The sequence below is a fragment of the Chiloscyllium plagiosum genome, chromosome 1 (genome assembly GCF_004010195.1).
Source record: "Chiloscyllium plagiosum isolate BGI_BamShark_2017 chromosome 1, ASM401019v2, whole genome shotgun sequence".
NCBI lineage: Eukaryota > Metazoa > Chordata > Chondrichthyes > Orectolobiformes > Hemiscylliidae > Chiloscyllium > Chiloscyllium plagiosum.
In genome coordinates this window covers 59431056-59503144 of record NC_057710.1, presented here as the reverse complement: position 1 = coordinate 59503144, position 72089 = coordinate 59431056, and the positions used below count along the sequence as shown (strand labels likewise).

The 72089-nt window shown below is 39.4% G+C and overlaps 2 protein-coding genes across 5 annotated transcripts in view; both read right to left on the bottom strand.

The window, feature by feature from the left end:
- Nucleotides 1-21880: 21880 nt before the first annotated feature.
- si:dkey-245n4.2 lies at nt 21881-47019 on the bottom strand. Of its 4 annotated transcripts, XM_043687511.1 has the most exons (7): nt 46866-47018; nt 46605-46712; nt 42692-43099; nt 32872-33030; nt 31977-32067; nt 29892-29952; nt 23704-23818 (listed from the first exon to the last, which is right to left on the bottom strand). In XM_043687511.1, the coding sequence occupies exons 2-7, from the start codon at nt 46663-46665 to the stop codon at nt 23783-23785; spliced, it is 816 nt and encodes a 271-aa protein (XP_043543446.1). In that variant the 5' UTR covers nt 46666-46712; nt 46866-47018; the 3' UTR covers nt 23704-23782. The 4 variants fall into 4 exon arrangements, with proteins under 4 accessions (XP_043543437.1, XP_043543441.1, XP_043543446.1 ...); XM_043687502.1 differs by lacking the exon at nt 29892-29952 and having other exon boundaries at nt 21881-23818; nt 46866-47019; XM_043687506.1 differs by lacking the exon at nt 29892-29952 and having other exon boundaries at nt 21881-23818; nt 46869-47019.
- A 14944-nt stretch (nt 47020-61963) lies between these two features.
- Nucleotides 61964-72089, bottom strand: part of myorg (myogenesis regulating glycosidase (putative)) — a 16521-nt gene continuing 6395 nt past the window's right edge. The window contains exons 2-3 of the mRNA XM_043687494.1: nt 66901-66997; nt 61964-65181 (exon numbers count right to left, since the gene is read on the bottom strand). Coding sequence (XP_043543429.1) covers nt 62955-65072 — 2118 coding nt within the window. The 5' untranslated portion in view covers nt 65073-65181; nt 66901-66997 and the 3' untranslated portion in view covers nt 61964-62954. The remainder of the gene's footprint in view (nt 65182-66900; nt 66998-72089) is intronic.

Below are 72089 nucleotides of genomic sequence, written 5' to 3'. Positions count from 1 at the left end.
AATCAAGAATCCATCTATCTCTGTCTTAAGTACACTCAATGGCTCGGCCTTCACAGCCTTCTGCAGTAATGAGCTCCACAGATTCAGCACACTGTAGCTGAAGAAATTTCTCCTCATCTCACTTCTAACGGGTTTTTCCTTCGCTCTGCAGCCAAACTCTTGAGTCATCGTTTGTCCTGCTTGTGGAAACATCTTCATGTCCACTCTAATTGGGCCTCTCAGCATTCTGTAAATTTCAATCAGATCCATGCTCACCTTTCTACCTCCAGAGTCTTCAACTGCACCTCCTATGGCAAGTCCTTCATGCCCTGCACCATTCTTGTAAACCTTCTCTCCACCCTCCTAAGGCCAGCACATCCTTCTTCAGATTCCTCAGACAGCTCACAATATTCCAAATCTGGTCTGATAGGAGCCTTATACAGTCTTGGCAGTGTATATCCCTGCTCTTGTATTCTTGCCTTCAAAATAAATGCGATCATTGCAGTTGCCCTACTTATTAAAACTGCATGTAAACCTTAAGATAATCTTTTGTACTTCAGATTTCCAAAGTCCTTCTCCACTTAGAAAAAAATCTACGCCTCTATTCTTCCCACCATAGAGTCATAGAGATGTACAGCATGGAAACAGACCCTTCGGTCCAACCCATCCATGCCGACCAGATATCCCAACCCAATCTAGTCCCACCTGCCAGCACCCGGCCCATATCCCTCCAAAGCCTTCCTATTCATATACCCATCCAAATGCCTCATAAATGTTGCAATTGTACCAGCCTCCACCACTTCCTCTGGCTGCTCAGTCCATACCCGTACCAATCTCTGTGTGAAAAAGTTGCCTCTTAGGTCTCTTTTATATCTTTCCCCTCTCACCCTAAACCTATGCCCTCTTGTTCTGGACCCCCTAATCCTAGGGAAAAGACTTTGCCTATTTACCCTATCCATGCCCCTCATAATTTTGTAAAACTCCATAAGGTCACCCCTCAGCCTCCAATACTCTAGGGAAAACAGCCCCAGCCTCTTCAGCCTCTCCCTATACACAAATCCTCCAACCCTGGCAACATCCTTGTAAATTTTTTCTGAACCCTTTCAATTTTCACAACATATTTCCGATAGGAAGGAGACCAGAATTGCACAAAATATTCCAACAGTGGTCTAACTAATGTCCAGCACAGCTGCAACATGACCTCCCAACTCCTGTACTCAATACTCTGACCAATAAAAGATACCAAACGCCTTCTTCACTATCCTATATACCTGCGACTTCACTTTCAAGGAGCTATGAACCTGCACTCCAAGGTGATTTGAATTAGTCCTAGCTTTTCCCCTTCCCTTCCACTGCGCCCTGCCACCAACTGAATTCTTTCCTCCCATTGACCAACCAGGTCGTACCTTCTACCTGTCTTCACCTATTCCCACTCCACCATCCTGTCCCCGCCACCCCCTTTATCTGCAGCTACCCCCACACCCACCCCCAATTCTGAAGAAGGGTAACACTTAAACTGTTGACTTCTCCACCTCCTGATGCTGCCTGGCTTGCTGTGTTTTTCCAGCCTCCTTGTCTATTTTGGATTCCAGCATCTGCCGTAGTTTTATCTCTGACTCTTCTAGCCTGCCCAGGTCCCACTGCAGTTTCCCCGCCTCCTACAGTAACTGTCTCTCCACTTATCTTTATGTCATCTAAACATTTAACACGTTGTTTACTCTTGTCTTTACTATTTATAGAAACTCTTACTGTCTGTTTTTATATTTCTGGCTAGCCTTCTCTCTTACTCTAACTTGTTCCCTCTTTTAATTGTTTTAATCATCTTTATTTTTATATTCTCTCCAATTTTCTGTCTTGCCACCTGTCTTTGTAAAACTATCTGCTGCTTCTTTATTCCAGTTTTGAATATTTCTAGTATATTGCAGGTGTGGATTTGTCCTTTCCTTTGGAATTTTTATAATTTCTGGATTGTACCTATTCTGTACATTCTGAATTATCCCTTTAATTGTCTTCCACTGCATGTCTGCTGACTGATCCTTTAACCTAATTTAGGCAAAAGTGAGGACTGCAGATGCTGGAAACCAGAGTTTAGATCAGAGTGGTGCTGGAAAAGCACAGCAAGTCAAACAGCATTTGAGGAGCAGGAAAATCGACAATTCTGGCAAAAGCCCTTCATCAGGAGTAGAGACAGGAAACCTCCAGTGTGGAGAGATAAAAGGGGCCTTGCACAACCACCAATATCATTTATTGTATCTGTTGCTCCCGATGCGGTCTCCTCTACATTGGGAAGACTGGATGCCGCCTCGCAGAGCGCTTCAGGAAACCCCACCGCCCCATGGCTGAACACTTCAACTCCTCCTCCCACTCCGTCAAGGACATGCAGGTTCAGGGCCTCCTTCACTGTCAAATCATTACCATCCAACACCTAGAGGAGGAATGCCTCATATTCCGCCTTGGGACCTTGCAACCACACAAGATAAATGTGGATTTCAACAGCTTCTTCATTTCCCCTCCCCCACATTATCCCAGTCCCAAGCCTCCAAGTTGGCACAGCCCTCCATACCTGTCCATCACTCCCCCCTCTGACTTGTCACCTTGACCCTCACCTTCATCCATCTATCGCTTTCTCAGCTACCTTTCCCCAAACCCCACCCTCTGCCATTTATCTCTCAGCCCCGACCCACAAGCCTCATGTCCTTGGCAGAGTGGGAGGGGGAGTGGAAATGTTGGGCTACAGGGCGGTGGGGTTGATTGGTGCAGGTGTCCCAGAAATGTTCTCTGAAATGATCTGCAAGAAAGCGTCCTGTCTCCTTGCTGTAGAGGAGACCGCACCAGGTGCAATGGAAGCAGGAGATGACATTGGTAGAGGTGCAGGTAAATTTCTGATGGATGTGGAAGGATCCCTGGGGGCCTTGGATGGAGGTGAGGGGAGTAGTGTGGGCACAGGTTTTGCAATTCCTGTGCTGGCAGGGAAAGGTGCCATGAGTGGGGTGTGGGCCTCCAAGCTGGCACCACCCTCTGGGCCTGTCCCTCACTCCACCCTTTGACCTATCACCTTCTCCTTCGCCTTCATCTACCTTTTGCTTTCTTAGCTACCTTTCCCCAAACCCCACCCTCTGCCATTTATCTCTCAGCCCCGACCCACAAGCCTCATTCCTGTTAAAGGGCTTATGCCCGAAACATCCATTCTCCTGCTCCTCGGATGCTGCCCTACCTGCTATGCTTTTCCATCGCTACACTCTTGACTCTGATCTCCAGCATCTACAGTCCTCACTTTCTCCATGTAAGCTGATAATGCGAGGATAACAGGAGGGCATTCAGATCTTCTTCCTGTAGCTTTGATACACATTATGGCGTCTGACAAAAAAGTCACAGTTCAAATCCAATTAAATTTTGTTTTCTCTTTCTGTTTTTTATTCGTATTCTCCTTATTAGATTGGTTGACGTGAGTCTCCCCATGAGGCCCCAGTTAATATCCAAACATCTACTATCTGTTTGAGCATATGACACCAAAATTGGAGGTGCAGTGGACAGCGAAGAAGGTTACCTCAGATGACAACAGGATCTAGATCAGATGGGCCAATGGTCTGAGGGGTGGCAGATGGTGTTTAATTTAGATAAAGGTAAGGTGCTGCATTTTGGGAAAGCAAATCTTAGCAGGACTTATTCACTTAGGTAAGGTCTAGGGAGTGTTGCTGAACAAAAAGACCTTGGAATGTAGGTTCATAGCTCCTTGAAAGAACAGTCGCAGATGGATAGGATAGTGAAGAAGACATTTGGTATGCTTTCGTTTATTGGTCAGGGTATTGAGTACAGGGGTTGGGAGGTCATGTTGTGGCTGTACAGGACATTGGAATATTGCATGAAATTCTGGTCTCCTTCCTATTGGAAGGATGTTTTGAAACTTGAAAGGGTTCAGAAAAGATATACAATGATGTTGCCAGAGTTGGACGATTTGAGGTCTCAGGCTGGGGATGTTTTCCCTGGAGCGTCAGAGGCTGAGGGGTGACCTTATAGAGGTTTATAGAATCATGAGGAGCATGGATAGGATAAATAAACAAGGTCTTTTCTCTGGGGTGCGGAGTCCAGAACTAGAGGGCATAGGTTTAGGGTGAGAGGGGAAAGATATAAAAGGGACCCAAGGGGCAACCTTTTCACGCAGAGGGTGGTATGTGTATGAAATGAGCTGCCGGAGGAAGTGGTGGTAGCTAGTACAATTGCAACATTTAAAAGGCATCTGGATGGGTATGTGAATAGGAACGTTCTGGAGGGATATGGGCTGGTGTTTTCAAGTGGGACTAGATTAGGTTGGGATATCTGGTCGGCATGGTCGATTTGGACTGAAGAGTCTGTTTCCATGCTGTACATCTCTATGACTCTATGACTCTGAATGGGGGTCCAGATCTACAAACATCAGACTTGCAGATGCTTGTACTTATTAACACAATCCCATACAGGGGTTTCATTTTAAAGACTCAACATACAAACATTTCTTATATTTACAAACAGCTGCTTTACATTGTCCTGCATTGTGTTCTGACTCGTGTACACATCAAGAATGGAGCCTAAACAATCACAGGCCTAAAATTGGACATTCTTAATGGACCCGCAGTGGAGAAATAAGTCCTGACAGAAAATTGGCAAAGCCAAATTAAACAGCAGCCAGTAGCTATCTGCTACAGTGGAAATCAAACAATGGCCAATGAGACTACAACGGTTTAAGGGGAACCACTACAACCAGCCTGAGGGTTGTATAATGGAGAAATGTCAATCAAACATTCTGGCATCTTGACTGCCTGAGAATGACAACAGTAAAAAGTGTTCACGTGACTCCATTGGATGGTTTGAACCCACCTCATGACCCCACTCGCTAAAGGCCACAGAACATTCTGGAAGGTTTCGGGTCGGGGGGTTAAAAATACATACCTGGCCACCCCATCAGTGAAAACTCAGCAAAGGCTCACAGAAAAGATTCGCAACAAGACTCATGGTAGAAGACCGTGCAGCAACCCAGAAGGACCCAGGAGAATATCAGCCTTGAGCTGCAAGACTCACCTTTGTGAAAGAGAGCCAGCCTTACATTGGAGAGAAAGATTTCAAGCACCCACCTCAAACATGTAGATTATTATGGCTGACATTCTTTCTCAGATGGATCAAGCTAGCTAGAGAGTAAATATTGTGGGAACATAGTGTTTTAATAGGAAGTTTTGTGAATAAAATCAAGTTGAACTGCAAACTGACAAGAGTACTTGAGTAAAGTGTTTTTAATACATAAACCCGTCAAAGTGTCCAAAGCACAGACAACAGTTTGTAACCCAGGGACCTCCTGTAATGCCTGCGAAGAGTCAAAGCTTTTTTGCAACTTTTTGAACAAGAATCACCTGCAATTAATTTCCATGTCTGGCCTTATAAATAAATATCAGTTTGTTTGTTTTCCTCTGTTTTAAACAAAAGTTGCTGCTCACATCTGAATGGTCAATTTCTCAGCTCACAGTTCACAGCTCTAAACCAAAAATGATAAAAAATAAAATAATGGTCTCAACAGTGGTGAAAAATGGCAAGTAACATTCGTGCCACATAAATGCCAGGAAATGACTATCTCCAGAAAGAGAGAATCTAACTATTGACCCACATCATTACCATCACTAAATAAGGCAGCACAGTGGTTAGCACTGCTCCTCATGATGCTAGGAACCCGGGTTTGATTCCAGCCTTGGGTGACTGATTTTGTGAAGTTTGCACAAACTCCCCAGGACTACATGGGTTTCCACTGACTGCTCCATTTTCTTCCCATGGTCCAAAAATGTGCAGGTTGGGTGGATTGGCCATGTTAAATTACCCTGTAGTGTCCAGGGATGTACAGGTTGAGTGGGTTAGTCCAGGTAAATGTGGAGTTACAGGGAAAGGGTGGATGGTGGAGTGTGTGTGTGTCTAGGTGGGATGCTCTTCAGTACGCTGGTGTGTTTATGATGGGCCTAATGACCTATTTCTGCACAACAGAGATTCTATGATCCTCCACTATCAACATGATCAGAAACTGAACTGGAATGGTCATATAAATACTGTGGCTAGAAGAGCAGTTAAGAGGTGAGGAATTATGTAACAAATACTCACCTCCCTGATTCATCAAAGCCTTGTCCCAATGCACAATTCAGGAGTATGATGGAATGCTCCCTACATGCCTAGATGATTGCAGTTCTAACAACACTTAAGAAGCTTGTCACTATCTATGACAAAGCATCCCACTTGATTGGCACTATATCCACAAAGATCCATTTCCTCCACCATCACCACCATATCTAGGAGATAAACTGGCAGAAATTCACCAAGACACCTTCCAAACCCAAATTGCAGACAGTGCAGCAAAGATTTACAAGGATGTTACTGGGACTGGTGGATTTGAGTTATAAGGATAGGCTGAAATGAGGCGGATTAGGCTGGGACTGTTTTTACTGAAATGTAGGAACTTGAGGGGTGAGCATATAGAGGTTTATAAAATCATGAAGGGCATAAATAAGGTGAATAGCAACAGTTCTTCCCTGAGGATAGAGAAGTCAAAACTAGAGGGCATAATTTTAAGGTGAGAGGAGAAAGACTTAAAAGCCTCCCAAGGGGCAATTCTCTCACACAGAGGATGGTTTGTATGTGGAATAAACTGTGAGAAGAAGTGATAGATGTGGGTACAATTACAAGATTGAAAAGACATCTAGACAGGTACATGGATAAGAAACATTTAGATGGATATGGGCCAAACACAGGAAAGTGGGACTAGTTTAGTTTGGGAAACTTGGATGGCATGGACAAGTTGAACTGAAGGGTCTGTTTCTGTATTACATGACTCTCACTCTATGACTAAATTGACTGCAATAGTTCAAATTACAGCTCAAAAACAACTAGGGATGGGTAATAAATGCTGGCACAGCTGGAGCTACCATGAATTCACCCTTAAAAATGAAAGAGAGAAAATTCAGATGAAACTATAACTGAAAGGTAAAGCCAGCATAGTCCCAGTCTCTCATTAGTAAGTTTAACCGAAGGGTAACGACACCTTGTGCAAGGGGTGAGGTTGAGAAGGCAGGACCTTCATTATGACCTCAGCCAATACAGGAGTTGAACCCACACTGTGGCATTACTCTGCATTACAAACCAACCATCCAACCAATTGAGCTCAATGATCCCCAGCAACAACAATCACCCTCCAACTCTTTAATCGTCTTTGGCCTGATGATCTACAAAAGATTGTTGGATTTTGGCTAAAAAAGAACACTATTCAGCACCAACCAGAAATCCCAAACCTTTAAGCCTCAAGCTTCAGAGAAAATGTAGGGAGGAGAGGGCACCATTTTTTATGCAGAAGAACCTTTCTTTTATGAATACCTAAGGGTTCATAGTTTACTTCTGGAAAAGATCATATTTATGGTATCACTGGCTGCTCATTTCTGCTTTGAAACCTAATCCGCTGTTCCAATAAGTTGGCTACGCCTGGAGGAACGATGCAATATTTTTACGCAATCATGTGGGTATAGCTTCAGTGAATTTGGTTACAGAATGATGACTGATGACACAGGGGGATTTGGACTGTAGCAAGACCATAATAAGTATCAAAAGCCATATTTTTGATGCTGAGTAATTGTTTTGGCAATTTATTTGTTTTTAATTAAGTAGATCTTGTACCTTGTCGTTGAGTTCCAAAGGTTTAAACTTGATATAAAAATCTGTAAACTTGGAGATCTCCTGGTCCTGCGTAGGGCATCCTTCATGATTATGTGTGGTATACAAATACCATTGATTCATTTGCACTTTCAACTTTTTTGTTCCATGCCCAAAAATGCAGAAAACAACCCAATTCTTTCTCTGCTTTACCTCCAGCAGATCATGATCTTGATTGGATCAGTTGATACAGAGAGGGTATGAACTTAACTATTTCCACCTGGATAATTGGAGAGATGTAATAAATAGTCGGCACTTCAATGCTGGCATGTACCTCATTGCATGTCAACCCAGCATTCAGAAGCTCGAGCTTTGATGGGAGGGATTGGAGTCATTTAGCTACCATTAGATGCAATGTACCTTGCTGTTCATCAACCAGGTCTCAGAAGCTAGAACTCTGGCCTCTGCTTCCTAGGGTTCTGATGTTATGGAAGGCACTCTACTTCCATCATATGTGAATATCTTTCTGGATATTGACCTATTATTACATCCTGTCTCCATTTGCCAGGACTGTTTGGCCAGGACTCAAACTGATAACCTTTTGCCACATATGCTCATTAGTCAAAAGTACTATAAGTCTGTAATTAGTAATCTATATTAAATGGAGGAAGATTACAAAATGCTCCAGCATTTAAATTCAATTTTATTGCCTGTTTTTACAGCAACTATGATTATTCAATATTAGTGAACGGTTCAGAAATCTGGTCATTTCTTATACAATTGTAAACGTTTTCATCTCAGTAATGAAAATAATGTTGAATTATTATTGACATGCAGCATTTATTATAACATGTACATGTGTGGCAACAATATCTCATGGTTCAGCAAAAGGGCCCTTCCATTTGTTCACAAGTTACTCTAATTTTATTTCTAGGAAATACTACAAATGCTAACTAATTAAAAAATATAATTTGATGGGCATGGGACCTAGATATTAACGAAGAAATAAACTTTATTGACATATACTATTTCAGAAAAAAACTAATATTCATCCATTTAGCAAAATCTGTCAGTATTTTAAAATAATGCTGAAAATTCAATTTCTGCATCAAAGGGAAAGGGAAACAGCAAGTGCAACAGTTAACATTTCAAGTCTGACATGTCACATGTCTTCATTAACGAACTTTACAATCAACCATTTTAAAAATAAATAAAGGTGATAAAGCCATGAGCAACACATCTACTCAGAATTAAAGGGTTAAGCATATTAAACATTGTAGGCTCTCTACTCTTGTTACTTTATTTTGTTAAGAGGTCTGCCACAAGGAGGCCTCAGCTGAGCATACTAAACTTATATCTTGTGATTTTGATTCTGCATGCCCAGTCCTTTGAAATAGTCACATACAGTATTCAACAGTCACATAAATGTAAAAAAATGTTTAATAATTAAAAATAATGCATTGCAGAAACATTCAGAGGCACAATGTTACTGATTTAAAATAAGTAGAATAGTATGATCTATTAGCATCTTATTTATTTTTGCTTAATTCCTTTATTTGCAATCAACACTTTATGAAGGTTTGGGACACATGAGTATACAGGTTCACCTGAGAGTTCATTTACTGCAGAAATGTTGAATATTGTTACTAAAGGAGCAGTTTTTGAGGATCAGGATTTCTGATTTATTCTGTTTTTTTTCACAATTTATTGACATATACTATTTCAGGTAAAACATAATATTCATTCATTTAGCAAAATCTATCAGTTAAGAACTTATTTTAAAATAACGCTGAAAATTCAATTTCTGCATCAAAGGGAAAGGGAAACAGCAAGTGCAACAGTTAACATTTCAAATCTGACATGTCACATGTTTTCATTAATGAGCTTTACAATCAACCATTTCAAAAATAAATAAAGGTGGTGGAGCCATGGGCAACATATCTACTCAGAATTAAAAGGGTCAGTATATTAAAGGTTCTAATCAAATTCCAGAATGTTCTGAAGCTAAGTGCTTCCACAACCCCTTGGGAGGCCATTTTATTTCTAAACTTTTACATCCAGCTGCATGAAAAACAACTCTAATTAGATGTAATGTTGAACTTCAAAATGTTTCAGCTATTTCATTAGTTGATAAATTTATTACTGAATCTTTTTATTGTTACAATGAAGAACATATTGCTACCTATATTCTCCTACCACTCGAACACAACTGCAATCATGTAGGAAGAGCACTCTCAGGTATGGAAATATCCATGTTTATAAACTCATGTGCCTTCTATAGCTTTCTGCCTTAGGTTAGCATTTTAACTGCAACATTTAATGTTCTTAAATGTTCTAATTTCAAAGGTTTATTCTGGTAACAATTTTAATGAAGTGATTGCTTTTTCTTCTGTACTAACATTAGGACACCAATCAGACCATAAGACAATAGGAGCAGAACTAATCCATTCAGCCCATTGAATCTGCTCCGCCATTAAATGAAATCATTTCTCGGCCTTTTGGCTAAGATCATGTGTAATCCTGATAATCCGTAATTCTACTTTCCTGCTTTTCCCCATAACCATTCATTCCCTTACATACAGAATAACATTTCTTATACACACTTCCAGGAAAGATACAACATGGGGTTAGAGTCATAGCATTTTACAGTATGGAAAGAGGCCCTTCTCTCCATCATGTCCATTATGTTCATCAAACATCTATCTGTTCAAATCCCATTTTGCAGCACTTGGTCTGTAGCCTTGTTTCAAGTGCTCATCTAAATAATTCTTAAATGTCTTGAGGATTACTGACTCTACTATATTTCCTGCACTGATAGTCCCCTGTTATTGACTGATCTATTGATTAAAAATGTAAAGTTTCCACATCTACCCTGTCAAGTCCCAAAAGAATCTTAAATGTTTCAATAGTCACTTCTCATTCTTCATATTCCAATGAGTATAGGCCCAACCTACTCAACTCTCCTCAGTCCTTCCATATCTAGTGAACATTCCAGACAAGTGAACATTCTCTGTACTGTCTCTAATGCCAGTATATTAAAAATAGATAAATCCACCATAATCCCTCCCTATCATTAAAGAAACTCAATTGGTGATGAGTTTAACCTAAGGGTGACTACATTCTGGCAAAGTAATTGAACCCATATGGTTGGTATCACTCTGTATCCCAAACCAGATGTTCGGTCAACTGAGCTGTTATCTTTTCTAGGTTAAGGAAACAAGTCTCCTCGAGACTGTCTCCCATAAAACATACCTAGACAGATACAGCTTGGTCTGATCCAACCAGACGCTGCTGTTAGGTTCAAGCCTGGGGCCTCTGTCCACCACCTTCACGTGGCTGGAACTTGGGACTTGTGTTTCACCCTCAGACTGGGGTCAATCCCTGGTAGCCGCTGCTGCAATCCCATACCATCTGTCTCACCTTTTCCACCTTCTCTTTCCTCCCATTGTTCCCTCTCCCTCTCTCAGTCCCTGACTCTCATTCTCACCATTCCTCTGTTTTGCCAATGACTGAGCTGTTATATTGAGACTAATTTTAATGAAAGATTTCACGGCACTGATTGACCAATGTGTTCCCTACTGTGAAAGACGAAGTTCCAACACTAAAGCATATTTTTATACTCAGTTTTGTAGAGTGCTGGTGCTGCTGGAAATCAATTATTGCATGCCAGAAAACGATAACTCCTATCTAAACTTGGTAAATTTGCTAAATTCAGATGCCAGGAAGACCTGGTAAAAATAGCCAAAGGTTTTGGTTTTGTGCGAAAACCAGAATGGTGCAAATGCTGTAAATTTAAAACAAACAGAAAATGCTGGAAAAACTCAGCAGGTCTGGCAGCATCTGTGGAGGTAGAAATAATTAATATTTCAAATCCAGTACGACTTCTTCAGACCTGCTGTCAGACCTGCTGAGATTCTCCAACATTCTGTGTTTGTATGGTTTTCTGGACCTTGGAATTGTCTCCCCAGTTGCATAGAACCGACAGAACTTACCATCCTAACACTCTCAGCATAAGAGTAGATTTTAAAAAATAGAATATAAAACAATGGAGCTGTTCTTCTCTATTGAACAAAAGAGTTTTCTAAAGGTTATATTCAGGCACCTGAGGTGTCAACTAGGGCAAGTTGATCTGCCAAGTTTGGACCAATATTAACAATTATTTAAGCTTCGATAATAAAAGAAGCATTCATTCTTCAAAATTTGTATTAAATCAGCAGGGAAGGTTTTATAAACCCTTTGTGTGAATGAATAGTTTTGCAGCATATATTTAACATGCAAAGATATGTAATCCTACTTGATAATATAATTCTCACCAGGTATTGTCTTTAAAATTGAGTGCCCTTGTTTAGCCTTTAAATCCCAAACTGCTGCTCAACAACCCAAAACAATGACTCCTCCCTAGAGGAGTCCCCGACTAGAAATTGCTTTGTTCTGATGACAACTGGATATCTTATCACTGCTTGGATGGATATAATGAGCAGAATTTAATGCCACTTCACCCCCCACCCACCCCAGCATTGCATTTAGAGGCGAAATGCATTTAATTAAGTACGAGGATATAGAACAGGACAGTTACAGACCCATGCCTTTCTCCAATTAAGTCCAGGGCAGGATAGCTCATGGACATCCTTCCCTACCAGACTCTAACAGCCCACATAACAACCCCATCCCACCACCAGTTGTATTCATCCAGCACCTAGCTGCCACCTGGGAAGCCTGCAAAACAAATCTATCAGTCTTCATTCAACGCACCTTAACGAGGGAGCCGTCATCAGGTAGGGAGGTCCTACTGAACAGCAGGCCTAACCTCTCTTCAAATCTTTGCACTCCTCCAACTCCCCTCCCCTCCCCCTCTTCAAACTGTTGATCCCCTTGCTGCCAACCTCATCCTGTCTTCACACCTTTGAACTGCATCTTTTGGAGATTTTAGGCATTTGATTTGTGCATTACCAGCTGCAACTACCATTCCCAATGGCGCTGACAGGTAGTGGAGAGCTGCCAGTCTTTGATTGGTCAGCACCTGTTAGAAAAAGGGGTGGGGGGGAACAGAATTTCTGCCTCCAGGATCCTCAATCCTAAGGAAAGCCTGGACTGGTCAATTAGTGTTTCAATGGGCATTTGATTGTACTGGGCCTTCCTTAACAGAAACAACCTGGCACTCCTGGTGGCTCTCCAGTTGGCGTGTGAGACCCCTTTCACCAGATATTAAATTTCACCAAACATTATACCATAGGTTTTATAGCAGTTAGGCCTAATCAACTCCAGCCTACCAAATTGCCTTGATCCTTTGCAATTTGCCTACCAGCACAATGGGTCCACAGCAGAAGCCATCTCCCTAGCTGTACACCAATCCCTGGAACATTTGAATAACAAGGGTACCTACGTTGGGCTCCTACATATTGCTACAGTTCCACTTTCAACACCATAATTCCAAACATACTCACCTCTAAACTCCAAAATCTAGGTCTCAGCTGCCCCCTCTATAACTGGATCCTCAATTTCCGGATCCATAGACAGCAATCAGTAAGAATAGGTGACAACTCCTCCATCATAATCATCAACACAGGTACCCTGCAAGGTTGTATACTCAATCCCCTACTACACTCCTTATACAGTCATGACTGTGGCCAAATTCCGTCCCAACTCCATTTACAAGTTTGCTGATGACATTACTGTTGTACAGTCTGCAAGATTCTGAAGGGGGAGGGTGAGCAGCCAGATGTCTTGGTGCATATTGGCACAATGACATAGCCAGGAAAAAGGATGAGGATCTAAAAAGTGATTTCAGAGAGTTAGATTGGAAGCTAAAAAGCAGGACGAGCAGAGTAGTAATCTCAGGATTATAACTGGTGCCATGTGCTCGTGAGGCAAGGAACAGGGAGTGAGTTCAGTTAAACATGATATCTAGATCATTGGGGTATCTTCTGGGGAAGGTGGGACCTGTACATGAAGGACAAGTTGCATTTAAACTGGAGGAGCACCAATGTCCTGGGCGGGAGATTTGCTAAAGCACTTCAGGAGGGTTTAAACTAGTTTGGCAGGGGATGGGCACCAGAGCTGGGCACCAGAGCTACACACCAGAGCAGTATGAAACTGCTCACCCCAAGACCGCAAGAAATTACAGAGACATGAACACAGCCCAGTCCATCATGAAAACCAGCCTTCCATCCATTGATTCCATCTATACTTTCCGTTGCATGGGAAAAGCAACCAACGTAATAAAAGACCCTTCTGAACCCACGGATATACAGTCTTCCACTCTTTTCCATCGGGCAGAAGATATGGAAGTTTAAATACAAAGTTATCAGACTTTTGAATGGATAACTCAAATGTTAATTCTGATCTCTCTCTCTCTGCATCTTCTCTGTGGTTGTAACTGTATTCTGCACTCTGTTCTACTACCCTGATGCACTTTGTATGACGCAATCTGCTTATATAGCCTGCAAAACAACACATTTCACTGTTTCTTGGTACATGTGACAACAATAAATCAATCAGTCAATAAACTGAACTTTCTCCTCTTCCAAGGGAAACAAATACGACTTTTACTGTAGGTTTTTAGGTTCTTACTCAAACAACATAAGATACGTGTTTCAGACTTTCTTTAGAAATATGAAATACAAACTATTTTAACTAGTACTAGTGCATTTTCTGGGACACTGTTCACAAGCAATCAAGAGTTTAGTTTTAATCTGGAATCACATTTATTCCTTTCAAGTTATCCTCTGTGGGAAATAATCTACATCAGCAAATCCAGGTCATTGTAGTTGCTATTATATTCCTGAGGTGTTTGAAGTAGCTGCAAATTTCTGGCTCAGAACCATTGCAATATAGCATTTCCTGATTGCACTTTCCCTGACTATGCAGCAAGTAGTAATGAGCCAGGACTCACTGTCCATGAGGGTGCTGGAAGCAGAGACAATCAATAATTTTAATGGAAGTTCAGTAGGCACATAAAGAAAATAAATTTGTATGGTCACAGTGATAGGCTATGAATGTATAAAAAGAGAATAGGGCTGACTGGCTCCAGCAAAAAATGATATTGTCATGGGCTAAATGACCTCCTGATGCACTATAAATTCTCTAGACATCTTTCTATCTTTTACAATGCATTATCATCTGTTATCAACTGTTCCAAATTATATCTTTTGGATAATGATGGACCAGCCAGGAGTTTTCTTTTATAAAAGATCTAGTTATGGCATGTGACGTTCTGGTATAAAGGTACTTGCTTTTCATGTTAAGTATATCTCCCTGTATCATGGAATCAGTAAAGTGGTCTTCAGTTATGTGTATGTGTATGTGATGTATAGCAGCATCAGTAAGTACAGGAGCTGGAATATGTGTGTGGACTAACTGTGTGCATGATATTTTAGCCATATAAATAGTTAGCATTGTTAATACACTTCAAGACATCTGTCTCAACCAGAACCTGGTTCTTTGTTGCATATGTTGTGTAGACCAACATGTAGAAAATCACAAATTGCAGGTGGCTATTATATATATATATATATATATATATAATAGCCACCTGCAATTTGTGATTTTCTACATGTTGGTCTACACAACATATGCAACAAAGAACCAGGTTCTGGTTGAGGCAGATGTCTTGAAGTGTATTAACAATGCTAACTATATATATATAGGAAATTACATTTTATATATATGATATATAGGAAAGGCAGGGAGAGTGTGGAGGAGTACAGTAATACAGAGGAAAAAATGGCAAGTCCATTGAATCAGGGTCCTTCTGAATTCAACAGCAAAGCTTCATAATATTTTTGTTCCATTTCCCAACTGGCAGCCACATTGAAGGATTTGATAGCTGCTGTGTGAGTAAGACTTGTGGCAGGAGATGACGGCCACAAATCCATAGGAACTGACCCAGCAACTAAGAGGGAGGAAAACAAGGAACAAGAGTGAGACTGATTAGGAATCAAAATTATTTTATACAGGGAGAGAAAGGCAAAGCTGAGGTATTAAATTAATACCCAGGGGTAGAATTGGGACCCTTGATCTTCCTGATCTTGGCCTGGTGTTTCAAAATTTGTGGATGATATAAAATTTAAAAGCTTTGTGAACATTGAGAAGGATAATATAAAATTTCAAAGGAACATAGGAAAGTTGGTGGAATGGGCAGATGGGTGACAAATGATGTTCAATGCAGAAGTGTGAAGTAACATGGGAGACAATATAAAAGAAAAGGTATAACTCTAAAGGTATGCAAGAGCAGAGGGACTTGGATGTAAATGTGTATAAGTCATTGTAGATGCCAGTACGTATTAGAGTGCAATTATTAAAGCATAAAGTCCTCTAGATTTTATTAATATGGATGTGGAATACCAGAACAAGGAGGTTATTATTAAACCTATGTAAAGTGTTATGTCCAGCTCTGTGTCCTGCACTTTCGGAAAAAATATGAAAGTATAAGAGGGAGTCCAGAAATGATTCACAAAAATAATTCCAGGGATATTGATCAGTTGGAAAAGTTGAGACTATTTTCTTTACAGAAAAGAAAATTAAGAGGCAATTTGACAGAGGTGTTTGAAATCATAAACATTTGGAAAGAGTAGGTAGTCAAGAAAACGTCTACTGGTGGAAAAATCTGAGAGGCACAGATTTAAGGTAATTGGAAAAAGGAATGAATGAAACCATGAGGAGAATTTTTTTCAAGTAACAAGGGATTAAGATCTAAGATACATTGCCTGACAATGTGGTAGAGACAGGGCCAATCAAGGTATTCAAGAGAAGTGGATTATTATCTGAGAAGGAAAATTTGCAGGGTTATGAAGAGAAGGTTGGCTTGGGATGGGTTTGTCTGGCCCTAAGTGAATTACTCATTTGAAGACCTGACACAGACATGACAGGTTGAATTATCTTCCTCTATTCTGTAACAATTTTGTGGGCGGCACGGTGGCACAGTGGTTAGCACTGCTGCCTCGCAGCGCCAGAGATCCGGGTTCAATTCCCGCCTCAGGCGACTGACTGTGTGGAGTTTGCACGTTCTCCCCGTGTCTGCGTGGGTTTCCTCCGGGTGCTCCGGTTTCCTCCCACAGTCCAAAGATGTGCAGGTCAGGTGAATTGGCCATGCTAAATTGCCCGTAGTGTTGGGTAAGGGGTAAATTAGGGGTATGGGTGGGTTACGCTTCGGCGGGTCGGTGTGGACTTGTTGGGCCGAAGGGCCTGTTTCCACACTGTAAAGTAATCTAATCTAATACTGCGATTCTTTGTGACACAATAACAACAATAATAATAGGGCTATTATACCCGTGCGTGATCTAATGACTACAGGAAACAGAATCAATGTGGAAGGCATGTGTGACTATGAAATGTTATAGATATATCTCCAAACCAGTATATTCCCAAAATAATGGAATCTGATCTGTTTGGAGAATATATTGGGAATTTATTTGTACATACCCTACAAGTTTCTCTTATTTCCATTCACTGTAACCTAGTTTGGTTGATAGGGCTAATCAACAGCTTGTGCACCTCCACAATATTGCAGGTCTTGTCAGGATATGTAGCAAATTTCTGAACAGAAATAAAAAATAAAATCGGCATTTAGATTTCACCTTTTACCGCAGAGATTTTTCCAGCCGATTAATTATTATTGAAATGCATTCATGTTGTAGAAGCCAATTTGATCACTGCACGATTCCAAAATAATGGGAAAATAACCAGACAATCTGATTTCATGTACAGAGATATATCTGTTTTTCTTTCCACAGCTTTTTAGTTCATAAGAGAGGATTGTAATAATTATGTATTTTGTACTGAGTTTATAAGAATTATATATGTTTGTGTCGATATCAATTGACAAAGTGAAGTAATCATGAGAAATTGCTAAGCTTTACACCTGCTTATGGTTAGAAGTTTGATAGAATGGAATTTCAGAAGTTGCATGTGTTCACTGAGGAAGGTGTGTGTGCTCATTTACAGGAGAGAGCTGTTCACATGAGCACACCTGTGACAAGAACTGCGTGCTTGACAAGTGAAATATTAGGGTCTTTCTAACTGGAAGCTTCCGGGGAGTTTGCAGGAGAAGCATCAGTTTAAGAGGAGATCCTTTGAACAGGTCGGGTCTGATTGGAGAAGAAGCAGAAGGAACATTACAATATAGGTCAGGAAGAGAGCTGAAAATCACACAAGAAGATAGAAACCTAAAAATTTCAAAAACTGCAATCTATAAGAGAAGATTGTGTTCTCTGTCCAGTTTTGATATGGGACGTATAAAGGTTGCCAGTTTGCCTAAATCTTTCTTTAGATGTATAAACTTGTCCTTCCTTTGTCTCCATAAAGCTACTTCATAACTGAAGTTTTATTGTCAATCAGATCCTGTGCTGTATAACCCATACAGGGCAGACAGGATCTTGTTTTAATGTCTTCCCTGAAAAGGTGCACCTCTGAAATGTCTTGGTTATCTGCACTGAGGCTTGAACTCACAACCATTTGTATCTCAGTTCACATCATAAAGGATTTGTTGTTTTTCATAGCCCTTCTGTATTTATACTGTGATTGAGGATAGTTAAATTAATTAAAGTTGTTAGAGAAGGCAAGGACTAAATTAGTCTGCTGGAAGTTTCTTTAACATAAAACATGCACTCTGGCTGTGCATTTCTAATTAAGTCAATTGTTTATTCTGGATAATAAGAGAATTTTCCCTAAATATTACAAATTGTAAGGTGATTTATGTTCCAATGTTTTAACTCCCATTTTAAAATAATCAAAACAGTATGCCTAACAAGTTGATCAAATTATACGCAATGGCATGGTGATTTACAACCACATTTTGCCTCAGAGCAAAATCTTCATTTCAGCAGGACTGGCAAAGCACTCTCCATAACTCCACAGTCCCACACTCTCACTAGAGAGAGATGACTGGTAGTGAGTTAAACTGAGGTATGGAGTTAAAGGCAAAGGGTGGTTCAAAAGGCAAGATCTTCATGGTGACCTTACCCAGTAAATGAATTGAACTCACACTATTGGTGTCACTCTGCATTGCAAACCAGCTGTCTGCCAACTGAGTGAATCAACCCCCTTTTCCACAACACAGGAAGGAGCAAACAAAATAGCAGAGTAAATCATACACTTTATCCTATGTTGTATAAAGTGACCATATATAAAGTTGGCAGAGTCCTACCAGAAATAAATTCCTTTCTCTCTCATTTGGGTCTGATGCAAGGAGAGTGGGAAATAATCATTTTAAATGAAACCATAGAGAAAGGTACTATTTAGCATTAATTCCTTGAAACTCTTCTCAGACTGAGTGATCAGCACTTGGAATAGACTTTCAAAAGGATAATGAAGGTCACAAACTTGGATGCAATGATCTCGGTTTATTTGACTGGTTCAATGAGTTGTTATGGGTTAATGGCCCACATCAATTACATTAACCTGATAAAGTTTTTTTGGTTTAGGTTTTATTCTTGGCAAATGTATCACCACCCTCTGAAAGACACTAATCGTACATTGGGCTTAAATGAAGAAGGGTCTTCTGATGTATCAAGCAAGTGGTCATTCTTCACATGAGTCTTTGAGGTGAGCACTAGCAATTTGTAGAAAGTTTTACAACCAAGCACAGTCTTTTCCTTAGCTGATATCTGACAACACATTTCTAGCAAGGATTACTAGATAACAATCAGCAGCTAGAATGTCTGACAACTTTCTCCTCTCTAACCCAGGGATTGTACAAAACATTGTTGCAAAGTGACTCATATCAACTAACTGGACTTTGAATGTTCGTGGCCCATGTGGCTCAGATACTCATTTTGTAAATGCATTGAGCAATTTGTTGTGGTGATAAGGGGAGGGGATTGTACTTTATTTTAAAGTATGACTTAAACTTCATAGTTTCACTAAAAAAGAGGTCAATTTTCACCATTGCCCAACACCAGACAGGAATAGGACATTATTAAGAACAAAAAGCAATGCTACAATTACTGCTTCATTCCTAACAACATCTAGACCTCTGTAATTTTGGTGCAGACTGGAAGCTGATGGGAGCTTTCTAAGACCAGACAAAGTGTAAACCCATGTCATCAATATTACCCTGATGCAATTTTGAGGCATCAGTGGACAAAGCATGTGCACTCCACCCACTGGTACTCTATGCTGAGTAGCCCTGACTAACTAACTAAATAGGATTGTTGCAGGTTGCTCAAAATAAAAAGTTTATAAAAGATTTCCAGGATCTCTAATGTTAAATCTGAAAACATGATGGGACCTGGTTCCATTAATTCAATTTATATACTTGAGGTTCTGAAATTAACAGGGTTATGGACAAAAAGTGGGGACGTTGACTTCGACTGATGACTCTTTCAAACAGCCATTTAGACATAATGGGTTAAGTAGATTTGTCCCCTCCTATAAGCATCTCTGATTCTATGAAATGATTAATGTGAGGTTCCTTCAAGCTACCCAAAAATCAACTCTCATATTTCCCATTCCTCCAAGATTACAATTACCCCTTAGTCTAAAATACTTGCATATGCTGCACTCTGGAGTGGAATTGTTAAAATTCCAATGCCTTCCATTTAGCATATGTGGAGGTGCTGGTGTTGGACTGGGGTGGACAAAGTTGAAAATCACACACCAGGTTGCAATCTAACAGGCCTATTTGAAAATACAAGCTTTCAGAGCACTGCTCCCTGTCAGGTAGCTAGTGAGGCAGGATACAAAGGACATAGAATTTATAAATAAAAGATCAAAGTGTCATATAACTAATGCAATGTATTAGACAAACCTAGATGGCAATTAAGTTTTTAATCACTTAGAATGAGGATGTAGATTTTGATTAATTAATATGTAAGTCTTTCAAGTCACTGTCCTGAGATAACTTAAGCTTTTATCAGTATATAAAAAAATGTTACATCTCAGTTCAGACAATGCATTAAAGGTCTGCGTCTGAACCTGGAGTCAGACTGGTCTAAAGTAGAAATTTATAAAACATCAAATTTACTTACTGCCTACAGATTGTGTGTTTTTTGAACAAAATAGGATGTATCTGCAAATACAAATCTGCAAATGCAAATTCACCCCATAGACTTACATGTGTGTGTGTGGGAGAGTGAAGAGAGTGTGTATGTGGGGTGAGAGAGTGAGAGAGTGTGTGTGTGTGTATTTGGTGGGGTGGGGGGGATGAGAGAGAGAGTGTGTGAGGAAGAGAGAGAGAGAGTTTGTGTGTATGTGTGAGGGAGAGAGAATGACAGAGTGTGTGTGTGTGTTTATCAACACAGAGTCACCGAGCAGAGGCTGATAGCCAAGTTCATCATCCATGAGGACAACTGGGATCTTGGGTTCATGTCACACTAACCTACCACACTATAAACTCTCACACACAAACTCACACAAGCACACATACACACACGCATACACACTCTCATACAAACAACACACTCTCATACAAACACTGACACACACACACATACACACACCCGAGCACACCCACTCACAGGCACATACTCCATCACACACACCCACACACACACACTCTCTCACTCTCACACACACTCTATCTCACACTCTTTCTCTCTCGCTCTCTCTCACACACATATTGTCTCACTCTCTCTCACACTCTTTCACTCACACACACACACATTGTCTCACTCTCTCTCCCACACACAGATATTCTTTTCTCCAATACATGCTAAGAAGGTGCCTGGTATGCTTTCCCTTATTGGTGTGAGCACTGAGTGTAGGAGTTGAGAGGTCATGTTGTGGCTGTACAGGACATTGGTTAGGGCACTTTTTGAATATTGTGTGCAGTTCTGGTCTCCCTCCTATAGGAAGAATGTTGTGAAACTTGAAAGGGTTCAGAAAAGATTTACAAGGATGTTGCCAGGGTTAGAGGGTTTGAGCTGTACGGAGAGGCAGAATAGGCTGGGGCTCTTTTCCCTGGACCATCAGAGGCTGAGGGGTGACCTGAGATTTATAAAATCATGAGTGGCATGGATAGGGTAAATAGACAAGGTCTTTTCTCTGGGGTGGATGAGTCCAGAACTAGAGGGCACGGGTTTAGGGTGAGAAGGGAAAGACATAAAAGAGATCTAAGGGGCAACTTTTTCATGCAGAGTGGTGCATGTATGGAATAACATGCCAGAGGAAGTGGTGGAGTCTGGTACAATTACAACATTTAAAAGGCACCTGGATGGGTATATAAATAGGAAGGGTTTATGGGCCAAGTGCTGGCAAATACGTCTACATTAATTTAGGATATCTGGTCAGCATGGACGAGTTGGATTGAAGGGTCTGTTTCTGTGCTGTACATCTCCATGACTCTAAGTCTATGGGGTGAATTTGCATTTGCAGATTTGTATTTGCAGACACCACAGCAGTTCCTTCAGATTGAAGGTTGGCAAATGCAACCCTATTGTTTAAAAAGGGATTGAAGGAAAAAAAAAGAATTACAGACAAATTAGGCAAATGTCAGTAATGGGGAAACTGTTAATGTATTATGAAAATCCCAACAACAGAACATATGAAAAGCATTAACAGGACTGGACAAAGCCAGCATGGTTTATGAAAGCTAAATCGTGTTTAACAAAATGACTGGAGATTTTTTGAGGATGCAACTAGTCAAATAAATGTGGGAGAATCAAAGATGTAGTATATTTAGATTTTCAGAAAGCTTTTGATCAGGTTACTCATAAGAGGTCAGAGAACAAACCCCTAAAACACATGGGTTGGGGATAATATATTAGCATGAATCAAGAATTGTTTGACAGAGAGGAAACAGAGAATAGGAATAAATTGGTCGTTTTCCCATATGGTAGGCAGTGATTAACATTGTACCATGAGGATCAGTGCTGAAAAATGTGTTGCTGGTAAAGCACAGCAGGTCAGGCAGCATCCAAGAAGCAGGAGAATCAGGAGGATCAGTGCTGGGGCCCTAGCTATTTATAGTATAAATAAATGACCAGGATGAAGGAAATGTAAGTTTAATGATGACACAAAATTGAATGGAATTACGAGTTGTGGGGAGGACGCTTCAATGTGATTTAGACATTTGAATGTATGGGCAAACACATGGCAGATGCAGTACAATGTGGCTAAATGCGAATTTATATGTTGATGGGAAGAGTGTTATTTAAATAGTGATATATTAGAAAGTGTGAATGTAGAAAGGGATCTAGGTGTCCTCATACAACCAGTCAATAAAAATGTACAGGCAGGTGCAGAAAGGCAAATGTTATATTGGCAAGAGGATTTGAGTTCATAACAGATATGACTGACTGTAGCTATACAGAGCTTCAGTGAGACCATACGTGGTGTATTGCATGCAGTTTTAACACCTGACCTAAGAAAGGCCTGTATTTTCTAGAGTTTAGAAGGATGAGAGAGGATCTGATTGAAATGTATAAACCCTAACAGGACTGTACAGATTAGATGCAGGAAGGATGCATTCCCTAGTTGGGGAGTCTGAGACAGCGAACACAATCTCAGGATACAGGATAGACCACTTAAGACTGAGATGAGGAAAACATTCTTCACTCAAAGCGTTGGGAACCTATGGATTTCACTATCACAGAAGACTAAGGAGGCTAAGTCAATAAATATATTCAAAAAACAGCTAGATACATTTTTAGATTTTAAAGGCATCAGGGGAATGGGGAGAAAACAGGAATATGGCATTGAGATGGAGAATCAGCCATGAATGAACTGAAGGGGGTGTAGGCTCGAAGGGCTGAATGGCCTTCTTCCTGCTATGATTCTATGTTTCGATACTACAGATTCGAAAAGGCTGTTCCACAATATACTCCTAATCACCCAATGGAAGCTCTTTTGTGAAATGCAACAACTTAGGTCTGAGACCACCCACAGGGTTACTTTTCAAAGAACTGAAACAGTCAAATCTCCAGGAATGATGGACTGACTTCCAGAAGAGATTTCTTTCACACCCACCTACTCTCAAATGAAATAATGATCTCCTTCTGTAGTACTCAATCTATTTGCACACAATATAGATACTTTAGAATGAGGCTGGACTTCCCTAATACTCTAACAGTTAGTATTTTAATTGTCATCAAAAAGAGGTGTTATCTTGCCATCTTTCCATTCAATCAGTATTTCTCCATGTCTTAAAGATGGGGAGCGAGAAGCGTCATGCTGGAGTTTCAATCCTGTTGTTAAGGAGGTTTTCTCATCAGCTGAATCAGCAACAATTCCAGCATGTGACTTCTTCTTTTGACTATTGAGAGGAAATAGGGAACAGTTTCTAGCGTTAATAAGGTAAAATGTCATCACTTAAAATCTACAATTAAAGTAATTAAGAATGAAAGTAGATTATTCTGTTTCTAATATTTAAAATTTGTCAACCACTTATAGAAGTTTATAAAATCATGAGGGACATGAATAGAGTGAATAGACAAGATCTTTTCCCTGGGGTGGGGAGTCCAGAACTAGAGGGCATAGGTTTAAGGTGAGAGGGGAAAGATTTAAAAGAGACCTAAGGGGTAACTTTTTCACTCAGCAGGTGGTAGTGGAAGTGGTGGAGGCTGGTACAATAACAACATTTAAAAAGCAACTGGATGGGTATATGAATGGGAAGAGTTTACAGGGATATGGGCCAGACGCTGACAAATGGGACTAGATTAATTGAAGATATCTGATCAGCATGGATGAGTTGGACCAAAAGGTCTGTTTCTGTGCTATACAACTCTATGACTTAATCATAATATTTATAATAAATAAAATGCAGTTTCGTGACAGTGAAAAATAAATAAAAATAGCCGCCAGATGATAAAATAAAGGTTATTGTACATGGTATTTTCCTTCATCAAAATTATTGACTGACACTTCTGAAGAAGTTAGGAATATCAGTGCAGGAAACCATAGGCCTATTAAGCTTGTTCTACTATTGACTATGATCAGGGCTGACCTTCAGCTTCAACTTCACTTTCCCTCCCATTCCACATCTTCTTTGATTCCCTGAGACTGAATACCTGTCTTGAGATAGCCTTACTCAACCTTAAATCTACTCAACAACGGAGCATTCTCAACCCTTTGGGCTAGAGAACTCAGAACCCTGAGTGACAACATTTCTTCTCAATTCAGTCCTAAATTATTTCCTTCTTATCCTGAGATTATGCTCCTCTAGATTTTGTAGCTACGGAATGAAACCTCAGTGTCTTCCCTTTAGAGTCTCTTCAGAATCTTATATATGTCAACAAGATCACCTCTCATTCATCGAAATGCCAGAGAATATAAACTCAATTTATTTAGTCTTTCATCATAGGACAATCCTCTCATCCTGGGAACCAGTCTGGTCCATCTCCACTTTACCACTTCCAATGCAATTATATCCTCCTTAAACACTGATTCCAAAACAGAATTTTTACCTGATTGATAGCAGTCTAACTGACCCTACTCCCTGCTTCTTATTTTTGTTTGAATAGCAAGGTTCAACTTGCTAAAGTCCTCTCAGCTGGGACTATTCTGGAAGTTAAGGAATTTTAGTAAACCATACCACTGCATCTACTATCTGTGCAGTTGACTCTTTTGAAACCCCAGGGTGGAGCACATTAGATCCTGAGGACTTGTCAGCCACTAGCCCAAGTTTCTCCAATATCTTTCTCTCATTCTTATGAGCTTCATGATTATCTTTCATGTTTGGTATTTAACTTGAGTCTTCTACATGAAGATAAACACAAAATTTTTAACACCTACAATTTCTTCATTCTGTATAATAATTTCTCCTGTCTTTGTGTCTAAGGGTTCACCATTTACTGTCCCCCATTTTGTGTATTCATGAAAGGTCTTACAATCTGTTTTTCTATTCCTGGCTTGTTTACTATCATATTCCAAATTCTTTTTCACTTTAATGATTTCCGATACATTGTCCCATTTTAACAATTTTCTAGGAGAAAGTGAGGACTGCAGATGCTGGAGATCAGAGCTGAAAATGTGTTGCTGGAAAAGCGCAGCAGGTCAGGCAGCATCCAAGGAGCAGGAGAATCGACGTTTCGGGCATGAGCCCTTCTTCAGGGCCCTTCTTCCTGAAGAAGGGCTCATGCCTGAAACATTGATTCTCCTGCTCCTTGGATGCTGCCTGACCTGCTGTGCTTTTCCAGCAACACATTTTCAGCTATTTTAACAATTCACCAAGCACTAATACCAGCCAGTTTAAGTGGACCCCAAACCCAATTAATCAATTCCTTCTTTCCACAGTATTGGTATCAGTGCCCTTGAATTGAAACACCTTTCCCAAAGCCAAGCATATAATTGTATATGCTTGACCACATGTCAACAGGTGTATGGCTCAGGTTACAATCCTAACTCCTCCAACTCTCTCAGTACAGCATTATTTCTAGATCTACCTATTTTGTTAATTTCTATGTGAACAAATTGTTTTAATCATTCATGGGATGAGGGCATCACTGGCTAGGCCAGCATTTATTGCCCGCCTCTAATTATCCAGAGGGTAGTTAAGAGTGAATCACATTGCTGTGGGTCTGTAGTCATATGTAGGTCAGACCAGGTTATGATGGCAGGTTTCCTTCTCTGAAGCACATTAATGAACCAGATGCACTTTTCCTGACAATTGACAATGGATTCATGGTCTTCAGGATGTTCTCAATCCCAGATTCTTGAATTCAAATTGCACCACCTGCTGTAGTGAGTTTTGAACCCAGGTTCCCAGAACATGAGCTGAGTTTTTGGATTAATAGTCTGGCAATAATACCACAATGCCATTGCCTCCCCATAATTCCAAATTTGTCTCCAAATACAAGGAGGTCTCCTTAATCTTGGCATTAGGAAGGCAACACTACCTTTGTAACTCCTGATCACAGTTGCAGAGGACAGCATCTACCCTGCTGAATACACTGCCTTCTTTTGTGACCACATTCCTTTTTGCTCCTCACACTTAAATGCCTTCCTGCACCATGGTGCTATGGTCAGTTTTTCTGCTTCTCCTACAATCATTGTTCGTATCCACACAGGTAACAAGTACCTCATATCTGTTGTTCAAATTCAAGGGTGAAGCCTCCACCATCATCACAGCCCGGATCCCAATACCTGCCTGACAGTTGCACCCTCCTGTGCCAGACTATTAAACAACTCAAAAGTTCCAATTACCCTCGGGGGTGTGACTGCCTCCTTGAATAAAGTTTTCAGGTAATTCATCTGTTCCTAGCAGCCCTTCACTATCCACAGCTCAGACCAAAGCTTAACAACTCTGAGCTGAAGTTGCAAGAGCGGCAGACACTTAACTCAGGTATGATTATTTGTCATGATTTGGAGATGCCGGTGTTGGACTGGGGTATACAAAGTTAAAAATCACACAACACCAGGTTATAGTCCAACAGGTTTAACTGGAAACACACTAGCTTTCGGAGCGACGCTCCTTCATCAGGTGATTGTGACCTGGTGTTGTGTGATTTTTAACTATGATTATTTGTGTTGGTGATGGTCTCAACAAAATCCCACATGTTGCAGTTACCGCATACTATGTCCTGCCCTGCAACATCTCTTTCATCTTATTTATTTTAAAAGTTAACAAGATACTACTTTGGTAAAGTAAAGGAAAAATCAACTTGCAATCTCCTAACTTTGATATAAAAGACAGGCATAAACAACTGGAGGCAAAACAAAAAGAATAAAACACATCACCTCTTTACCTCTCTGCACTGAATCCCCACTTTCACTGAATTCCTGACTCTTGCACTCTGTTCACAGAGCACTTGGTTCCTTAATCATTTTGTGCTGCACTAACTTTGTTCTTTTTAAAGTGGTGTCATGGGAACAGAGAAACAAGAGTAAGACATTCAATCCTTTGTGCTTGTACCAACGTTCAATGAGGTCATAGTTAATTTTATTTACTCCTTATCCATCAATATTTTCACCTAACAAAAAATTCCTCGGTTACCCTATCATAGCACTGACTCATGATAACTCACCTTGAATTTCAGGGAAAGGATACTAAGCTGAACAACAGGATGAGTGCCCACACTCATGGCTGATATCTGTTCAGCTCCCCAATTTACTTATTGCTAACCCCCAAACTGGTTGTACTGGACCTGCAGAATTGACCATGGCTTGAACTGTAGTGATACAAGCCCCAGAGCCCAACTGACTATGTCCAAGCCTCTAGACTGAGATCCAAATGATGTCCTTGGCTTATTGTGCCAGTACCCCCTGTCTGACAAGTCACCTTGAGTTGACTGAGGCCTACTCCTCTCAGACTTGCCATGAGGATGTGGTGAGGCAGGTAAGTATCCAATGCAAATCTCCATGGATAAAGGATGTAGGTTGCTGCTGCCCATGGAGTATGCCCTGTGATGTAGGGGATTTCTGAACTAGATCCAGAGGAGCAAATGGTGAGCTGGAACCAGTATCCAGTCCGACTTTCATGTTGGAATTTTTTTCCATCTAGTTCCTGTCTGATGCCTTGCAATACAGCAACATTCAAACAAATGAGGTGAGAACAGGTAAGTATTAGATGTAAATACATGCAAATTTCTCATTTTGCATTATATCCTTGACTTTTTTTTCCTTGACATTGAGAATCTCATTTTTCCAATCTCACAATATTTCTCAACTGACTCTTCGTTGCACATGTCACTCAAGGGTTGGGAAGATTCCACCCAAGAACTATTCTACTACATAATAGAAAGTTAACCAGTTTTATTACCTTAAAACTGGTTAATTGCATTAACAATAGGTAAGACCTTATGGTATTACCTTCATTTGTTCATGGTATTGGTACATGGCTGGCAGGACCAGCATTTATTGCCAATTCCTAATTGCCATGGAGAAGGTGGTGGTGAGGTGCCTTCTTGAAACAGTGCAGTCCTTGTGCTGTAGGGACAGACTTTGTCCTGGTTGGTGTTAAGCTTCTTGAGTGTTGCAGGAGGTGCAAAAATCTGCACAAGTGGAGAGTTTTCCATTATACTTCTGACTTGTGCACACACTTCAAGGAGTCAGGAGATGAGTTAGTTGCCGCAGAATTCCAAAACTCTTGCTTAACAATCTTACCAGTTCTTCTCCTTGGACAGCTGACAGTTTTACAATTCCTTTCATCTTTTCATTTCTGATAACCTAAACCTTGTTTCAGTTCAAACAGCTGAAACACTTAAACTCTTCAGTATACACAGTCAACCAGTTCATAGTACATGTGTCTAGCTAAGTACTTAACCTTGGAAATTATGTATTTCGGTCACTGTTTCAAATTACATTCTAACCTTAGTTTAAAAGTGCAACCAATGAAGGCGGAGAGCCCACTGAATGGTGGATGAGGGGATACAGCCATTCTAGTACTCTATCTGGTGGGCAGATAGGATTAAAAATGACCTTAGAACATTTCTTGTCTGTGTTGCTCAGTATGATAAACTCACAAATTAACCAAACATGAGTTTTCAAAAGCAAAATTACTTTAATAATTCTATTAAAGTAAATCTGAAATGATTTTTTTCAACTACATAGGAATTAGAGGTGAAAGGATGATATGATCCAGGGCAACCCTTTATTTTCAGATTCTTAAAACTCTTTCAATTTCATTTTGAGTTAGTGTATTAATTATGTTATTTATTAACATCAACCACTCTTGATTTTGTTTGTTCCCATCACAGTAGGACAGAACGCTTTTCTTTGGGTCAATATAAAGTATGCAAGGAGAATATATATTCTGGATGAGTAAAAACAGGATGTGGAAAAGTCCCTACACAGAGTCACATGTTCTCCCACAGAGCTTGGCAGTCTGTGATTGAGCCACTTCTTTGCACCCTCCATTTATTCTATTCTGCTTGTGAAGTTCAGAGCTTTATTTTGTGCCATTGGAAGGTTTCCAAGCGTCAGTTAGGGTGATTAGAACAGAAATGAATTGGTCCTTTATGCTAAATGCATTACGTGCTGAAATCTATCCTGTAGCGTTAGAATAAGCTTTCAGATTTGGAAGGCTCTACAAGTGTTAGTGCTAGAAGGTGGAAATTTCCAGTAAATTTATAAATCTGTGCTCCCTGGGTAAATTTGACTGTGCATTCTCGTAAATTTTTTATCCAAGGTTAAACAGAAAATTCATGTGGAGCACAACCTGTATCTTGACATACACTCCTTACTGAAATGGTCAATATCTAAATCAGAAGTTCCTATATGTACAATTCTTCTGTCAGTTTTAGTGCACATATGAACAGAAAGTCAAATGCACAATGCAGTATAATTTGTCCACTCTTGGGGTGAAATACAAAGAAATACAAAGTCAAAAGGTGCTAAAGTTCAAGTACAGTGTTATGCCATTACCTCCCTCATGCAAAAGCCACACCTACCATATCTTCAAAACTGAAGTTAAAATGCTCAAGGTCTTTTTCTTGTCTGTGTTGTTCAGTACTAAAAACTCACATGAAAGCAAAAATAAGTTTTGAAAAGCAATTTTTTTAAAAATGTAGTCAATGTACAGAAAAACACAGCACATAATTATGCCAATAGCAAAATCCCAGAAATAGCAGTAAGAGAAGTGACCGAAGCTGCTTTAGTAATGTTGTTTGAGGGATAATAATTGGCCAGGACACTGAATAAATTATACTTTTAAATCTGTTTCACTGCAATTTCTTGAGGAATAGAAGTTCACAGTTTAATCTTGCCTTTGAGTGTAAATATTCATACTAATTTGCAATGTTCCATTCCAAAGACAGGACCTTTTGTTGGGTGAGCTGAAAAAAGTTGTAACCCTCATGTTTCAAACTGCGCCCACCACTGATATAGATCAAGACGATTTGCCTTGTAAAATTGCCCACAGTAACTAGACCATGGATATACTGTTCTCCACTTAACGGTGGTTGTATTACCTGGAGATATGGAGCATCAGCAGAAATTGTGTTGCCATGCAATCATGATATGCATGAAACATTCAGACCTAGTAAGTAACACCTTCTTAGCATTTCTTCATCAGCTAAAAATAGACATCTGCATTATGTAATGAGTTGTAAAGTACTATCTGTGATGTCGAGGTGGGTGCCTATGTGAGAATTTCTCCATCTCTCTGGTTTAGAACGTGAGAACACAATCACAACAATGCTAATATTATTTCATTTGGAAGGTTATAAATAACAAAATATTGTCGATGCTGAAAATCCTAAAGAAAAACAAAAATGCTGCAAGCATTCACTAAGCAGCTCTGGCAGCAGCTGCACAGAAAGCAAACATCAATGCTTCAGATCATTGCCTTTTAGCAGAACCATCACAAATAGATAGGGTGGTAAAGAAGGCATTTGCCTTCATTGCTCAGACCACTGAGTATCGGAGTTGGGATGTCATGTTTCAGTTGCACAGGATGTTGGTAAGGCCACTTTTACAGTACCGTGTACAGTTCTGGTTGCCCTACAGGAAAGATATTATTAAATTGGAAAGGATGCAGAAAAGATTTACAAGATTGTTACCAAGACTGGAGGGTTTAAGCCAGAGGGAGTGACTGGAAATTCTGGGACAGTCTGGGAAATTTTACTTTGGAATATAGAATGTTGAGGGGTGACCTTATAGAGGTTTATAAAATCATGACAGGCACAGACAAGGTGATTAAGTGAAGGTCTTTTCCTAGGTTGGGGAGTTCAAAACTAGAGGGCTTTTTTTTAAGGTGAGAGGAGAAACATCTAAAAGGGAGCAATGGGCCAACTGTTTCACACAGAGGGTGGTGCATGCGTAGAATGAGCTGCCAGAAGAAGTGGTGGTTGCAGGTATAATTACAACATTTAAAAGATAAGTACAAGAATAGGAAAGGTTTAGAGGGATATGGGCCAAACGCAGGTAAATGGCACTAGTTTAGTTTGGGAAACTTGGTTGGCATGAACAAGTTGGACTGAAGGGTCTGTTTCCATGCTGTAAGATTCTATGACTTTATGACTTTCATAAATGGCTATTGTTCAGAAATATTAACTCTGTTTCTCTCCCCATTGATTAACTCTCCCTGCATAGATCAGGCCTGAGGAGGATTTTCATCATTTTCTGTTTTTATTTCATTTAGTAGGTAACAATCCATAATACATAATTAAGAGTTGTCTTAATTGCCTTCATTGTCAACAATTTTCACTTTTTTTATTGTGCGTAGATGCATTATTTATAAATTTAGGCTCTCAACTTTATAGCCAACGTTTTTGTTTCAAGGTATATCTATGTCTGAGGATAAGCTTAAATTTCCCGTTATGTTTCTTGATACTGAGGTTCAACAACAATAATTAGGGTTAGATGGCATCACCTTCTTCTGAGATGCAGGACTATTGTTAATTCAGACACATTTAACTGGAAAACAAATTCGCACATATTTGCTATTTGTCCCTAATTCAAACTAACAATTTATGCAAAATTGTAAAGGATGCTTTTTCAGTAACAACATTCACAATTAATATTTTTACACTTACTTATGATAAAGGACATTCAGTGGCAGTATAATTAGTCCCAGCATCAACATTATAGCACCCAGAATAAGCATTGTAACCTTCCAAGTCGTATCTGAAATGACAGAGATACATTGTATTAGTAATATCTACACAATTTTAGGAGCACTCTATTTACTGAGTTACTGAAAATAACATCAAATGATTAGCAAGCGCAGAGAGAAAAAAATCTCTGTGGAGAGTTTACAATCAATAGGTGCCAAATTGAACTAATTTGAAGGGAAAAGTGTTTTATTCATGCTCCATATTACCTGTTTAACACTAATGTACATGTAGGAAGATGAGAGACCAGAGACCAAATGCTGAAGTCCTAATGATGGAGGTACACACATCTTAGTCAATAGGAAGCAAGTGTTAAACAATATTCTGATGGCTTTGGTACAAGTGTATCTTGCATGCTGACAATTTATTCACAATGTTCTGTGGTCCAAAATCAGGAAACAAAATAAACAGAGAAGGGACACTAGTTTCGAACTGCATGGAGTTCTGTAGTTCAACGCCAATAGGCTTGCCATCGCACAAATTTAACCTTAATAGAGGAGCAGCTATAACATTGGTACAAAGCTTGAACCTGTAACAAGGAATCAATGCAAATGCTGGAGATCTGAAATAAAAACAGAAATTATAACCAGCAGCTCCGACAGCAATTGTGGAGAAAGAAACAGTTAAAATTTTGAGTTCAAAATGTCTCCTTTTGGAACTTTTCCAGCATTCACAGGACATTGCTTTTATTTTAGTTAAAGCCTATTAATTCTGTAATCTGGGTCCCAACAGATTTTTGACTGATTCCAGTCAATCTAAATATTAATTACATTTCTTGAAAGTCCATATTCTCTGAAAGAAAATCATTCTGTCTTACCATCACTCAATTTGAACCTCACAGTTTTATCATTTTCCTTCAGATGCGTGATATTTTCAAAAGTCGGGTAGGAAGCATTGGAGACATTATTAATCATAGGAATGTACGTTGATTTTTCAATATTTTCTGTCTGAGTTTCTGAAACCTCAATGTGATGACCTGAAATGAAGATAGTAAATATCAAATTCCATCAACAATGATCTATGAAAGAGCAAAGCACAGGAAGCAAAAATTAAGTTAGATGGATGGCTTACTAGCTTGGTATGAGTCTCCTGGATAAATCTGGGGTGTGGCCCTTAATTCGGCCAGAAAATTGTATTCAAGACAGGACTTTTGGGAAGGTCATCACCTGGAATTAACATGCTTCTCCAACTCCAAACCCACTAATAGAGGAATATATTACCAGAAGGAATAACAAGAAACACAAAAAGTTATTTAAAAAGGGAATAGTACCAGAAGATTGATGGACAACTACCATGATTCATTTGTATAAATAGGGGAATTGAACAAGAAACTTATCAAAACAAATAAGACCCTGAGGGAATTCAACAGGATAGATGCTGAAAGGATGCCCCCCACCTTGTGGGAGAGACACGATCTGGGGAACTCAGTTTGAAAATAAAGGGTTTCTCACTTAAGATGGAAATGAGGAGAAATGTTTTTCTCAGAGGTTCATGAGTCTGTGGAATGCTATTTCCCAAAGAGCAGTAGAGGACAGATCAATGAATATTTTTAAGGTTCTTAGTTGAAAGGGATCAAAAAGGTATAGTGGATTGTGGGTTGAGGCCACAATCAGATCAGGGAATGATTATATAGGATGGCAGAGCAAGCTTGTGCTGCCAAATGACCCATTCTTGCTCCTAACTCTTATGTTCATGCATTGATATGTTTCTAGCAAGTCCAGTGAATTATAAACCAATTAGTGAATGTTATTCCTACTCAAAATGTAATTGTTAAAAACTATTCATTCATGGAAGATGGGCATCACTGGCTATGCCATCATTTATTGCCCATTCCTCATTGTCCCTGAGAAGGTGATAGTGAGCTGCCTTCTTGAACTGCTCCAGCCCATTTAGTGTAGATATATGCATGATACTGTTAAGGAGGGAGTTTCAGAACTTTGATCTAGCGACATTGAAGGAACAGTGATGTATTTCCATGGCATGAATGTTGAATAGCTTGGAGGGGAACTTATAGGTGGTGGTATTCCCGTGTATCTGCTGCCCTTGTCCTTCTAAATAGTAGTGGTTGTGGTTTGGGAAATGTCTGTTCAAGGAGCCTTGGTGAATTTCTGTAGTGCATGTAGAAACTGAGCTGATACCAAAAAGGCAGGACAAAATTCGAAAGGGAAAGGTTTGGTTATATTAAATTCAATAATTAAATATTTGAAGAAGTAACAAAAGAATAGATGAAGGTAATGTAATAATTGTAACAGAACATGTAAGTCCAGGGTCAAACAGCTATAAAAGCTGGCTATAAAACAGAATGCAGAAGTTATGTAAAAGCAAAGTGCAGGGGATGCTAAACAATGAGGTTTGTGGCGAGAATTATGACAAAATTGCACAAAAGGCTAGCCATGCCTATCTTGATGTTGGGAACAACCCACTGTATCTTTTAACTATGTTCTGGTGTCAAAGTGAGATTTTCACTCGGCAGCAGTTGCCCATTCAGGGGGATTATTGCTTGTTAATGACCATATTAAATGCATTTCTCACTTCATTAATATGGAGCTTTCTTTCATACTGGATACCTGGGTACTTTAGCTCACTACTTGCTCCAAGAGACCTCCTCCAATGCTCTACACCAGGCATAAACACAGACACTGGCCACATGTGGTCTCCAGGTGCAGAACAATGGCCAGCACTTTTAAAAGAAGGTTGATGGCCTTCTCCACTGTGCCAGGGTGAAACCACATTCTTCTTTCAGCTACCTCACACTTTTTCTATCTCTGTTACTGCACCCACTTCCCACTAAATCACATGCTCTGCCACTCTATTGCCCACAGCACCTTCTCTCACTCCTGACCAATTTCCGAAATCACTAACCCACCACCCCATCTGCATGGTCTCCTCATCCTTCAGAATAACTCACCACCATTCCCCCAGTTGCTCCGGCATTATCAGCTCTGACCAACTGTAATCTCATGTAATCCCTCCATTTCTCTCATTCAGGAAAAGACAGCCCATAACAGGGTAGAGTAAGGCTGTAAGGGTTAATTGGGTAGTGACATTTGGCTCCTCACCTTCTATGGGGACAGAATCCTTGTCCTTACAGGGGAAGACCTGTGAGGAAGCCAAGAGATTCATCTCCTGCCAACTGAGTAAATACTTCTCTTCATCCCATTGCATCTCTCACACTAACCCTTATGTCAGTTCCATCCATTGCACATCATTTATAACCACTGGCTGTGATGCCTTCTCACTCATTTTTCTTACAGGTACACCAGCACCTCCATGACCTCTGTGGAGAAATACCTGGTTCCCCCAGAAGACATGTCCTGGATCATTGAGGATGGAAGTCCTAAGAAAGTACTAAGGGTCTCAAATAAAGACTCAGTAATACTGCCTCCAGCACCATAGCCCACTCAGATGCTGACACCTCAGTGGGAATGTTAGGCTTAGAAAGTGTGGAAGCACAATCTCGTAAGCACCTCACTGGAACAGCACTGCAGCTGGTTGAGGAAGAAACTCTCTGGGCGGCTGGCACTCGGAAGACTGCTGAAGACCAGGGAGAGACCTGCTCAGCCCCAGGCAGATGACCTTGAAGTGTCAGCAATCAGGGACATGATCCACATACGCAGGGAGGAACAGTATATGGGATTCAATAACTCTCATTTCCCAGAAGCTACAGTAGTGTCTGACTGCATAAGAGGAAGAAGAGGCAAGGTGGCTCGGTGGCTAGCACTACTGCCTCACAGCGGCAAAAGTGAGGACTGCAGATGTTGGAGTTTAGAGTCGAGACTGCTGTGCTTGAAAAGCACAGCAGGTCGGGCAGCATCCGAGGAGCAGGAGAATCAATGTTTCGGGCCAAAGCCCTTCGTCAGGAATGAGAGCTCCAAGCGCCAGGGACCCAGGTTCAATTCCAGCTTTGGGCAACTGTCTCTGTGTGGAGTTTGTGCATTCTCCCCTATCTGTGTGGGTTTCCTCCCACAATCCAAAGATGTGCTGGTTAGGTGAAACGGCCATGCTAAATTGCCCAAAGTGTTTAGGGATGTGTAGGTTGAGTGCATTAGTCAGGGGTAAATGTAGAGTAATAGGGTAGGGGAATGGGTCTGGGTGGGTTACTCTTTGGAGGGTCGGTGTGGACTTGTTGGGCTGAAGGACCTGTTTCCACATTGTTGGGATTCTATGATTCTTGTTCTTTGAAAACTTATTGACCTCACTCACTGGCATGAATGGCAATGGCTTGTAAATTTTTGTATAATTTCTTTGTGCTTTAATGATACATTTGGTTATTAGTCTCTCAGTGTCGGACCAAATCATATTATTGCACCATCAGGCATCACTCATAGCCACAGATGAGGTGCCATGGATGGAGGTCTGTGCTGAGAGACTGCTGCATCATAGAAAAGCAAGATGAACAGTGCATATATATGGCATCCTGACACTTTTGGCCCCATTGTTTCATATCCTTTGTGCACAAAAGTGTTGCTGTCAATGAGGTATCCAGCAGTCTCAGAGACAGTGAGGTCCAACACACAGAGAAGTGGGGGGCAATGCATTAGGATGGCCAAGCAATAGGGATGCCCCAGGTCTCTGTCATGTACAGTTAATGGGTCCCTGAACAGTGTTCTTTCCCTTTAAAACTCTATCATGGGTGGGTGCTGCAGCCTCAAGGTCAAATTATTTATCCCACCCCCTCCAAGCAAGGGTGCAGTCACTTTCTTCCCCTTTGCACACTTTTGATTCCCAGCCTAATGGAAAGTGACAGTGAGCACTTCTCAGTCGATATCTTCCAGCCTCCACCTTAACATGTCAAAAAGCTCCAAACATCCCCTTCTGGTAGTCCATACTGTAAACACGATATGCTTTGCACCTCACAAAGTCCCTACCCAACCCCTCTCCATGCACCCGCACCTGCCTATTTTTCCCACCCAGGCCGTGGCATACAAGGTGAACATGCCAGGTGTGGTTATACACAGCAGCCCCTTGTAACCAAGGTTCTCTCAACTGTGGACAGCCATAATTCCCCACCCCTGAAATGTAGCAGCATTTCAATGCCAGTTGATAGTACTCCCTGCTCTGCAAGTCTGCACTTCCCGAGTGGACTGCCAGTGTATCGGAGAGGCAGGATGCTTGTGGAGTTGAAGGGATGGCAGATACTGAGTGTTAATGTCCATGGACAAAGGGTGTGCATGGCTGGTGTCTATGTATCATGCCCTAGGCTGCAGTTTGGCCATAGGCAACTTGGAGATCATTGGTAACAAGTGAGAAGCTGAACCTACTAGGTTTCCATGTTGGGTTTTTTTCAACATTTAGCTTTGGTAAAATAAATATCAAACAGAGCAAGTTGTGCCGTTAGCAAGGAATAATGTCTCTTAATTGGCAAACTGCAAGAAACTTGCCACACCCCTTGAACAAAGCATAAAGAATAAAGTGAGTTGTTCCCAATGTCAGAATGGGCCCCGCCCAGACTTCTCATTCAACTCTGCCACATGTCACTATTGCCTATGTCACTCAGACCCTAACAAGAATCTGCCTAATGTACCCAGACCTGGAAAAAATACACAGGTTGAATCAAGGCATAATGATAGGGTCAAGTAGAAGATTTGCTCTTTAGCCAATGCAGACTAAACTCCAAATTGGCTTATGGTGACACTGGGTCAAACTGTGTACAAGTGCTACAATAGCAAAACACTATTGATGTTGGAAATTTAAAGTAAAACCAGAAAATGCTGGAGCAGGTCAGGAAGCATCTGTGGAGAGAAAGACAGTCAGACCAATGGCCCTTCATCAGAAAATATAATCATTTTTGACACTGATATCATTTACCTCGATTAGCATAAAAGTTAACCAAACCAAACTCCCTAACGCCCCTGGCCCCTTTGCTGAGATTCCAACCTCAGATTTAGCTGATATTTAAGTAAATTGCAACAAGTTTACATGCGATGAATGTAGGAATCTGCTGTAGCTTGTCTACCTACCTATAAAGTCACAGAGGAATCTTCAAATCAACATTTCTGAATTGGTCCCTTTTTTGGTCTCTCAAGGAAATTGGGAAGGGATAGTCGATGCATTGGCAATAAATCCATAATTAACCAAGGAAGAAGAAGTATACATGGTCTTTTCTCATGGTCAGTATTCGCAATTGGCTGTTCAGCTGGTTTGCAGAGTGATGCTAACAGTTCAAGTTTAAGTCCTGTACTCGCTGAGATCACCATGAGGACCCTCACCCCTCAGCCAAGATGTGGTCACACTCAGATTAAACTCACCACCAGTTACCTCTCTCATGAGTCTTTGCCCTCTAGGACTATGGTGACTTCATTTTACTTTTTGTTAACATTGACACATTATTGTGGAGGCATTGGCATTGTAGTGATGCCACTGAAGTGGTAATCTAGAATCCCAGGCTAAGGTTTTGAGGACATGGATTCTAATTTTACCATGGCAGGTGGTGAATTTGAATCAATATTAAACAATCTGAATTAAAGAGCTAGTCAAGTGGTGACCACGTTAACCATTTGGTTCACAATGCCTTTAGAGAAAGAAATCTGTCATCTTTACTTGGTCTGGCCTGCATGTGACTTCAGACCTATAGCAATATGGTTGACTCTTAACTGTCCTCTGCGCAATTAGGATTAGGCAATAAATGCTGCCCTAGCCAGAGATATTGTCAGCAAATACAAATAAAACATGAAAATATCCTAAGTGTCACTTTCTTTGACTACTTGGACCTCACCATCTTCCAGTCCAAAGATGCTTCTGAAATAAATACAACAGATGTTAGAGAAAGATACTCAGCATTTTCCCCTTTAGTTCAAACATTGTGTTTTTTTTCTCTATTCCTCCCGAGGTGTCCCGGAAGTTTGAACTCATTGTATACTTTTGCCAACAGTTTTAGTAAGTTGTCCAATTTCACACCATCCAAGTTCTTGGCATGAAATGTATTTTTCAGTGGTAATCCGTAAACAGTTATTTGTTGCAAATGGTTGATTGTAGGCTGGAGTCTCCTGGAAACAGATTGTGAAATAAAACTGAACTGTCTCGGGAGGTACACAGGACTGGGAAAAAGTACAGCTACATTTCAGAACAAAACTAATTTAATGAGTTTGACAATGCCGATCAATATTCAAAACAGTGAAAATTTGATGGAATAATAGTATTAAAGTAGAGTACCTAACCTGGCCTAATATTAATATGATATTCAAAATTCTATAATATTATAACCAGAGGAAATGAAAGCTCGTTATATTCCTTTAACTTGTAAGAGCTTAAACTATGTGTCATGCATTTTAAACATTAACTTTCTTTGGCATAACACTGCTGAAGCTTTCATTCCTTTTCATTCTGGCATCGACAATTTAATCTGTGGTTCACTGTTTTCAAGTACAAGTTACTTGTAAAGAGTCAATGATAAAATGCCCTTTCATTCAGAAAGAGCTAATGCAGCCCTCATTGGGTTAATGGAATTTCACTTTTAATCAGCAGAGAATATTCACTGGCGGAATGCTTCAACAGAATGTTCTATTTTGCTGTTGCTATGGAGAAAGCACAAAGAGTGAGTCTAATAAAGCAACAGAGGCTTTAGTCACCACCAAGCAAAAATCAAGTATGAGATAATCACAGCACACTTGCTTTTCATCAAGGTTGTACTGCACCAGTAACAAATCAAAACTGTGAAATTATCTCAACATGCACAGAAAAGGCAAGATTTCGTCAATGATGCCATGAGAAACTTACCTCTGACTAAACTAGGAATCTGCTATTCATCAAAAACCAATCAAATCTTTCTCCTAAAATAATGGTCAGCCAAACAGTACTTCCCCTTTTCTTTCAGTATCAAAAAATGAGAAATTTACATGAAAGGAGGCCATTCAGCCCACCATATCTGCACCAGGTGACAAATAGATATCCAGCCTAATCCCACCTTTTTGGTCTTGCCCAATAGCCTTTTAGCTTTTGGCACTTCAAGTACAGGTCTGACCTATCAAATGTTGTCAGGATTTCTGCATCTGATACCCTTTAAACAGTAAATGTTAGATCCCCTTCACTCTGCCTGAAAAGAATTTCCCCTCAAAATCTTCCCTAATTCTCTCATCCTAAATCTATGATTATGGATCCCTCAACCAAGAGAATCAGGTCCTGAATGTGATTCAAACTCAAAGCTTTTAACTGAGAGTCAGACCTGCAACCCATTGGACTACTAGCCCTCCCTCCACTCTTTCTAAACCCCTCATAATTCTAGACATTTTAATTAGAGCCCCTCTCAAACTCCTTTTCCCAGTATTACAGAATTATTATCGTGCAAAAGGTGGCCAATCAAGCCATCATGTCTGCACAAACTCTCTAAATAAACATTAAGGCTTTGTCCTGCCTTTTTCCCATACCATGCACATTGTTTCTATTCAAATAAGCATCTAATCCTCTCTTGAAAACACCAGGCTGACCAATCTTTCAATCTAACTAACATTTTCAGTCCATGCAACATCTTTGTCAATGTTCTCTGTAGGTAAAAACAATGACTGCAGATGCTGGAAACCAGATTCTGGATTAGTGGTGCTGGAAACGCACAGCAGTTCAGGCAACATCCGAGGAGCAGTCAGATCGACGTTTCGGGCAAAAGCCCTTCATCAGGAATAAATCTCTGTACCCTCTTTGAAGCAATCACATTTTTCCTGCACAACTGCAAGCAGTACTCCAGCACCAGCCTAACTTGTGTTACTGTATACACAATGCCAGAACAACCCCCAGCTCTTAAATTCTATGCTTCAGCTTATAAAAGGAAGTATCCTGTAAATCATCATAACAATCTTTTCTACCTGTCCAGCTCGCTTTAGGGATCTGTGAACATTCATTTAAACTCGTCAATATTCTACCATTTACTTGTGAATTCCTTTGCCTTCTTAACCTTACCAAAATGCAACTTTTGTATTCACACAAGATGTGGGCATTATTGGTTAAGCCAGTATTTTATTGCCCACCTGGGAGTTAAGAGTCAATTGCTGTGGTCTGAAGTCACATGTAGACCATACTCGGTAAGGGTGGCACACTTTCTTCCCTAAAGGACATTTTTATAATTGACAGTAATTGCATGGCCATCATGAGGTTTCTCAGATATTATAGAATTCAAATTTCACCGTGTACCATGGTAGGATTCGAAACCATACACCAAAATATTGATTTGCATCAGGATTGCTCATCTGGTTACATTACCACACATCCCTTAACATTCTCATTTTCCTGGACTGAACTCCACAACTTGGCTGATATAAACACCCAGTTGATGCCTTTTTATAATCTATAGCTTTCTCAAAATTGCCTCAAAATATCTTAATCATGCCCTTTGCATTCATGTCCAAACCATTGATATATACATATGCTTAATTAATACAACAACTTCAGGCGATAGGCAAATGGATAGTAAAACTCAAATTTCCAAAAAACATTCTGTCTGGGTTGCACAGTTCTGCCACCAACTTTGTGAAAATGACATTTTGCTGGTTGCCTGACTGAAGTTCCACTAATAGCTTACTGGGCACAAAATAAACTCAACACAGAAAGTTATATGTTGTCATTTCAAATCTAAACATTCTTTTAGCAATGTTAAAATGTTAATAATACACTTATTTATTGCTATAAAACTTTATGGCACTGCCAGTCAACCATTAATTTCATCCCTTTAAGTTTCAGTTACTAGAATAAACCATTAAAAAATTTAAAACATGAAAAGTAAAGCTTCACCTTTCTGTCTTTTCCTCATCTCTTATAATTCAGTCTTTCTTTCCCTCTGTTTTGTTCTTGTTCTGTGTCTGATTTGATGTTGAATTTACTGAACAATATCAATTTGTGGAACTGAATCCAGTCCAAACCAGACAGCATAGGTTTAAGGTGAGAGGCAAAAGATTTAAAAGTGACCTGAGGGGCAACTTTTCACCCAGAGAGGGGTGCTTATATGGAATGAGCTACCAGAGGAAGTGGTAGAGGTGAGAACAATTACAACAATGAAAAGACTTTTAGACAGGTACATGAATTGGAAAGGTTTAGAGAGCTGTGGGCCTAATGCACGCAAACGGGACTAGATTAGTTTAGGAAACCTGATTTGCATAGATGAGTTGAGTCAAAGGGTCTGTTTCTGTGCGGTATGACTCAGTGACACTAACATGTGTCTTAGCTGATCTGTAGTCCCTTTTGTCAAGGAACCTTCAATTTATAAATATTTTGTTATTAATAAATATTTCCCAGAAATTTTCCAAATGATGTTAAAATTGGTAACACAATTGCTCCACAAAGCGTAAAAGAAACTGTTTTTATACTTGGTTAAAATTCTTTTAATGTGTAATTGAGTATGAGTATTATATGTAAGGAATTGATTTTAATCTAGAAAACCAAAATGTCATAATTCTGAAGCAAAATAAGGCAGATGCTGGAAATCTGAAATTAAAAGTATAAAATACTAGAAATATTCAGCAGGTCTGGAAGCATCTGTGGAGAAATTATACCATAATGTCTGGTAGTTAAGTTACAGTTCCTCAGTTTGCTGAAAATCAAATATTTAATTTGCACATGCCATAGAAGTGAAGGGATGGTTTTCTATATTACTGCTAATACCTAAACCTTAGTTAACACCAAAAACAGATGCAAAACCAAAATTTTTGAAGTACCTTCATGTTGCCAAATATGGTTATTAGCCTCTTTACAGATGATTTGATCTTTTAAAGTTCGCCACTTGCTTAATTTGCCTTTTTCATGTGAGATGTGAACTTTGTTCGTCCCATGCTTTATGCTGAGATGCAAGCTGAAACCTTCAAGAGTTAAATGACCCCGTTTGCTACATATCCACGCCTGAAGTTGACCACTGGCACATGGTTCCAGTTTCACTGTTCCAAATTTGTTAGCTTTGTGAACAGTCAGACACTGCTCAGTTTTAAGACTGACTATGGAGTTTAGGTGAGAATCCCATCTCCATTGCTGCTGCTCAGAATCTGGGTTGCATTCAGTGAGAGATATTCTATTCTTCTCATTGTTTGCACGGATACATTTGTCCAGATGCATATTTTTGATGTTGAAGCCTAGAATATTTAATAGCAAAGTAAGATGTAAAACATAAATAACATTATATATCAAGGAGAAATGTTTAAAGCATTAAATATACATGTAGTAAAAATATGCATACATATTTATTCACTTTCTTTTTGTAATATTACGAAGTATCTAAATCTGAAGGAATGGACTTGATGAAGAATGGTGTTTCAAATTTTGTGCTTTTTTCAGTGCTTAAATAGATAAATTATCTTTGGTCTAAAATTGCTTGTTCTGTTGTCATTAAAATACTTATCCTCAGAAGAACAAATTTATAAGTCCACAGGTTTGTAAAAATTTAACTAAAGTATTATTTTGCTTAACTAATTAATTTTAACTTATGAACATTGATAAAACCCAAGGACAAGAATGTAAACTCAAAGTTTTTGATGATGAATATAAATATAATTGTTTTCTTGACTTTTGGATTTGAGGGATTAGAGTAGAATCATAGTTTCAATGTTTGTTTGAATTCTGAAGAAATTATTTGACTTCTGGATGTTTTTATGAATTATAAGTATATTGAGACAAAATTTGGGCAAGAAAAGGTTGAACCTGGGGCACCAAAACTACCCAACCTGGAAAGAAAGGCTTCAGCACAATTGTTTAAAACATCATCACAAAGCAGCAATACTGTGCTGTTGATGGACAGCAAAATATTGCAACAGATGTAAGCAGAATGTTTGGGAAGAATTCTGCATGCCCAGCAAATTGTTTTCTCATACTGGAGGGGAAATAGAGATCTTGATGCATTCTGCTAAACATTGAGCTCCAGATCATGAAATACTGAGTAAGAAAAGCCCATTCAGTGAGTTCATCCAACTAGAAAATCTCTACGTTCTCCCAAAGCACCATTTACTTTGTTCTTAAATAAATCCAAAGATTTCTCCTGTTGCCTATCTGAGAGCCCATTTTACGTTTTGATCATTCTCCGTACTCAGCAGAACTGAAGGACATTGACAACAGACCAACAGAGTTCCAAGTGCAGTGTGAGGAAGGCACTTTGAAATTCGTCACTCTGGATATTACATGCCCCAGCCCTGGGTGGGACAAGACATGTAGTACAGTGAAGTGATTAGCTTACCATCTTGCCACATACTCCTAAGCTGCCCCTCATAACAGAGTATAGATGCTAAAAAATAGGAGGTTAACCATCTATGTAAATAAATTATTAATGATCAAATGAGATTTTTAAAAGATCAATTGACCCCAACATTATAATGCCCACATCATAATATGGTTGGCCTGGGCAGTCAGATAGAAATGAGATTCATAATTCTTTATAAATTGTATAAAGGTGTAGGGGGCAGTCCTACAATTGGAGGGAATTTGTCCATTGGGGCACTCTCTTAAGAAGGTAGGAAACATGCTTCCTTCAGACCCACAGATTCTTTTAAACCCTCACTCCAACCACCTCTTGACCCTGAGCCCAAAGCTCAGACCTACCTGGATCCAGGATTAATTGGTCCTCCTGCATGGGGCTACAAGCAATTTCAACAGCACCCAGTAGGGAGCTCTAGCTCTTGCTGCTGCTGCTCTGGGTGCCAGATTTGGTTGTCAACAGCTCTCAGGGATGGGATTCCATTCCAGAGAGAGAGGGAATGTCCCACTTGGAGTTTATTTTGCCCATCTGTCGTGAATAATAGCTGTGGGGTGGGCTTCTAACCAGCTAACCAGTTGGCCACTAACTATTTTTTTGGGGGGGTGGGGAAAGTAGAGCAAGTAGTTTGACACCCAGCCATAATTTTCTGCCCAACATTACCTGGAAGAAGATGGCACTGTTACTGAGTTCTAATTCTCTTGTCCCCAGTACTGTAGAACAGTATGCGTTCTACATCTTCAACCATTTTCTTCCTCAACAACTACAAAGACCTTTCTCTTCCTCTTAAATAAATATTTACACAACCAAACCTTTATAATATTACCTACTCTAATTTTCATTATTGCTACCCAGTTCCATTTAGCTCAACTATTCATATATATATAATCCTAATACTCCATCAAATTTAACAGTCACATTCTTCCCAATTTTCTGTTTCACCAATTCCATCTATCACAATCTTCTCAATTGTTAGCTTTTTCCACACTTGGTATAATTTTTTGTAGTACAAATGGACACACAATGTTCATTCAGGCAAGCTACAACAGGGACTCTGCACTGTCACAGTCCTCAGACTCTTCAAGGAACTAATGGGCCTCACCCAACTTGTGTCTTCGAAGATAACAAAGAGGATGGATGAAGGTAGTGCAGCAGATGCTGTGTACATGATGTTCAAAAAGTATTTGATAAAGTGTTATGTAATATATTTGTTATCAAAATGAAAGTCAATGACATTCAAAAGCAGCAGATGCAACATGGATATGAAATTGAGTCAGAGACAGAATACATTTGGTTCTGATATAATGCAATAGTCCCATTCTTGTGCAATCTCACGTTATAAGAAAATTGTGCAATAGTTATGCCATTTAAACTAATGGGGCCAGAATCACATTATAGCCAATACAGGTAAGGAAAGTTCATGTTCTACAAATAATGGTCTAAATTCTTCAATTGCATTAAAGACACATGTGTTATAGCAGAACAGACTGTACATGGAGTCATACATAAGATGAAAACTTTTTCTCGACTGAAGGGAAGTAATCAGGGATTAGCTTCAAGGACATCTGCTACTTTTGAAATATATTAATGACAGGAACTTGGGTATAGAGAATATGATGATACCAAAACTAGGAACATGAGAAACAATGAGGAAAAGTAACTTTAGGAAGGCACAGACTACTGACATGGCAACTGAAATTTAATGCAGAGAAATGTGAAATCATATATTTGAAAGGAAGACTAGGGAGAAACAATATATATGTACTAACTGGTAAAACCTTTTTTAAAGGGTTACAGAAATAGAAAAACAGAATTTGTTTAATTAAATAAATTTGGACAGAGCAGCATGGTGGCTCAATGATAAGCATTGCTGCCTCACAGCACCAGGGACCTTTATGGATTTGCGCATTCTCCCTGTGCCTGTGTGGGTTTCCTCCAAGTTCTCCAGTTTCCTCTCACAGTGCGAAGATGTGGAGGTTAGGTGGATTGGCCATGCTAAAATGCCGATAGTGCCCAGGGAAGTGCTGGCTAGGTGGATTAGCCATGGGAAATGCAGGGGTGGAGAGGTGGGATGTTGTTCGGAGGGTCAGTGTGGAGTTGATGGGCTGAATGGCCTGCTTCCACATTGGCAGGATTCTATGCACAAAACAAGCAACATTTATCCTGATGCTAGTTTAAGCAGTTCTGTAGCCAACAGTTAATACACTGGGTCAAACACAATTTTATGTTTTGTTCCCCAAGTTGGCCAATGACACCACAATACATCTTTCACCACTGGTATTCCATTAGAGCCAGTAATGTTTTCCGTCCTGGTTCTGCATCAGAGGGTTTTTAAAAATCTAGTTAAATGCTGCATCCTGCATTTAATCAAATATAAACAGGGAAATTAACCTTACCTTCAAACCTCTCTATCTGAAACAAGTAGAAAAGGTACAACACCATAATGACACTCTTCATTGTGGCTTCCCCTCTTCTGGTTTCACACGTCTTTCTAACGGTACTATCTGAAGGAAGGGTGGGGATAAGCATTAAGTTACAATTGCTGTAATTGCACTTTTTTTTCGCTTCGAATTACCCTGGGAAGATAATAAATATCGTAAACAATTAAAACAAGTTTTGAGATCCCCGTGACTTTCCCTTCACAAAATATTACTCACCACCTTGTTATTAGTTCCTGCTTCAACGCTAGTTGATAATTTTGTAACGATTTGTTTTCCCAAAGCAGATAAATTGGACCGAATGCTGTTACTTAAGTACAGACTGAATTGTTAAACAACTGCGTTTGATATGGGCCCTCTAGCGCTTGGTTGAGTTAGTTGTGAGGGAAAAAAATAGAATTCAGTAATAGATGAACTGATGCGATTTCTAATAATTGAAACAGTTCCGATTAAACAAAGTGACTGCATCCTCTAACCTGGCACTCTTATTTTAAATAATACCTCAACTATATCCTGTTACAACCGGAGAAGGATTGTTTTAAAAATATTGAATTCCCAGTGACCAACTAGAGGATTCACAAAACAAGATTTCAAGTTTCGCTTCGTTTATTGTGATAAAAACTAAAATAAACATGCACTTAAGATTACTATTAAGAGGCAACTAATTACAAATTACCCGAAATTACAAAAATAACATGTTTTATGAGCAATTTAGCATACAAAAAAAAACTCATACTGCATTCTATTCAGAGAATATCATCCCTGTAAAAGACGTAAAATCGCTATAGTCCTTCAGGACCATTCTCTCATTAGAGAGAGACTACTCGTGGTGCTTTAACTTGAGGGTCACCACGCCTGGGGCCAGGAGAGAGAGAGTCCTTCATTGTAAACTCAGGTGGTGTGGGAATGGAACCCAGTTTGTTGGCATCTCTCGGCATTCCATCCCATTCCCGTCAAGCTAGAGGATCAATCTTAGTTCAATGAAGAGTGCAGAAGGGCATGCCAGGAGTAGTACCAGACACACCTAAAAATAAGGTGCCAACCTCTTGAAACTACAAAATAGGATTACTTGTCAAACAGTACAAACTGCAAGTGTTAGGCAGAGTTTAGTAACACAACCAATGGTTCAGATCTAAGTTTTGTAGTCTGTAAAAAAAGGAGATCTAATTGAGGTGTATAAGATGCAAAAGAATTGACAAAGTAGATGTAGAAAGGATATTTCCTCCTGGAAGACAATCTAGAAGGAGAGGGCATAATTTTAGGATAAGGGGTAGCAGAATTAAAACAAAGAGGAGGAGAAATTTCTCCTGCCAAAGGGTCATGAATCTGTGGAATTCACTGCTCTAGAGTAGGTTGGATTCCAGGATTTTGAATAAATTCAAGGAGAAGATAGACAGATTTTTAACTAGTAATGAGTTGAAGGGTTATGGAGAGTGGGCAGGAGAGTGGATTTGAGATCAAAATGAGATTGTATTTAAATGGCAGAACAGGCTCTAGGGGCTGAATTGCCTACTCCTGCTCCTGGTTCTTATTTTCTTTAAGTCCTGCCACATTCGGTTATGAATGGTGGTGGATAATTAAACAACTCTTTGGAGATGGCAGCTCCACAAATATTTCCATCTTCAATAATGGGAGAATCTGGCACATCACTGCAAAAGATAAGGCTGAAGCATGTGCAATAATCTTTATCTTAAGACCATAAGACATAGGAGTGGAAGTAAGGCTATTCGACCCATCGAGTCCACTCTGCCATTCAATCATGGCTGATGGGCATTTCAACTCCACTTACCCGCATTCTCCCCGTAGCCCTTAATTCCTTGTGACATCAAGAATTTATCAATCTCTGCCTTGAAAACATTTAGCGTCCCGGCCTCCACTGCACTCTGCAGCAATGAATTCCACAGGCCCACCACTCTCTGGCTGAAGAAATGTCTCCGCATTTCTGTTCTGAATTTACCCCCTCTAATTCTAAGGCTGTGTCCACGGGTCCTAGTCTCCTCGCCTAACAGAAACAATTTCCTAGCGTCCACCCTTTCCAAGCCATGTATTATCTTGTAAGTTTCTATTAGATCTCCCCTTAATCTTCTAAACTCCAATGAATACAATCCCAGGATCCTCAGCCGTTCCTCGTATGTTAAACCTGCCATTCCAGGGATCATCCGTGTGAATCTCCGCTGGGCATGCTCCAGTGCCAGTATGTCCTTCCTGAGGTGTGGGGACCAAAACTGGACACAGTACTCCAAATGGGGCCTAACCAGAGCTTTATAAAGTCTCAGTAACACAATGGTGCTTTTATATTCCAACCCTCTTGAGATAAATGACAACATTGCATTTGCTTTCTTAATCACGGACTCAACCTGCATGTTTACCTTTAGAGAATCCTCAACTAGCACTCCCAGATCCCTTTGTACTTTGGCTTTACGAATTTTCTCACCATTTAGAAAGTAGTAGTCCATGTTTGTATTCTTTTTTCCATTTCCTGGACCACTCTTCCAAACTGTCTAGATCCTTCTGCAGCCTCCCCACTTCCTCAGTACTACCTGCCTGTCCACTTAACTTTGTATCATCGGCAAACTTCGCTAGAATGCCCTCAGTCCCTTCATTCAGATCATTAGTATATAACGTGAACAGCTGCGACCCCAATACTGAACCCTGTGGGACACCGCTTGTCACCGGCTGCCATTCCGAAAAAGAACCTTTTGTCCCAACTCTCTGCCTTCTGTCAGACAGCCAATCCTCAATCCATACCAGTAGCTCACCTCGAACACCATGGGCCCTCACCTTGCTCAGCAGCCTCCCGTGTGGCACCTTATCAAAGGCCTTTTGGAAGTCCAGATAGACCACATCCACTGGGTTTCCCTGGTCTAACCTACTTGTCACCTCTTCAAAGAACTCCAACAGGTTTGTCAGGCACGACCTCCCCCTACTAAATCCATGTTAACTTGTTCTAATCAGAGTCTGCTCTTCCAAGAATTCAGAAACCTCATCCTTAATGATGGATTCTAGAATTTTATCAACAACCGAGGTTAGGCTAATTGGCCTATAATTTTCCATCTTTTGTCTTGATCCTTTCTTGAACAAGGGGGTTACAACAGCGGTCTTCCAATCATCCGGGACTTTCCCTGACTCCAGTGACTTTTGAAAGATCTCAACCAACGCCTCTGCTATTTCCGCAGCCACCTCCCTCAGAACTCTAGGATGTAGCACATCGGGGCCAGGAGATTTATCAATTTTAAGATCTTTTAGCTTTTCTAGCACTTTATCTTTCGTAATGGCAACCATACTCAACTGACTCCCTTTAATTGTTGGGATATTACTCATGTCTTCCACTGTGAAGACTGACGCAAAGTACTTGTTAAGTTCTCCTGCTATTTCCTTATCTCCCAACACTAGGCTTCCAGCATCAGTTTGAAGTGGCCCAATGTCTACTTTTGCCTGTCTTTGTTTCTTATGTATTGAAAGAAACTTTTACATCAATTCTAATATTACTGGCTAGCCAACTTTATATTTGATCCTCTCCTTCCTTATTTCTCTCTTTGTTATCCTCTGTTTGTTTTTGTAGCCTTCCTAATCTTCTGATTTCCCAGTGCTCTTGGCCACTTTATAGGATCTCTCTTTTTCTTTAATACATTTCCTGACTTCCTTTGTCAGCCATGTCTGTCTAATCCCTCCCCAGATAATCTTTCTTTTCTTGGGGATGAATCTCTGTACAGTGTCCTCACTGAAATCTTGAAATCTTGCAATGCTGAGTGGATCCATTTCAGATTTCTCCAAGCAGTCCCCAGCAACACAAATGTCAGTTTCCCGTCAATTCAATTCACTCACTTGTAGGCATCGGATGCTGCAAAACTATGGACTCTAACAACATTTTGGCAATAGAACTGAAAACGAGAGCTCAAAACATGCTACACTCTCGCCAAGCTGTTCCAGTACAGCTATAACACTAGCATCTACTCAAAAATGTGGAAAATTACCCAGATATTTCTATGCACAAAAACTAGGACAACTCCAACCTGGCCAATTATCACCCATCAGTATATTCTGTGTCTAGTCTTTAATATCAGTAAATTGATGAAATGTGTCATTAATAGTGCTATCAGGCAGCACTTATTTAGCAATAACCTGCTCACTGATGCTCAGTTTGAATTCTGCCAGGGCCACTTAGCTCCTGATCTCATTACAACTTTGATTCAAACATGAACAAAAGAGCTGAATTCCAGAGGTGAGGTGAAAGTGACTGATTTTGAAATGCAGACTTCTTTCTGATTGTGGCATCAAGGAACCCTGGTAAAGTAGACATAGTGGGAATCGGGAAAACTCTTGGTGGTGGGAGTCATACCTGGTACGTAGGAAGGTAGTGGAGATTGCAGGATAGTGTCCTTAGCTCAACCATTTTCAGCTGCTTCACCAATAACTTTCCTTCCTTCATTAGATCAGAAGTGGGAATGTTTGCTGAAAACAGCACAATGTTCAACACCATTCATGACTCCTCAGGTACTGAAGCAACAAGATCTACACAATAGCCAGGCTTGGCAGACAGGCGGCAAGTTCAGCAGGTTAGAGGGAAGGTAATTGAAACGTTGACCTTTATTTCAAAGGGAATGAAGTGGAAAAATTGCTAAAACTATTCAAAGCAATAGCCAAACCCACAGCTGGAATACTGTGAACCATCTTGGGCCCCTTATCCACAGATGCTGCCAGACCTGCTGAGTTTCTCCAGCATTCTGTGTTTCTAATTTGAATGGCAATAGATTGTTGAAGGGGGATGTGTAACAAGACCTAGGTGTGCTTGTACTGCAGTCACTGAAAGTAAACCTGCAGTTGCAGCAATAGAGAAGGTGGCAAAGAGTATATTGGCTTTCAAAGTGAAAGGTTTTGAGTACAGGAGCAGGGATGTCTTCCTGCAATTGCATAGGGCCTGGGGTATTGTGTACAATTTTAGACTCTTTATCTGAGGAAGGATATTCTGGAGCGAGTGCAAGGAAAATTTACCAGACTGATTCCTGGGATGACAGGGCTAGCACATGAAGAGGGACTGGATCATTTAGGACTACATTCGCTAGGGCTTAGAAGAATGAGATGGGGTTTCATAGAAACCGATAAAATTCTAACAGGACTACACATTATAAACACAGGAAGGATGTTCTCAGTGACCCAGGGATCACAGATTAAGGATAAGGGATAAGCTATTTAGGACTGAGATGAGGGAAAATTTCTTCACCCACAGAATTGTGGTCCTGTGGAATTCTCTGCCACGGAAACATGATCGTAACCTCTTAGCCTTTGTCAAAAAAATGTAAAACCAAAATACCAGACTTTTTCACTGGAGTTTTTTTTACATTATTCACAGGATATAGGAACCACTAGCAAAACCCACCCCCAATTTCCCAGAGGCCAGTCAAACACATTACTTTGGGTCGAGGTCACAGAAAGGCCAGACCAGGTAAGGATGGCAGTTTCCTTCCCAAGAACATTAGTGAACTCAATATTTTTTTTCCCTGACTATCAACAACAGTTTCATGGTCATCCTGAGACTCTTAATTCCATATTTTAAAAAAAAAATTGAATTCAAATTCCACCATTTGCTATGGTGGCATTCAAACCTGGGTCCCCAGAACATTCCCAGAGTCTCTGGAGTAATAATACCACTAGGCCATCACTTCCTCTTGCTATTTTATCTTTTAAAGTGCAAGGAAAAAGCAATGTAATTGCTAATGCTTTTTCAAGAACATAACCTTAATCTAATTGTCTAAGTAGCAAAGAAGGCAGCAGAGACATTTGTATAGATTATGTGCAAACAGCAAATAACAATGATCATGTGTATATTTTTCATCTTTAGTAATTTAATTTTGTCCACATTTAACAAAGTATATGTAAAACATTTTATTTTTTCCCAAGAATGGAGGTGTTAATGAAATCACTTTATGTTTAATGTTGCTTGGATGAAGCTCTTGTAGTGTAGTACGTAGCAATCCTGCCTCTACAGCAGAAACTCTGGGTTCAAGTTTCATTTTAAGACCTGACAGACAAGGAAGGTTTGTGTGTAACATTAAATTTCAATTTACAAACCCTTTTGACATATGGGAATGGCAGGTAGTAAGTGGTAGATTTCTGGTCAGCTACATGATGGAAAAGATTTTAGCACTACACCATCACTATCCATAGATTCAAGGTATAACATGAAAATTTTAAAAAATGCGTGTTTCCACATCAACTTGGATCTTCTGAAAGATTGATCTGTAATATAACTACAGCTCAGAAGGGGAATAGGAAACTTATCTGAGCATTAATGTATTTCGCAAAGAAGTACTTTAAAGTTCTGGAAGTCTTTTTCCTCCCCCAGTTAAGATTATCTGTAATCACATGACTGGTGTTAACTGCTTACATTGCTGTAGGCTATGTTCGGGTTGTTTTTAAATGTGATTGGCTTGGACACTTCTCACTTTATCTGGTTCAGTTAAATGAAAACCTGCTAAGAACCAGCTGAGTTAGCTGGAGGAATGCATGTTAGGAAGAAGTAGAGTTGGAGGAAATTTTGCTATGAACAAGCTGTCGAGCTGATCAATTCCATTTCTGAATAGAAAACCTGTTTTGAGTTCAGGTTAGATTTATTTCTTGTTCTTTCAATCACCATTGCAAAACATCTCGACTGTATTTGTTAATTGAACTATGTGTACAAAGCTTGAGAGACAACGTGCATGATTTTGATTTACATTGTTTATGTCAGAACATCAGAATACAGACTCCATAATACCTTGCACTCTATCCTTTTGCCTTCAAGAATAACCCATCGGTTTTTTTTAGAAAACTAACCTCTGCAAAGAAATCCTTTTTACCATTTTCTTGAAATGCGTGCATCTCTTAGGCATATTTAGTTGGATATGCATTTATACTTTTTTACTGACTGTAACAATTATTGCATCTTCTTTCAACAATTTTTGCTCCAACAATAAATACAATTATAGATTTCACAAAAAAATCTGATTCATAGCTGCTAGTTTAGTACCTCACATAGCCAGTAAGATATTGATTAGTTACCTTCGTATCTGGGGAAGGTATTTTCATTTTATGTTACAACCTGTGGAGTTCAGGGATGAGAGTAAACATGCACTCCTCCAGCATAAGCCATTCTGGACACCAATTTAACTGAAAGGAATGACTGTACCTCTCATGACATCATGGAAAATAAAAATGTGCTGTGGTACTGTCCAGCTTATACATGGTTATAATTTAAAATTGGCATCTATGACTGAATTTGCTTATCCATTGAACCTCAAATTGTCAGATAGTCCAGCAGTTAACCCCAGGATCAAATTTCAACTTAGTTAAATTTCAGTTAGAATTTCATTTCAAATATTGACTGTTAAATGTTTAATTCTTTGATATGGAAATGGAACTTTAAGCATGTCATGGAGTGGACTAACTCAGATTGTTTTGTCCACACTATCCAATCATCAGTCACACTGCAAGTTGGGCGAATCAAAAAAATCATTTTATATGCTAATACAGATACAAAATACATAGTTTGGAAAACCAATCATTTATTTAAACAGAATCAACTTTACATTATTTTCTTATACACAGCAATGAACAATCCATAAACATTTAACACAAAACCACACTTTACACCAACATTTTCTAGCTACAGTAACACATGGACTATAAAACTTCACTTTCAAAAGCAGCAATCAATTAACTTGTGCCAAGCAAAACATCTTCTTTATAAATAAAGCTTGACTGCAATTTCAGTCATCACAGACCAACTTCAGTGAGATGACAGAAAACTTTTATATGAATAATGGACTCAACCCCTTTAGGAGGCTGATCAAATTTTGCAGTTCAACATTTTTTAGATGTTCTTAGGGCAAAGGACTGGGCTTTGGGGTTCCTGTTTACACCAATAATTGGACGCAAACAGGACTTAATTTCTGTGCCCTTGTTCCTAGATTTTGGCTAAGTTCTACTATGCATAACTAAATACAGTGAACCTTCCTAGTCATAGAAAATCAGTTTTCTTAGGGATTGAAATTGTATGTACAGTTAGAATACATTCAGAATTGTGCTTTTCACTGTATCTTATGTTGCTTAAAAATAGTTTAATTATTGTTTTTAAGGCATTTAAGTGCTCGTATTCAAGTGCTTCTATTGTCTTTTCAGCAGTGGTCAAGAAGGAAATCCAATTCTTACAAGGAAAAATTACGCAAATTATATTTAATTGGTCACTATTGTGCAATTAAATCTGCTTATTACAGCATCATTGCAGCTGCTAACTCATGACTTCAGGAAACAGTACATTTCTGCTATCATTTCTCATTCTTTAATCCTTCGTTAGTGCTTATTCAGAGACGCAGATCCAAATGATTACATGAAATATTAGATTTCAAAATTACGCTTATTTGGGATTCCATGTCGATGCAAGCCTTTCAAAATTTTTTTTAAAATGCTTCCATGAAAGATATAAACAAATAGCGCACCAACTTTATACAATATCTCTTCTGAGATTTTAATGCCATTCAGGGAACTAAAACTTACTTGGTGGAATTAGAAACAAACCCAACTCAATAAGATATTACATGTTTTAAAAACATTAAACACAACTACAGATATTTAATATTACATCACTGGTTTATATAAAGCCCAAAATGTAACATTTCTTAATTCATTTTAAAATTTATCCAATACTTTTGCTATTAATACATATCAGTGCTGGTTTAAAAGAGCTTAACGTTTTAGTGGAAGTGTGAGAAAGAGTCATTTGAAGATTAAGAAATATCTTGGTTCTTGAATGAATCTACAGCAAGCTAAAACTGGAAGACTGCATCTAAAACATAAACTGGACGATATCTTCACCTTACTCCATTGTGCATGTGTCAAGGGCAAAGTAGAGTGAACAAATTCATGAGGCACAATTTAGGAATTAGCTTTAAATTAAAACTGCTGCATCCTATTTTTCCTGCATTTCTGGAGGTATGGATATATGCTGGAATGTAGTTCCAAAGGCACGAACAATATTCAAGTGTCTGATCAACTGACAGAAAGTTGCAGGGCATTACAGCAGAGACACATCCTTTTCCTAGTCAATACTAGCAAACATTCTAGCTCCAGCCACTTGATCAGACGTATGATGTGGTTTTTCTTTTTCACCTCCAACCATATACTACTGAAGCACTCTGCAGCATTTCAAAAGATTGTTCTGGTTGAAGGTACGCAGCTCAAACCTGGAATATTTCAAATCTTATAGGTGCAAAATCTCTCGATCATTCAAACAAAAACTACAGCGGAACATTTTTTTAAAAAATAGATAATCCAACTGTTCCATAAAGCATGAAGCTAATAAACTGAGAAAATACGTGCATATTTCTTCTCCAAATTTGTTATTTTTAAACTGTCCCACAGAATTCCTGTCATTCTGTACGGAGCAGGAATCATGTTTTTCATAAGGGATAGCTTAAGCTTTGACAGTATTTCTAACCCTGGAACCCACATTGTATTGCATTCAGGAAAGCACATCACCAGAATGTAAAGCATATTTCTGGTATCATGTTCATGCAAGTATACTTAACTCCTAGGATTAGGTTGCTTTGGTGCTTTAAAAAGTTTCTGTAAACGTCAATTAAAAGAGTCATGCAAGTCTTCTAAAGAATAACAATTTTTCATCTATTTATTCTAACAGTTAATTTGATTGAAAGTAACAGATTTTCACAATTTCAGAAGTAGAAAATTAGGTGTATTAATAAAAAAAATTCATCCTGTAAGTTGGAAGATTTCAATAAGATTGTCATCCATAAAGAACTTGAGGTTCATAAACCCCTTCTTCTAAACTCTATAATGTATGCTGTGCTGTACTTATAACTCAAGTTGTTTAATTTGAATTGAAATAATGTACTAAAAATTTAAATCAAAAGAAAATTGCTTCCAAATCTCAGTAGGCATCATTTATTAATTTAAAACTCTACAAAAAGTCAGACAGGCCTAAGTGGAGATTGAATGCACTGCACAATTTTCTGAAAGCGTAGAAAAAGGCAGAAAAGTCACTTTAACAGCTAACAGTTTGACAGTTGATATTTTTACTGCCAAGAATAGTTTTTATTTTAAATTGTTGCTTCTTTCTGTAATAAGTCACTGTTTTGTTAGTATTATCTAATTCAAACTACTGGATAAGTTTAATGTTCCATCCAACAGATGATGGTGTAAATAAAATTATGAAACTACCTTAGTATAGAAAAGTAGTTGCCATGTATGATGCTCACACGACATTTCATTTCCATTGTTCACCTACAAATATTTCATCCACGAAGCTGAAAGTAGAATTTATTTGCAACAGCTTTCAGCAATTTAAATTCTTCCCATCAGAGGAGACAGCACTATGTCCAGTAGCCAAGGACCTCTGACACAAACTCTGAAACAGTACACCTTGTGCAAGAAATGTCTGTTACATTTGCTGACAGACATAATTTTGAATCTGGAAACCTTTGTTATTGGGGAAAATGTGACTATGAATGCAGACAAAAAAGAATAAGGACCACATCATTGAATGCAATAAGCAGATGGAGGTAAAGATATCTAACTCCACCAAAGAAACAGGATTAGATTCTGTTTCAAAAGGATATTTCAAAGGAAATCATCAGGTTACACAGCCTGTTGTAACTTTTCTCTATACAAAACAGAAGTGACAATTTATGAATGCATGGTTGGCAGGAGCAAACCATAATCATTCAGCATATTGCAAATGTCAAATTTGTACTGCACGTCTTCCGAACGTTCAAGTTTTGCTAATGTGCATTACAATCATTATTCCGATGTACTACAGCCTTTTTATTTTAAATTATTTCTGCTTTCTATAATAATTATTTTGTTTTGCTGATTTGTTTAATTTGGACTACTGGTTAAGTTGAATGTTTTAAACATCAAAATGACATTAATATAGTGCTTCGAATAAACATTTCAAGATGCTTCACAGCAGCTTTTTAAAACAAAGCATGCTACCAAGTCACGTAAGGAAAATTTGGGCAGACAACTTAAAACTTTTCTCTTTGACAAGGTTTAAACAAGTGACTTAAAAGGAGACAAGCAAGGCAGAGAGGTGCATGGAGAATAAAGTGATAAAAACTGGCAACGCATAGGAGATTAGAATACCTTGTTCAAATACCTTGGAGGGTTGTGGGGTTGAAAAGGTTGAGGGGCATAACCCATGAAGGATTTTGAAAAGAAGGATAAGAATTTTTAAAAGATATTGCTTGTCAGGGAGTCAAAGGGGAATAAGACTTCTTGTAAGTTCAGACAACAGCAGCTGAGTTTTGGATAATCTCGTATTCATATGGTAGAACGTAGGGGACCAGCCAGAAGCACATTACAAGAGCTGAAAATGTGTTGCTGGAAAAGCACAGCAGGTGAGGCAGCATCCAAGGAACAGGAGAATCGACGTTTCGGGCATGAGCCCTTCTTCAGGAATAAGATTCCTGAAGAAGGGCTCATGCCCGAAACATCGATTCTCCTGCTCCTTGGATGCTGCCTGACCTGCTGTGCTTTTCCAGCAACACATTTTCAGCTCTGATCTCCAGCATCTGCAGTCCTTACTTTCTCCTCGCACATTGTAAGAGGCAAGTCTAAAAGAAACAAAGGTACAAACATTGGTATTGGAGCTGATGACTGAGACAGGGACGTAATTGAGTGATGTTAGAAGTAGAAATGTGCGATTGTAGTGATGGCATGAGTGATATTGCGAACTCTTCTCAGGATCAAGTGTGACACCAAGGTTGCGAACAAACCGGCTTAATCTCAGTGTTGCCATGGAGAGAAATGGAATTGGTAACTAGAGAATAGAGTTTGGAGTGGAGACAAAAAAAACAACATTGATCTTCCTAATATTTAATTGAAGTACATTTCTGTTCATCCAGTGCTGCATATTGGTTAAACACCCTGAAAATTTAACCCTCCCCCCCTCTCAATTTCTCCATTGCTGTTGTATTATCAACATGTGAAACTAACTGTTTTTCAATGATCTGACAGAGGGACAGGATGTGAATGAGAAACAAGATTTGCAGAATTAACAATGATCAATTGCAGTTAATTTATACTGCATGTGTGGCTAGCAGCTTTTTTTGCAACTGTACAGTAGATTTAATTGGAGAGATGCAGCAAAAATTCAATACGTTGAATTATACCCAGAACTCGTCCCTTCCACATCCTTTGGAAGCTATTGCAGTTCTAAATGGCAAAATACCCAGAATACTTTAGTTTATGCAATGGGTGTTGTGCTCAATTGCGATTTTAACAAATTTCTCACCCACTTCTGAAAAAAACTAATAGAAGTGTAATTTTTTTTAAAAATTGTAGCACTGGTGACAAAACTACAATCAGTATTCAATAAAATATTCTAAATAAATAATTAGGAACCGACAAAAACAGAAGTTTTTTTTTAAAAATTAAGCTGGTAGAGTTAAAAAAAAACTGCTTTGGATGAGGAGAAATATATTCCAGATTTCTGATATCCTGAATTTTTAAATTAGATGCTACCACAGACATCCTTGAAGAGATATGTACACTGATACTTGTACACATTTGCACTGAGCAAGTTTAATAGAGAGTAATTCATAAACACTGATGGGATAAACACAGACACATAGCTGCCCTTATTTTCTGTGACAGAGATGATCAGACAGATACCTTTGCAATGAATTTTTGTTTTCTTTGCTGATCTATTATTTATGCAAATTTTGGTTGCTGACAGCATTTAATCAGACTTTGACTTAATTCCAAATGTGGCAGAGATAATTTTCTTCAGCAAGAATGTAGAGGTTGACTTGAATTTTTTGAAAATATTTTATCTTGACTTAGGTTACTTCTGTTACAAGGAAGGGACGAAAAAGGGCCATCATTACATGAGAAGATTTGTTATTTCACAGCAGCAAATAATGGACGTGATCCTTCTTGTATTCCCTTTGCTCTGTATGGACTATGGGTAAAAAATAATGGACACATTGATGGCAAATAAGTTGCATGGACAATGCTGGTTTCCATTCTGATTTGCTTCACATTAATGAGAGCAGAAAACAGATGTAGTGAGAGAAGACCATAAACACAGTGTGACTCAAAATGCATGTTTTGATTAAATTTAACTTCAGACATTTTGTTTTAAAATGTAACAACGACAGTAATCCATTCAGCCTACATGCTTGTGTTGGCAAGATTATCTCTAGGCTTAATGGATTGGATTAGATTAGATTCCCTACATTGTGGAAGCAGGCCCTTTGGCCCAACAAGCCCACACTGTCCCTCCGAAGAGCAACCTACCCACACCCATTTCCCTCTAATACACTGAACACTATGGGCAATTTAGCATGGCCAATTCACCTGACTTGCACATCTTTGGACTGTTTTTAGTTTACAAAGTGTCCCAAATGCCAGCATCAATTGGACATCGCTAATTGCTCTGAAAATAATAGTAGTAAGTCCTTTTAGACCATTGAATTCTCCAAGTATTAGTAGCATAAGTATACACCCACGATGCTGGTATAGTGAAACCTCCACATTTTTGACTCAGCAACAGTGAAAGAACAGTGATATACTTCAAAGGCAAAACAATGTGCAACATGAACAAGAACCTGCAGATGATTTACAACAGTTCTGTCTCATTCATGTTTTCAACAAATCTATACTTACATGGTCTAATGTTTCCTTGTCCTTACAATATTATCAAAATTACATTCTTCGTGCTTCAAATCTCCTTCAGTTGACTATGTGGCTCAAATTTTGATTCTTCTCACTGAGCTAGCTTTTAATCATCATTCTACTGATTCATCGAGTTGTTTCCAAATAAACTGGCATATTGGATTTTGTTGTGGTTTAACAGATATGTTGCGAAAGGTTTTGCTGGCATGTTCATTCTATATGGCTTGAATGGTTTATAAAACTAAATTCTCAAGTATCACATATCGACAGTTCTCCTATAAAGCAAGTTTACTAAACGTGATTTGATTGTAATGTGATTTGTGAATTGCAGTCCTTTTTTTGAAAGCAAACTCCCATTCACCATTATGGGATTCCATTCCTGGCACTAGTTGAACGGCAAAACCCAGCCTCAGGATCCTCCGTCTGCAAAATGCAAGTTGTGTGTTCAGCTAAAACAGGAATGCAGTCAGCTCTGCAAACCTTGAAACTGGGAATTGTAGTCTATATTTAGAAGGAATTTTATTCAAACTGGGGGAGACTCTTGTGGAGAACTGGACTTGCGGGTCAGCATCATGTGGTCAGTCGGCTCATGTGCTTTCTGAAGAGCTTCATGAAGAACTACAATGCTGTAGTCAGTGATTTCAGTGTTAAATTGTTAAATTTAGGTTATATTTTAACAATTTACTTAGACCATGCTATCGTTTGTGTTAGGCTAACTACTATTTTTGTTTTAAATTTTACAGATATCTTTGGTCGCTCGCCCCAACCCTGTTTTTCCCCCATTGGCCCTATTACATATATTGCGTGATTTTCTAGAACACGGTTTTTTAGATTAGATTACTTACATTGTGGAAACAGGCCCTTCGGCCCAACAAGTCCACACCGACCCGCCGAAGCGCAACCCACCCATTCCCCTACATTTACCCCTTTTACCTAACACTACGCGCAATGTAGCATGGCCAATTCACCTGACCTGCACATCTTTGGACTGTGGGAGGAAACCGGAGCACCCGGAGGAAACCCACGCAGACACAGGGAGAATGTGCAAACTCCACACAGTCAGTCGCCTGAGTCGGGAATTGAACCCGGGTCTCTGGCGCTGTGAGGCAGCAGTGCTAACCACTGTGCCACCGTGCCGCCCACGGTGTTGCACAGGAATTCAACTACCGTGTTATTGTAGGACTACCTGTACTGCAAAACTTAGGACATTGTGCTAACTCATTCCATAGTCATTGCAAATATAATAACTGAAAATATCAATCCCAGAGACGTAATTCAACCCTCTGCACCTGTGACGATAGGGTTTCCTCCACTATTACCATCTATTCCTTTCCCATTTCCTTGTTTTCTCCTTACATCCTTTAATAAATTAAATAATGCATTCAGGTTCAAAGTCACTGTGTTAATACATTCAATTTTCTAATAAGTTTGCTTTTGATTTCTGCCCCTAATCTAGAGAGTCTATTAATAACAAAAATTACTTTCAAATTCTCAAAATGTTGTATGGGTTTGATTCTGCCATCACTGGAATAGAAAAATTTATAGTTTTCCAGTTTCTTACATTTCTCACAACTATAATCTATTGTCAATTTTACTTTTTTCCATTTGAAATTCACTTTCAAAAAGCTCCATAATGCCCAGATTTCTTCCACACCAGAAAGTTTTACAATTCTCCTCTCTCCCAATTCTATGACAAAGTTAATTTCAATGACCTGGATTTGTAATAAATTTTCCCAAACCTACTTCCTGTAGTCTCTCCTGTATGCCTCCTAATTTGGCCAGTTTTGATTCAATTGCTCTCAATTTTTTTTTTAAAACCTTTTGTGGGATGCAGGCATCACTGGCATTTATTACGCATCCTCAAATGCTGTTTAACTGAATCACTACTCGGCCATTTCAGACGGCAGACAAGAGTCAACTACATTGCTATGGAGTTGCATATTGGTCAAACTAGGTAAGGACAGCAGATTTGCTGCCCTAAAAACAAAAGGATATTAGTGAACTAAATGAGTTTTCACAGCAATAGACTCAATAAAGATCATTATGAAACTATTTTTCATTTTAGATCCTTTCATTATTAATCATCACGGTAATCATCATCATCATTGCACCCAGGTTCTAAAGCATCACCTGGGCCTGCTGAATTACTAGTTCAGCATCCCACCATCTCCTCCAAATTAGTTATGTATATAAAGTACAATGTGTTTTTTTGATCTGTTTCTTACTAAAATAATTTAGGATTATCTGATTTACTAAAACATTAGACCTGGATTTATTTCCAATTCGTTGCTAGTTCACTCATGTGATTTTAACAGAAATAAGCCTTTCCTTTAAAAGAAATTTTGGAAAACATACTTCTGATTTCATTTAGCTTTACTGTTCACTTACTTTCTTTTTCATTTTGGAGTGATTAGTCTTCAAAAAGTGATGACCGTTTCATCTAGGGAAAGAGAACTTTTAAAAAAAAATCTCCATTTACTCAAATTTTAAAGGTGCCCCAAGTATAATATTAATATATATTTGTGGATAATCCTGGAATTAAATATAGCTGAACACAGATACTATAATAGTTTGTAAAAAAAACAAAATCCTGTTTTAACTAGTTATCCAAAAAACTCCAAATTAACAAAAGGCAAATCAGATCATTCGGATGAAATAGGCCACTTCATCAAGGTCAACTGCAAAGTCAGTTAGCAAATTTGGTGTCTTATCAAAAAGGTCTCCATTAAAACTTTGCCATTTACCATCAGGAAGATAGATATCTCTTGCCTCTTTACCTTTTTCTAGAATGGGGGCTACCATAAGATAATCCCCAATGAGGAACTGTGTGTCTACCTTTTGTGCCACTTTGTCATTTGGAGCAATCCACCAAAGGGGCCTTATAATTGGATTACCTGTCTTAGTGGTTTCCTCTGCGAGCCGAAGCATAAGGGGCATAACTAAACTTTCTCGGAGCTGAGTGAATTTATGTGCAATTTTCAAAACCTCCTCATCATAAAGCCAAGGAGGAATGGAAAATTGCATAGCTGGAAGAAAAGCTGACAGTTCGAGCCAGCGAATATAAAGCTCACGGTCTGGAATCTCATCAAGGCCATCAGTTTTGTTTGGATAAACGTTTCCCCCAATCATATCAGGCAATATGAAGGGATATCCTAAAATACCCATGGTGAGGACAGTTGGAATCAGGGATTTTAAGCCAAGCTCATAACCCCAAACAGAATCACGGTCAATCATACGAACAAAACAGGGGAGATTCTGTGTGTGGTAGCCTACTCTCACTTCAGCTAACATACAGTATGAAGCTGCAATTTTTGCATACAATTTACTAAACAAGCTCGGATCAGACAGAGGCTTGTGAGTGCTAAACTTTGCAGGTAGGTAACTGGTCTCACCTGCATCAAATTTGAAAGACACAATCCCGTACTTTGACCTTAAGTACTCCAATTTTTTCTGAAACCAATCTGTGGTTTCAGGATTGGTGAAGTCTAAAACTGCTGCAATCCCATTCCACCACTCCACAAAGGCAGGAAATCTCCCACTGGGATCCATCACAAAATAAGAATTTTCTACACCCTTGATAAAACTGGGAGAATTATAATTAACAAAGGGATGCACCCATAATGTCACCTGGAATCCATCATCCCTGAGCTTTTGAAGGAGTTCTGAAGCATTTGGAAACTTCACTGGGTCAAAGTTAAATTCTCCATAGCTACTGGAGTATTGATCATCTATTTCAATATGACTGAAGTTGAATTGATACTTCTTGATTTTTTCTGCATAACGCAAAACTTTATCCTGGTTCACTTCAGTTTTAAACAGAGCCCACGTGGACCATTTAGGGTACCTGAACATAAATTCTGAAGGTGTAATCTCAGGCTTTCTGAAATGTTTTTTGGCCATGTATCTGTGGATAATTTTTAAATCAGAACCAATACAGACTTGATAACTTAGTTCTACAAATGGTTGTTGTCCTGTGGTCGGTTGAAATGGAGAATCTTTGTAGCGAGCATGCAGGCAAAATGCTTCTTTGTCTGAGCTGTTCCAACCAATGTGTAGAGGGACTGAGTCATTAACTCGAACAGCTACAGATTTAGAGGAGATCCAATACCTTTCTAGAATTCCACCAAATCCATCACGTATTGAGTACACATCACCTGTTACATATGGCTTAGGATCCATTACACCTGAAATTTTGATAGGCCAATGCTGTGTGCTAGTTTCTGCTCCTCCATACCAATGTCCATCTGCCCAATGCATGCAATGTTCAACAACAGAGTCCAATATGACTGTCTTCCATTCAATGTTGTAACAAGTTATGGTATCTTTGGGTTTAAAGGCTTTGACAAAGAAGTCCACCTTTTCTTCGCCAGATTTTGTGCAGTTTACCTCATTTCCAGCTTCATCTTGAAAACATGATTCAAGGTCAATAGGAGCAGATTTGAAACCCATTTCAAATAAAACCATGTTAGCAGTATTCTTGATGAAAAAACCATCCTTATAGAGCTCCAATTGATCTATTTTGAAGCTGTTTAATTTCTTCAATGATGCAGTGTAATAGCACCATGCAACTACTGCTGCAATTACCAGCAGCAAGCCCAGTAAAATAGTACATATCAATGGCTTTACTTCTTTGGATTGTTTCTCTCGAGCAGCAGGTAAATTTCCTGGCACGACCTGGTACATTGCATCAACTTGTGAGTTTTCTCCTCTACCTGCCCGACGCTGTAGCTGATCTCGTCTGTAGCTATGAAGCATAAGGTTGTCATCAGGTGTTTTGTCTTGTCTCTTTGGTATTTTGTAGCAACCCCACAAGTGGATTACTGCCACATCACCAAATGGAGCCAGAAAGTATTCTGTAGGAATTCTGGATGATGGGGGAAATATAAAAAAAAAGCTCTTTTTAATCATTAGCCTGCTAAATTACAGATTTCCATTTCATATTCCAATGAATTTTCACAATTTAAAAATTAAATCAGCTCCCAGTTTGTTTTGTTTGACAAGTAGATTAAAAAAAAATCCAAATGATAAACCTGATGGATAAGATGAGCAAACTGAATAGCACGGGCGAATAGAATGGGCGGCACGGTGGCACAGCAGTTAGCACTGCTGCCTCACAGTGCCAGAGACCCGGGTTCAATTCCCACCTCAGGCGACTGACTGTGTGGAGTTTGCACATTCTCCCAATGTCTGCCTGGGTTTGCTCCGGTTTCCTCCCACAGTCCAAAAATGTGCAGGTTAGGTGAATTGACCATGCTAAATTGCCCATAGTGTTAGGGGCAGGGGTAAATGTAGGGGAATGGGTCTGGGTGGGTTGCACTTCAGCGGGTCGGTGTGGACTTGTTGGGCCGAAGGGCCTGTTTCCACACTAAATAATCTAAATCATTACTAATCTGTTTCATTCTGTGCCTAATGAGATTTCACTAAACCCCATGTAGCTTATCCCAGATCCAGGTCCCCAAATAGATTCACTGTTCATTATAGATGCTAGATTTACAGATTCCTTCAATAGAGTCATAGAGATGTACAGCATGGAAATAGACCCTTCAATCCAACCAGAAATCCCAACCCAATCTAGTCCCACCTGCCAGCACCTGACCCATATCTCTCCAAACCCTTCCTATTCATATACCCATCCAAATGCTTCTTAAATGGCGCAATTGTACCAGCTTCCACAACTTCTTCTGGCAGCTCATTCCATACACGTACCCCACCCTCTGCGTGAAAAAGTTGTCCCTTAGGTCTCTTTTATATGTTTTCTCTCTCACCCTAAACCTATGCCCTTTAGTTCTGGACTCCCCCAACCCAGGGAAAAGACTTTGTCCATTTATCCTTTCCGTGCCCCTCATGATTTTGTAAACCTCTATAAGGTCACCCCTCAGCCTCTGACGCTCCAGGGACAACATCCCCAGCCTATTCAACCTCTCCCTATAGCTCAAATCCACCAACCCTGGCAACATCCTTGTAAATTTTTTCTGAATCCTTTCAAGTTTCACGACATTTTCCGAAAGGAAGGAGACCAGAATTGCACGCAATATTCCGACAGTGGCCTAACCAATGACCTCCCAATTCCTGTACTTAATACTCTGACCAATAAAGGAAAGCATACCAAGCACCTTCTTCACTATCCTATCTACGTGCGACTCACTTTCAAGGAACTATGAACCTGCACTCCAAGGTCTCTTTGTTCAGCAACACTCCCTAGGACCTTACCATTAAGTGTATAAGTCCTGCTAAGATTTGCTTTCCCAAAATGCAGCACCTGACATTTATCTAAATTTAACTCCATCTGCCACTTCCCAGCCCATTCCCCATTTGATCAAGATCCCGTTGTAATCTGAGGTAACCCTCTTCGCTGCCCACTACACCTCCAATTTTGGTGTCATTTACAAACTTACTAAGTATACCTTTTATGCTCACATCCAAATCATTTATATAAATGAAGAAAAGAATGGACCATTTGTGTTACAATTGAAAGTGCAGCATTTTACTTGCATTCTATTGTTAATAAACCAAACAGCAACCACAATCAATTACTCACTTTTCAAATTTTTATTTTTAAAACCAGCAATAATTCATTACTTACTTTGGAGTACAAAAACCGCATTCCAGACATGGTTAAAGTATTCTGGTAATAAACTGTCGAAAATATTGAATGCCTTTGGTGAGATTAGCAAAGGTGCCTGTAAATGTGAAAAGCTAATTAAATATGATATTCAACTAATAATACTATTATACACAGACACATCAACTGCATCATGAATATAGCAATTAAATATGTTAATCAAGGAAAAGGTAAAATCGGTATGACACATACACCTTCCTCAACCTTGAGCTGTCTGGGTCAAGATGAGACTATAGGACGTATGGTTAGTAAATTTGCAGATGACACCAAAATTGGTGGTATAGTGGACAGTGAAGAAGGTTATCCAAGATTATAAGGAGATCTTGTTTAACTGGGTCAAATGGGCTGAGAAGTGGCAGATGGAGCTTAATTTGGATAAATGTGATGTATTGCATTGTGGCAATACAAACAAAGACAGGACTTATACAATTAACGGTAGGGCCCTGAGTAATGTTGTAAAACAGACAGACCCAGGGGTTCAGGTACATAATTCTTTGAAATTTGCAGAGTTGGAGAGGTGGTTAAAAAGGCGCTTAACAAGCTGGCCTTCATTGCTCAGATCTTTCAGTATAGAGTTGAGATGTCACGTTGAGGTTGTACAGGATGTAGGTGAGGCCTTGTCTAGAGTACAGTGTCCAATTCTGGTCACCCTGTTATAGGAAGGAAAATATTAAACTGGAGAGGGTCATAAAAGATCTACCAGGATGTTGCCAGGAATGGAGAATTTCAGATATAAACATTGACCGGAAAGACTAGGAGTAGAATACATGCCTGAACCAGTCAGAAAAGAAGCAAAGAGTTCTAGGTGCTCAAAGATGTTGTATGTGGAGATGCATAATGTAGTTTTCATCCCAGTTGTAGACAACTTTGATCCCTTATACCAGCATACTTAGGCAGAATAATAATTAAGTCATGAATTGAGAAAAATATTCAAACTATTTTTGCAAATTGTTCTACAGCTTAATCCATTGAATAAACTCTAGCAATATTCATATAAAGCTTTCTTTGTTTTGTAAAGGACATAAATAGTTACACAAAATTCAGAACGTGATTTTGGAAAGGCATGCAGTTGATGATCACAAATATTACAATTTAAGTCAATTGAAGATCTGGTGGTGGCTTCATGAGCCAAATGGTCTCCTTCTGCATCGTAACAATTCTGTGATTCTAATCTATAGAAGAAATTCCAATCATCTATTCTGTTACCCTGCTAAGATGGGCTGCAGTATAGAATCAAAGCCAGTGTGCCTTGCAAGTGACTGTCATGAAAGGATAGGCATATATACAAACAAATGGCTCATGCTTCCAGCTTCACATATTTCTGCTGAATGACATTGCACTGTCCATTAAGCACCTTCAAAAACAAAGCATTTGAGGTCACAAGTGAAGCAAGGACTGAAACTATATAATTTCTCCAAGATATCAAATATTAATTACACCCATTCGAAATGAACATCAAGGATTGCTAGCCAGTGTTATTCATGGGAAGAACTCAGATTACACAGGCAAATGTTTTTGCTATTTCTCTTATGCCACTTAGACCTTTGTGCTTCAAGCACATTTCTGGAACCAAAGATTTCTCCAATATGAAAATTCCTACCTTAACATGATTGAAAGAGAGACATTTACTGAGGAATGTCAGGCAGCTCAGTTTGCAAGAGAGTTATTCAATTTCCACAACAGATTCTCACACACCCACGGATATCAATTTGCACTGATCACAATTATTTGTATTTGTAAAACACCTTGAATATAATAAATATCCAAGGCACTACACTGGACCACCATAATGGAAAATTGACACCATAAAAGACAACCTGCCTTTTCTCCATTTCTGCATGAATACCATCCCCAAAGACAGCTTAAGTGCACACCCGAGGTGAACACAAGGCGAGCACCAGTTAAATCCATTTCTTTAGTCAGCTCTGATTCCTTCCCCATCATCAGTAATCAGATCTAATCTCTCACTCTCAATCTGTTTCTAAAGCAAAAAAAATGTTTAAAAGAAGTTTTATTAGTTAGCTCTTCTGTTCAGCACAATTCAATGGATGCCTGTATTTTATAAAAATATAGAACATGTACTGTTGGGATCTAGCATGGGTAGATGATTGGTTAACTAACAAGACAGAGAGGTTTGGATTAGAAGAATTGTTTCTGGGTGCCAACCTCAAATTTGTGGAATGCCACAGGGATCAGTGCTGAGGCCACGATTATTTACAGAATATTTTAATGACTTGGATGAGAAAGTAAAACGTACTATAGCCAAGTCTGCAGATGACACAAAAAGTGGTAAGGCAAGTGCTGATGACAACCCAAAGGATCTGCCCTGGGATAAATTCATGTTAAGCAGTTGGGCAAACACACGGCAGATGGAATGTAAAATGTGAAAATTTGCAGTTATGCACTATGGCAGGCAGAAAAGAGGACTAAATTTTACTCAAATGGAGAAAGACTGCAAACAAAAAATAAAAATGACAGAACAGTCAGACTTGAGAGTCCTCATACATGACTCACAAAAAGCTGGCAAAGTTCAGCAGATTATAGGGAAGGCAAATGGAATGTTAGCCTTTATTTTAAAGAGAATGGAGTGCAATGGTAGGCAGGTTTTGCTAAAATTATACAAAGCACTAATTAGACCACAGCTGGAAAACAGAGTTGGAGGCAGTCCAGAGAAGTTCACCAGACTGACCTCAGGAATACAGAGACTGTTTATGAGGAGAGGTTATGTAGGTTGAGCCCATACTCTTGCCATGGGCACATATATAGGTAGGAAGGCAGGTGCCGAAGATGACACAGAGTCTGCAGAGGGATATAGACAGGTTAAGCAAGTAAGCAAAAACGTGGCAGATGCAGACGCAAGACAACCTTATTGAAAAGTCTTAGAGGACAACGCCGCACCATTTTCTAAAACTGTCTATTTCCATCTTTGTAATGTCATCCTACTCTTTCCTCACTCAGCTCATCTGCTACTTTAGATGTTCGACATTTTCACAGGAGGAGCCACATTTCAATTTTTTTTTTACTGAAGAGAGGGCTGAGCAAATTACAGAACACTTTCGTTTGGCAGAATATCAGACATCAACTTTTAAAAAAAAAATGTGAAGAAAACAAATAAATAGCTGAGCAGAAAAAAAATAAGATCATAAGACCTAGAAACAAAGTAGGCTATTTAGCCCATCCACCTGCTCTGCCTGCATTCAATGAGGTTTTGACTGACCTGATATTTCTCAACCCCACTTTCTTGCCTTTCCCCCATAACTCTTGATTCCCTCACTGGTTAAAAGTCTGCTATCTCAGCCTTAAATATACTTAACACCATAACCTTGAAATCTTCGTCAGAAATGGTTCTCCAAAGATTCAATACCCTCAGAGAAATTCATCCTCATCTCGATCTTAAATGGGCAACACCATTTTCTGACATTATACCCTCTGGTCCTAGATTCTCCCACAAGGGGAGGCAACCCCCTCAGCATCAATCTGGACAAGTCTCCTCAGAGTCTCACATGTTCCTGTAAGATCACCTCTCATTCTTCTACGCTCCAATGAGTACAAGCCCAATCTATTTAGCTTCTCACATGACAGTCCCTCTACACTAGGATCCAACTTACTGAATCGTTGCTAGACTGCCTTCAATGTCATTACATCATCCTTTGGAAAAAGGGGATGAAAATAAATCACAGCTGGAATATCGTGAACAGATGAGTTTCAGCAAATCCTCTATAATTTTATACTCTTTTCCCTTTGAAATAAAAAGGTCAACACTTGATACAATCTTGATACAATCCAGACCAAAGCACCCTACGTGGCTGACACCAAAACCACAAGTCTCCACTCCCTCCACCACCAATACTCAGCAGCAGCAGGTATCATCTACAAGATGCACAAAGTTCCTCAGACAGCAGCTTTCAAGCCCATGACCAAATCTATCTTTGCTAATAAGATGAAGAGGGATTTTCAGAGTCAACAGTTATTACCTTTCCATTTCAATACTATATCACACAAAATTATTTCATCCTTTTCCTTTTTTCTCAAAATGGCAGTGGAGCAGTGGGGCTCCCATTGGCTTTCTTTCTCTTTTTTCTTCTTTTCATTTTTGCTCTTTATTTTCATTTTTCTTCATTTTCTTTTCTTTTAAGCCTCCAGAACTCCAGGATGAGCCTAGCCCAGGGTTTCCAGTGAGTGAGGAAAAGTCCTGCTCTGGCTCCCCAAGCCTGCACTTGCAGGTTAGGCCAAGGCTCCAGGTCTGCAGCTAGACAGGTGTTTGAAGGAAGGAAAAAGGTTGCCTTAGCCCTATGCAGTGGTCTGACAGTGTGATGGTCTCATGGTGTGACAGTCATGTCCCAGCATGGTGGTCTCCTTAGTCTTTGGCACCAGTGGCTTGGCAGGCAGCGTCATTCAGGTGTCGTGGTCTGAACCAGACATGGTGGTTGTCTTTGGAAGAGCCTTCCGGCCTAATATCCAGCGGCTCTGCGTCACAGTCTTGCCCTGGCTGCATCTTCAGAGTAGTCCATTGTTCCTAAACCAGCTTTCCCTCAGTCCTGGAGCCATTAACTGAACTGCGACGAGCTTTGTCTTAATTTTACTTTTAAAAAATTATGTATGACTTCTGCATTAATGTAGGTGACATGGTAGGGCAACAAATAAAAGTAAAAAAAATAATAAATTTCTATTCTATTGTCTTCCCACCACTTTCACCCCTGTAGCAAAAGCTAATTTATTTCAGTGTTCATCATGTGTACGAACATCAGGCGACTACTGGAGAATGAGTCACTGTACCAACGGAAGATAATTGGACATCCTTCTGATGTAGATACACACAAACATGACTGAAGTAAAATCTTTCTCAAAACATAAATTATGTACATACTAAACCATTAACAATACCAGTCACTTGCTATATATAAAAAATCCTTGTCCAGTAATAAAGCTCAAAAACAGTATTTAAAAAAAACTCACCCTGGCTATTTTCAACAATGATGTAAAACAGGAAATGTTGGCCATGCATTTCTATACAGCTGGTCTATTTTACATGTTCACCAGAATACACTTTTTTCAAATGAGTTTGAGACAGGCTCAGCAATGATCAGGGATCAATTCACTTGGTCTAATTGCCCCCCCCCCCCCCCCCCCCCCCCAACCCCTGCACACAG

Excerpts from the sequence above, each read along its gene's own strand:
- si:dkey-245n4.2 (XM_043687502.1), bottom strand. The coding sequence starts at position 46,665 with ATGAAGAGTGTCATTATGGTGTTGTACCTTTTCTACTTGTTTCAGATA. Across the intron at positions 33,031-42,691 it reads CCATATTTGGCAACATGAAG|GTCATCACATTGAGGTTTCA; the intron begins GTACTTCAAAAA and ends TCTTCATTTCAG. Across the intron at positions 23,819-31,976 it reads CTGAATGTCCTTTATCATAA|TCAAAAGAAGAAGTCACATG; the intron begins GTAAGTGTAAAA and ends TCCTCTCAATAG.